We start from the raw sequence: 72,089 nt of genomic DNA on the forward strand, positions 1-72,089 counted from the left end.
CAGGCACACATAGCCGATATCCGCCAACTAATGTGAGACTTCAAGTCAGTTGCACCTATTGTTGCATCACACTGTGAAATGTTATTTTTAAATAGATACAGTAGATAGATAGATAGATAGATAGATAGATAGATAGATAGATAGATGCAGTCATTTTAGAGAATTAATTCCAACTGTCTTTGCTGATCTTCGGGCATAATAATATTAATGGCAAATTGATGTTACAAAATTATCACCTTTAATAAGCCAATTTAATATATTACATGACAATGTTGTGTCAATATTTGTCTAATTAGAGTTTCAGATTTCATAAACCAACCACAGGTTTTTCCTCTCAGATGATATTTCTCAGCAAGAACATCACTATTCCCTGGTTCTGGGGTTAATGAAGCTCTGGGCACTGATTTTCCATTACTGTAATTTTATACCAAATGGCACAAAAAAAAAAATAAGTTAACATTTACATTTACAAAGTAATTTTCTGTGCTATAGCAATTCATCACAGTACAGAAAAGCTTTTTTTATGAACTAATAAAACACATGCTTTGCACATACATTTTTGGGGCTTTACAATTCAGTAAAGTGCTAGAGCTCAGCTCTGCTGCTCCCACACCCCATACGCATTTAGATTTTAGTCGTCTTTTGACGAACATTCAGATATCGATCGTACATTTAAATGCAAACAATATGAAACTAAGATTCAGATGAAAATTGTAGGCTAGAGCACTAAAAATTATACATTATAGGATGTTCTGAACATAACATATTTGGCAGACAAGAATCGTACGAAAGTGACTTCCTGTTAATGCATTGTAGGAACCCTAAGGACATTAATTTGGAGCCCACACATGGTCTGAAAATTATACAAAATGTATTATATTGGTGCATGTATGACCAGCTTAATTGGTGCCTAGTGGAAGAGGGGCTTGAAGGTATCAAAGGTTTATGCAAGATCCTATGGTACATTCAAGGTTTTTTGTTACAATGGAAAATTATTCCAATGGGAAGCCCCATACAAGTAATGTTTTAAAGAGACAGCACCTTTATAAAAGCTTGTCACTCAATTGTGACTTATTAACTATTGCTCTTGCTTATGACTACTGAAGGACTATATGGACTTTGGGTTAGGGAACTAGCATGAACTCATTACAATTGTTTAATGCCAATCTACCATTACATTTAGATAGAAGACCCATGGAGCTATTTAGTAGCAGCTACTTGTCATGGGTACTACTAAACACCAGAAAATACCCTGCTTTAGTCAATACTGATGCATATAGAGACAATTATCAGTGAATAAGCATTATCTATATTTGTAACAAGTAGCTGCTACTAGTAACTTTGTGTGCCTTCATCCTAATGGCTACTATTTACCTGTTATAATCTTCTCTTTTCTAGAGTGTGGGGATCTATAGCAGATTAACTCTATCTCAGTGAGGATGCCCTGCATCTCAATCTACCAGCTAGCTAGTATCTCCCTACAGCATTGCAGAGATTGTGGCATTTGGTCTGACCCAGCAGGTAAGTGCCACATCACAGACACCCAGAAGGAGTGTTATCCCAGGGAAACACAGTCTTACATGGCCTATTATAAATGACAACTGAACGTACGTACATAGCCTGGCTATAGCATAACAGGATCCAGTATTAGGTTGAAGTGTAAGATGGAAACCAGACAATTGACCTGAGCCCACTATTTATACTTGTTTTACTACTCTCTTTGTTCAGTTCTCCTGTTCTTAAATTTTTCCTTCTTAACTGCCTTTTCTGTTTTTTTTTTTTACAGTCTAACTTCCCAGTTCTCTCTCTTTAATTAATGTATAGACATAGAAGGCTTTCTGGGAGCACTGTCCGACCAGCTTCCTGCTATTATCTGGGTACATTGCCTGACTCTCTATGATCTGGATGAATTGCATCACTTTCTATTTTTTTCTTTCTATGATCTGGGTATTTTAGGTGACTCTGAGCAATAAAAGTTTCCTCTGATCATCATGAAAACTTTTAAAAGCTGTTACATAATTGGTACTTAACACCATTAAAGTTATCTAAAATGTTTCAAGATTTATCACCACTATGTTGGAGAGAATGTGGAAAAGAAGGACAGTGCACATACAGTATGCTGGTCCTGTGACAAAATAAAACCTTACTGGTCTACAATAATAAAACTGTTTTCTGATGTCATCCAGAAAGTATGGCAGAACCTTCCTGAAGCCTTACTAGTGAACATTTATCCTGCTTTAAGGAACAAACCACTTGAAATTAATGCATTTCACATTATAACAGCTAGTAAACTTGCATTAGCTAGACTATGCTAACCAATGCAATTATTTAAGGAAGTATCTTCAAAATTGGATTTTAAGTCAGTACTTCCATTAGAATGGAGCAATATACAGAAACATACACAAAGCATGTGTGGTTTGGAGGACTTGTATTAATTCTTGAAACAAAATAATGTATGTAAATTATGTACATAGGGATACCATTACTCCACTTTATTTTATTTTATTCAATTTTATGTACTTTCTTTCTTTCTTTGCTTCTGTTGTATCCATATCATTGGCCATTGTCTATATGAAAATATGTATCAATGCTATTCCTGTTGAAAAATAAATGGTAATAAATGTAAAGTTTCCTCTGATGATGTGGTTGCATTGCATGACTCTGGGATAGCAGTTTCTTTTTATGATCTAGGTACATTGCCTGACTTTATTATCTAGGTACATTGCCTGGTGTGGCTGTTTTCTTGGAACATTCCTTGACTCTTGGGTTCACGTTTCCCTGCAGGACAGCAGAGAAACACAATTCCAGTGCAGATAGTGTTTCTTTTAGAAGGGTGTGACTGAGGTTTGCTGGCATTTCGTGAGTACCAGTTTGTTTTGGATATCAGGGGAACTAAAAGAAGATATCCGGAAAAACAAACCGTGCTTCAGAATCCTTTATTTTCTTAATTAGTTCTAATTTGGAGACATAGGGAAAATAATTAGTGAAAACTGACTCCCCCCTTCCTGTCTCCAGATAGCAATTAGCCAGCAGTAGGGGATGTACTCACAGGATCTGTGTCTGGGACTTTTCATTGGCAGGGAGTTTGGGGGAAGCAGAGCATATATACGGTACATACCATGCAAGGCTCCTACTCATTGTGCTCTATACAACCAGGCAGAGCCTCACAGAAACCTTGGGGCACAGTATCATGAATTTTACAGACTTATGGCATCCCTGGTTTCTGACAGTGAAAGTGTTAATATTGCCAAGGCAAAATCTGTGCTTTTTTTTCTCTTGCCATTTGCAGTCTTCCAAACGTGTTAGTTGCCTATGTAAGGAGATGAATAAGTCTTTGTATCATCTAATGCTGGATTAGACTGCAAGCAATTTATTCACATGGTCTGTCTCTATTTATGGGTTTCAGTGCATCATGTATTAGTGTCAACTGCCAGGAATAAATTCATTCAAAAGAACTCCGAAAATGACAAAAATCTGCAAGACTGCAGTTGTAAGAAATGTGATCTATTGAGCAGATATTACATTCCGTCCTCTGTGTATATGTGGCAACCACGAAGATACAATAAGGTCAAGTGATTATGTTCATGTAATACAGGGACAGGGTTTCATGATTTATTCTTTTATTGACAGCAGAGAATTTACAGAGCACCAGTCTGGCAGACAGCAGCAAACTGCATTGTGCACACACAGGTATGAGGGATTGGAACCCCAAGTGGCACAACACACCATAAGCATTATCCTCATATAACATATTTCTTGAGCCAAATAGTGAGACTGAAGCTACTCTACGTTTGGTCCTTGTGAGCTGGATAAATAGATTCCCAGAGCCCTGCTTAATAAATTCCTACAAACAAAACACAGCAGTCACAACAGAGGGTAAAGAGGTAGGGCTGTATACTGGTAATCTAATTATCTACCTTGCAAGGACCAAACATGGAGCATCTTCAGTTTCCTTGTTGTTGTGTTTAACTCAGGAAATAACACAAACCAGAGATTTGGGAGATTGGGCAAAAAGTGTGTTCGGCACAAGTTCTATTCATTGCAGTCTGCAATCAAGTACAGCACTTTATATTCAGAGAAATGACAACAAACCTGAGGGTGGGTTTCAGCAATATGTGGTGCGTTTGCAGCAGTGACAATTTGCAATAATTTGAACAGCAGTCCTTCTCTACTTAATGTTTAAGGGAGTATTTTGTATAGGTTGTGGGTTGGGCTAAAATATAACCTTTAAATAAGTGCCCCCTAACCAGTGGCTTCTAGGCAACATGTTGCTCACCTCTCCCTTTTATGTTACTCCCAATGGCCTCAAAGCAGGAAGCAAGGTTTGGAAACATAGTTCTACTGCAAGCAGAGCCTCCTGCAGGCCAGCAATACACATGGGGCTACCGAATAGCCAATCACAGCCCTTATTTGTTACCCTTGTGTGGCTCACTAACACTTTTACATCTGAATGTAAAAATTGGTGGTTGGGGATCCCTGGATATGTAAACCCCAAAAATAATGCTTGCCTAAAAAAAGAAAACATAATTCTATGCAACTTTCCAATGTGAATTTATTACAATTTTTTCAGTGGTTTAAAAGTTATTTGTAAATTAAATTGCTATTGAAAGCAACATTCGCTGAACTCCTGGTTGCTACTTTTTAAACAATGTTGCAAAGGTCTGTCTCCTCCAGCAATACAGGTCTGTCAGGCTGCTGCCTTGTGTTACATTGTTTCAAACAACAGAGCCACCAGGGCAGAGAATAAAAGGACAGGCAGACACTGCTTTTAATTGGAAATTTTATATACAAATAACTCAAAACCCATTACAGATTTGTAGTAAATGTATATTGCAAAGTTGCTTAAACTGTTGTTTTCTTTAATTAGGCAAAAAATTATATTCTGGTTTGACTTGTCCTTTAAATGAAAGAGCCAGCTGTATTGCACATACCCCGATCTTCAGCTGTGGCAAGCCTGTGAGAGCTGTTTTCTTAACTTTTTTCAGATGGGGAGGGCCACATAACTGACTAAAAATGCAGTCAATACAGAGTGCTTCTCATTAAGAGGGGTTATTACCAATTGCTCTGATTCTTATTGTTCCCTAGTAAGTAATAAATATATATAAACACAGCTCATGTTTAATAAAATGGAATAGGATGATTAGGGATTGGTCAATAAAGATATGGTGCTTTGCAAATATTAAGGGTACTATGTCTGAACCCTAAGCCATGCTCTGTATAAACCCACCTATTCCTATGTAATATATTGGTACCAATCCTGTATGAACCCACTCCATACTATATATATTCACAATGTGTTGGTTGCATTCCTGCAAGAAGCCATGTGATGCCATGCCTCCATAATAAATGGGTACCATTGTTACATAAATACATCCCATACCAACAGGCTAAGCAAGTAGCAGTTTTGCATGACATCCCAAAAATCACTCTATGAATGAAGACGCATCTCTGTGAATCCAAGTTGGCTTTATTGTTACCCAAGCACTACAGAAGCAGGAAGATGGCATACCTTGTGTAGCTGCCCCAGGAAGGGTGCAACTACAAACCTCTTTGTGCCTGGGCTGTTTGATGTATTTCAACAGAGTTGCTGTAGCAGCACAACAATCCTCACTCATCGCTGGCCCTTGAACCTTGACAGATCTGAGAGCATTATTACTCCTTATTGTAGCAGCTTGAATCAAACAGCGTCCGGGTTTAATCAGGTCTGAGCTGGGACCTGAGGGGTAACTATTGGCAGCAGGCTGAGTGGGACAGGCGGCTCTGTGTATATGGAGCCTGCTCTACACAGACATCATCTAAGGGTTTTCCACTTCCAAATGAATTAGTATTGTAATAAAAACCCGCGGATTTAGGTGTGAATTTTATTAAATATAGGCTTGTATTTCAGCACAATTCAGAAGAGAAAGGCTAAATCCCGGTTATGGTTCTTCTGTTGGCTGCAATTGATACAAATTGTAAGTTAGCAAAGCTGTCATGCTGAGTGCGCCAAATAATAACGAATGTATATTTAGAGACGGGTTTGGTTAAAATGTAAACATTTTATATCTGTAACCTGCGACTTTTAGTTTGACTCCCAACTTGTCGCATTAGCCTTCTGACAGTTATAGTTTTGCAACAGTTTAGAAGCCTCGCCTTTCTTTTCCCTGTTTATTTAGAACATGAATATCTATAAGGGAAAAATATTGAATCTTATAATAAAAAATAACCTACTTATTCAGTGTGAGCTCAGTAGTCACGGCAGAGAAATTTGCCTCACAAACTGCATTATTCCTGTCTGCTGCAAATATTTTTACATATTTGTTTTGTTTTATATACATTTTTGTTTTGTTTTATATGGTATTTCTTTGTGTATATTCCTCCACAACGGTTTACTAATTTGCTGCGCCAGACACATAAATAATTCAGTACGAGGGGATGTAACACATTCAGTCGCTTAAAATAAATATTCCTCTCGTGTTGTTACTTTCTTTTCCTCCTAAAACCACAATATAAACAATGTATATTTATATAACAAACCATTTATATTTCATGCCCGGCCATGGGGCGTTGCACAGTTGCAGATTGGCATTAAGTGTTTACAGAAGACTGGGGGTGACACTGACAATTCTCGTTTCCACTGACCACTGTGTGGGTTACCCCCACTCTCTGTACAATAACACATCGGGAAACTGGGGTACTGCTGGCTTTGGGTAGGGTAACTACAATTAGTTGGATGATGCTTTTCATATCAGTGTTTTAAATAAAAGTTTTGTTATTCACTTTATGAGATTTTTCCAAAAACACGTAATTTTAGGGAGGAAAATGAGAATGTAATAAAAAAAAAAAGTTATTTTCTAGCTAGGCAATTCATACCTACGTTAAATACGTGGGATAAATATCAATCTATCTGAGTGAATTAATTCTAAATTCGCTTTAAAAAAGAAATTCGTTGACTTGTTCATTTTTCATTCTGCAGAGGATATATATATATATATATATATATAAATCTTTGTGATATATGCATTTATATAAATCTATATGATTTATAGATTTCATCGCATTGGTCTGTGGATCAGGGATGATTAATTTTCTAGAAATCCAATCCTTTCTCTGCTTGTCCAGCTTTACAAGAACAACAGTCATTTATCCAGCCATTTATACTACTATACACAGCCAGGGTGTTTAATAGCAAGGCTCAGTGTATGTTCTAAACGATCCTTTCCCCTCACAGGCGGCGAGACCATATTGACCATATACATGTGAATAGCCCTGTATTTCTGTTCCATGGTTTATACTACAGCTCAAATAAATTGTATTTCTTGTCCAAAGCGGCTGCACTGAATGAGTTATCGCGGATTTGGGCAGGAATTTACCATTAAATATTTATGTTTGCGGAGCATTCCCTGGGGGCAGGTGAAGCTGCAAAACTTTATGTTCCATCTCTCTAGATCCCATCTATAATGGGAACACCATTTCACTCAGATCAGTATTAATCTTGCCCAGAAACTTCTAAACGAACCATATTAGATTTCTTTTTTTAAAATTTGCTTTTTAGCCAAGTAATGCTTGACTTTTACAGCGTCTATAGGTCTGTATTCATCTTTCCTAGTGGTGCACTTATCTGTAGTTATACGTGGTGCATGAATAATAATAATAATTAGATATTGATTTATAATGCTGCTGCAGATTATTCGTATTATTTTTTCTATGTATATTGGTATTGCTATTAGTAGTAGTGATATTATTTATTAATATTAATATTAATAATAATCACATTGTGTTTCACACCCTAATTAAATATTTTTTGCTGAAAAAAAGAAATAGTCATTAAAAAAGTATATGGAAAAAGTACTGTTAATTTCACTTCTTCTGACTTAAGGCTCAGCGAGATGCGAGAAGGGGTCCCTAGAAGGTTAGGAGCAAAAATCTGTGGAGGGAAAGTGTATATTGTAAAACAATAAGTTAGGATATTGGAAAATGCAAACTATGGTTTGAACTATAAATAATGGCGCAACATAAGGCACACTTACTGGTACTCATTTATACTGGGCAAATTTGCACCTGGGCAGTAACTCTTAGCAACCAAACATTTATAAGCTTTTTCCAGCCAGCTGCAGGTAGAACAACGAAAAAAAAACATCTTATTGGTTGCCAAGGGTTACTGCCCAGGTGCATATTTGCCCAGTGTTCATAAAAGATCCCCAGCAGCACATATTGACTTACCCTGCTGACAGCTTCTGAGAGATGTAGTTCAGCATCAGCTGGAGTCCCGCAGGCAGTTAGACACAGGTCAGATAGAACACTAATCTATTATCTCAAACAGGCAATCAATCACGTGTCCTTTCTGCAGAATCGCTGCAGAATCAATGGATTTAGTGCAAGAGGTGCCCCCTCATTATTGCTGGAGACAAAAGCATTTGGCTACTGAATACCCAGTCCCTTCCATTTGCCTATTGCTCTCCTCTCCAGCAATTGGAATGAGAAATACTGAACCAGCCCTGCACTCCAGTTCCATAGGTTCAGCTGGAAGGGGCCACCCAGTTTAGACTAAAATATATATGATTTTGGGGAAATGTATATATACATAAATGAGTCTAAACTCAGAGCTGACTGCCAAGTGGCTAGGAAATGCATTACCTGGGCTTGTTGAATTGTTGAATTTACCATTCCATTGCTGGGCTGATTTCACGACTGCCTTTCTGCTACAAGACCTACAGAGCCCTTAGTGCCATTTAGGGTACTTTCCATAGATTATCCTTATACAGCAATTACATTATCCGCAATAAAGTCGCCGTGGTAGTAAGTGTCGACTGGGATTCGGGGAACATTGCGCCGAACGCAACTCTACACAGCGCTGCTGGCAAATAAACCAACTGGCAAGAGTTGTGCTGTGCCCAAATCCGTCTGCTGTAATCCGACTTTGATAAAGATGTCAAAGAGTTTGATTTTACTCATTTAGAATTTTTGTACATTTTCAAAATATCAGATTAAAGGAACACTAACACCAAAAAATGTATAAAAAGTGTATAAAAGTAACTAAAATATAATGTGCTGCTGCCCCTGCACTGGTAAAAGTTGTGTGTTTACTTCAGAAAGACTACTATAATTTATATAAATAAGCTGCTGTGTAGCCATGGGGGCAGCCATTCAAAGGGGAAAAGGCACAGGCACATAGCAGATAACAGATAAAACACTATTGTATTCTACAGAACTTGTCTGTTATCTGCTATGTAACCTGTGCCTTTTCTCCTTTTTTCCAGCTTGAATGGCTGCCCCTGTGGCTACACAGCAGCTTATTATATAAATTATAGTAGTGTTACTGTAGCAAACACACCAGTATTACCAGTGCAGGGCAACAGTGCATTATATTTTTATTACTTTAAAGCTCTTTCATTTTTTTAGTGTTACTGTTCCTTTAAAGTCCCTCATACCCCCTTTCTTTCACTGCAGTACTGAGGCTGTGAGACACAATAGGCAAACACCGGAGTAGGTACTGATCCAATTCACTGGGAGAAATGTTGGTTGGTAGGGACAATTAACTGCCTTTGTGTATAAAGAAGCAAAGCCTACATCTACATCCTTGGCATATTAAAATAAAACGTAATTCTAATGAACTCTCTAATGGACATTTATTACACATTGTTGTATTGGTAAAGACTCCTGTTACATGGTTTCAGAAATCAGACAAGAGAACAGAAATAATATAACAATATTGTTTTGGGTGGAGATCACCTTTAATTCAGGCACTATTAGGACATTATAGCCAAAACAAACACACACCCACCATCACGCATACACAAAACAAACATACATAAATACATACATACATACATACATACACACTACACATTAACCGAAAAAAACAAAACTGATCGTTTATTATTTAATACATATTTTATTAATAATATCAAGGTATCTGTACAAGGAAGACTCTTCCTAGCCAACTACCCTAAACGTGGATTTTAAATCTAAAAAAACCTGTAAATAGCATGAAATACTTCATCGCAAATATTTATGAATATTACATTCTTCAACTTCTGTCCTTTCCATGTGTGGGCACTGATGGAGACCAGCCTTAATGCTGCTCATACCCCCCCCCCCCCCCCCCCCCCCCCTCATTTATTCCAAAGCTTTGTTGCTTTGCTAACTGGGAAATAGCAGTCATTTGCACCTGGGTGCAAGGGAAAGCTCATCCCCCCCTGATGGTTAATACAAGGCTTCTCGCCGAGTACAACAATTTTCTTTCTGAAAGCTGAGAAATATGCAAACAGCCCGGGCCTGGCCTTTCAAGTGCCCCTCATTATCTGCAGGAATTCGGCCCTCTGTGCTGTATGGCTTCTCCAATTAATGAGCTACTGACGGAGAAAGCATTAACTGGAAACCTGGGCCTGCCCCCCCACATTAAGGAATATGCCAACAATGGGCTGATGAGAGGACTTCCCAAAATATCCAAAGCTTCGGGCCCCAGTGTGTCCTCTAAGCACCTTCTCGGCAGCCTGGCTCTCCCACAGCACTCACACTTGTGCCTATAGGTGGCCTGAGCCTCCCAGGTTGTACCTCCAGGCTTCCATCTATACTGATGTGCTGCAGTGTGTGCCCCATGCCATCTATACTGATGTGCTGCAGTGTGTGCCCCATGCCATCTATACTGATGTGCTGCAGTGTGTGCCCCATGCCATCTATACTGATGTGCTGCAGTGTGTGCCCCATGCCATCTATACTGATGTGCTGCAGTGTGTGCCCCATGCCATCTATACTGATGTGCTGCAGTGTGTGCCCCATGCCATCTATACTGATGTGCTGCAGTGTGTGCCCCATGCCATCTATACTAATATGCTGCAGTGTGTGCCCCATGCTAACTATACTAATGTGCTGCAGTGTGTGCCCCATGCCATCTATACTAATGTACTGCAGTGTGTGCCCCATGCCATCTATACTAATATGCTGCAGTGTGTGCCCCATGCCATCTATACTAATGTGTTGCAGTGTGTGCCCCATGCTATCTATACTAATGTACTGCAGTGTGTGCCCCATGCCATCTATACTAATGTACTGCAGTGTGTGCCCCATACTATCTATACTAATGTACTGCAGTGTGTGCCCCATGCCATCTATACTAATGTACTGCAGTGTGTGCCCCATGCCATCTATACTAATGTACTGCAGTGTGTGCCCCATGCCATCTATACTTATGTGCTGCAGTGTGTGCCCCATGCTATCTATACTAATGTGCTGCAGTGTGTGCCCCATGCCATCTATACTAATGTACTGCAGTGTGTGCCCCATGCCATCTATACTAATCTGCTGCAGTGTGTGCCCCATGCCATCTATACTAATGTGCTGCAGTGTGTGCCCCATGCAATCTTTACTTATGTGCTGCAGTGTGTGCCCCATGCTATCTTTATTAATGTACTGCAGTGTGTGCCCCATGCTATCTTTATTAATGTACTGCAGTGTGTGCCCCATGCTATCTATACTAATGCACTGCAGTGTGTGCCCCATGCTATCTATACTAATGCACTGCAGTGTGTGCCCCATGCTATCTATACTAATGCACTGCAGTGTGTGCCCCATGCTATCTATACTAATGTACTGCAGTGTGTGCCCCATGCTATCTGTACTTATGTGCTGCAGTGTGTGCCCCATGCTATCTATACTTATGTGCTGCAGTGTGTGCCCCATGCTATCTATACTAATGTACTGCACTGTGTGCCCCATGCCATCTATACTAATGTGCTGCAGTGTGTGCCCCATGCCATCTATACTAATGTGCTGCAGTGTGTGCCCCATGCTATCTATACTAATGTGCTGCAGTGTGTGCCCCATGCTATCTATACTAATGTGCTGCAGTGTGTGCCCCATGCTATCTATACTAATGTACTGCAGTGTGTGCCCCATGCCATCTATACTAATCTGCTGCAGTGTGTGCCCCATGCCATCTATACTAATGTGCTGCAGTGTGTGCCCCATGCTATCTTTACTTATGTGCTGCAGTGTGTGCCCCATGCTATCTTTATTAATGTACTGCAGTGTGTGCCCCATGCTATCTTTATTAATGTACTGCAGTGTGTGCCCCATGCTATCTATACTAATGCACTGCAGTGTGTGCCCCATGCTATCTATACTAATGCACTGCAGTGTGTGCCCCATGCTATCTATACTAATGCACTGCAGTGTGTGCCCCATGCTATCTATACTAATGTACTGCAGTGTGTGCCCCATGCTATCTATACTAATGTACTGCAGTGTGTGCCCCATGCTATCTATACTTATGTGCTGCAGTGTGTGCCCCATGCTATCTATACTAATGTACTGCAGTGTGTGCCCCATGCTATCTATACTTATGTGCTGCAGTGTGTGCCCCATGCTATCTTTATTAATGTACTGCAGTGTGTGCCCCATGCTATCTATACTAATGTACTGCAGTGTGTGCCCCATGCTATCTATACTAATGTGCTGCAGTGTGTGCCCCATGCCATCTATACTAATGTACTGCAGTGTGTGCCCCATGCTATCTGTACTTATGTGCTGCAGTGTGTGCCCCATGCTATCTATACTTATGTGCTGCAGTGTGTGCCCCATGCTATCTATACTTATGTGCTGCAGTGTGTGCCCCATGCTATCTTTATTAATGTACTGCAGTGTGTGCCCCATGCTATCTGTACTTATGTGCTGCAGTGTGTGCCCCATGCTATCTTTATTAATGTACTGCAGTGTGTGCCCCATGCTATCTATACTAATGTACTGCACTGTGTGCCCCATGCTATCTATACTAATGTGCTGCAGTGTGTGCCCCATGCTATCTATACTAATGTACTGCACTGTGTGCCCCATGCTATCTATACTTATGTGCTGCAGTGTGTGCCCCATGCTATCTTTATTAATGTACTGCAGTGTGTGCCCCATGCTATCTGTACTTATGTGCTGCAGTGTGTGCCCCATGCTATCTTTATTAATGTACTGCAGTGTGTGCCCCATGCTATCTATACTAATGTACTGCACTGTGTGCCCCATGCTATCTATACTAATGTGCTGCAGTGTGTGCACCATGCTATCTATACTAATGTACTGCAGTGTGTGCCCCATGCTATCTATACTAATGTACTGCAGTGTGTGCCCCATGCTATCTATACTTATGTGCTGCAGTGTGTGCCCCATGCTATCTATACTAATGTACTGCAGTGTGTGCCCCATGCTATCTGTACTTATGTGCTGCAGTGTGTGCCCCATGCTATCTTTATTAATGTACTGCAGTGTGTGCCCCATGCTATCTATACTAATGTACTGCACTGTGTGCCCCATGCTATCTATACTAATGTGCTGCAGTGTGTGCCCCATGCTATCTATACTAATGTACTGCACTGTGTGCCCCATGCTATCTGTACTTATGTGCTGCAGTGTGTGCCCCATGCTATCTATACTTATGTGCTGCAGTGTGTGCCCCATGCTATCTTTATTAATGTACTGCAGTGTGTGCCCCATGCTATCTGTACTTATGTGCTGCAGTGTGTGCCCCATGCTATCTTTATTAATGTACTGCAGTGTGTGCCCCATGCTATCTATACTAATGCACTGCAGTGTGTGCCCCATGCTATCTATACTAATGCACTGCAGTGTGTGCCCCATGCTATCTATACTAATGCACTGCAGTGTGTGCCCCATGCTATCTATACTAATGCACTGCAGTGTGTGCCCCATGCTATCTATACTAATGTACTGCAGTGTGTGCCCCATGCTATCTGTACTTATGTGCTGCAGTGTGTGCCCCATGCTATCTATACTAATGTACTGCAGTGTGTGCCCCATGCTATCTATACTTATGTGCTGCAGTGTGTGCCCCATGCTATCTTTATTAATGTACTGCAGTGTGTGCCCCATGCTATCTATACTAATGTACTGCAGTGTGTGCCCCATGCTATCTATACTAATGTGCTGCAGTGTGTGCCCCATGCCATCTATACTAATGTACTGCAGTGTGTGCCCCATGCTATCTGTACTTATGTGCTGCAGTGTGTGCCCCATGCTATCTATACTTATGTGCTGCAGTGTGTGCCCCATGCTATCTATACTTATGTGCTGCAGTGTGTGCCCCATGCTATCTTTATTAATGTACTGCAGTGTGTGCCCCATGCTATCTGTACTTATGTGCTGCAGTGTGTGCCCCATGCTATCTTTATTAATGTACTGCAGTGTGTGCCCCATGCTATCTATACTAATGTACTGCACTGTGTGCCCCATGCTATCTATACTAATGTGCTGCAGTGTGTGCCCCATGCTATCTATACTAATGTACTGCACTGTGTGCCCCATGCTATCTATACTTATGTGCTGCAGTGTGTGCCCCATGCTATCTTTATTAATGTACTGCAGTGTGTGCCCCATGCTATCTATACTTATGTGCTGCAGTGTGTGCCCCATGCTATCTTTATTAATGTACTGCAGTGTGTGCCCCATGCTATCTATACTAATGTACTGCACTGTGTGCCCCATGCTATCTATACTAATGTGCTGCAGTGTGTGCACCATGCTATCTATACTAATGTACTGCAGTGTGTGCCCCATGCTATCTATACTAATGTACTGCAGTGTGTGCCCCATGCTATCTATACTTATGTGCTGCAGTGTGTGCCCCATGCTATCTATACTAATGTACTGCAGTGTGTGCCCCATGCTATCTGTACTTATGTGCTGCAGTGTGTGCCCCATGCTATCTTTATTAATGTACTGCAGTGTGTGCCCCATGCTATCTATACTAATGTACTGCACTGTGTGCCCCATGCTATCTATACTAATGTGCTGCAGTGTGTGCCCCATGCTATCTATACTAATGTACTGCACTGTGTGCCCCATGCTATCTGTACTTATGTGCTGCAGTGTGTGCCCCATGCTATCTATACTTATGTGCTGCAGTGTGTGCCCCATGCTATCTTTATTAATGTACTGCAGTGTGTGCCCCATGCTATCTGTACTTATGTGCTGCAGTGTGTGCCCCATGCTATCTTTATTAATGTACTGCAGTGTGTGCCCCATGCTATCTATACTAATGTACTGCACTGTGTGCCCCATGCTATCTATACTAATGTGCTGCAGTGTGTGCCCCATGCTATCTATACTAATGTACTGCAGTGTGTGCCCCATGCTATCTATACTAATGTACTGCACTGTGTGCCCCATGCTATCTATACTTATGTGCTGCAGTGTGTGCCCCATGCTATCTATACTAATGTACTGCAGTGTGTGCCCCATGCTATCTATACTAATGTACTGCAGTGTGTGCCCCATGCTATCTTTATTAATGTACTGCGGTGTGTGCCCCATGCTATCTATACTTATGTGCTGCAGTGTGTGCCCCATGCTATCTATACTAATGTACTGCAGTGTGTGCCCCATGCCATCTATACTTATGTGCTGCAGTGTGTGCCCCATGCTATCTATACTAATGTACTGCAGTGTGTGCCCCATGCTATCTATACTTATGTGCTGCAGTGTGTGCCCCATGCTATCTATACTAATGTACTGCAGTGTGTGCCCCATGCCATCTATACTAATGTACTGCAGTGTGTGCCCCATGCCATCTATACTTATGTGCTGCAGTGTGTGCCCCATGCTATCTATACTAATGTGCTGCCATGTGTGCCCCATGCCATCTATACTAATGTACTGCAGTGTGTGCTCCATGCTATCTATACTTATGTGCTGCAGTGTGTGCCCCATGCTATCTATACTAATGTATTGCAGTGTGTGCCCCATGCCATCTATACTAATGTACTGCAGTGTGTGCCCCATGCCATCTATACTAATGTACTGCAGTGTGTGCCCCATGCCATCTATACTAATGTACTGCAGTGTGTGCCCCATGCCATCTATACTTATGTGCTGCAGTGTGTGCCCCATGCTATCTATACTAATGTGCTGCCATGTGTGCCCCATGCCATCTATACTAATGTACTGCAGTGTGTGCCCCATGCCATCTATACTAATGTACTGCAGTGTGTGCCCCATGCTATCTATACTTATGTGCTGCAGTGTGTGCCCCATGCTATCTATACTAATGTACTGCAGTGTGTGCCCCATGCCATCTATACTAATGTACTGCAGTGTGTGCCCCATGCCATCTATACTAATGTACTGCAGTGTGTGCCCCATGCCATCTATACTAATGTACTGCAGTGTGTGCCCCATGCCATCTATACTTATGTGCTGCAGTGTGTGCCCCATGCTATCTATACTAATGTGCTGCCATGTGTGCCCCATGCCATCTATACTAATGTACTGCAGTGTGTGCCCCATGCCATCTATACTAATGTACTGCAGTGTGTGCCCCATGCTATCTATACTAATGTCCTGCAGTGTGTGCCCCATGCTATCTATACTAATGTGCTGCCATGTGTGCCCCATGCCATCTATACTAATGTACTGCAGTGTGTGCCCCATGCCATCTATATTAATGTGCTGCAGTGTGTGCCCCATGCTATCTATACTAATGTGCTGCAGTGTGTGCCCCATGCCATCTATACTAATGTGCTGCAGTGTGTGCCCCATGCTATCTATACTAATGTACTGCAGTGTGTGCCCCATGCTATCTATACTTATGTGCTGCAGTGTGTGCCCCATGCTATCTATACTTATGTGCTGCAGTGTGTGCCCCATGCTATCTATATTTATGTGCTGCAGTGTGTGCCCCATGCTATCTTTATTAATGTACTGCAGTGTGTGCCCCATGCTATCTGTACTTATGTACTGCAGTGTGTGCCCCATGCTATCTGTACTTATGTGCTGCAGTGTGTGCCCCATGCCATCTATACTAATGTGCTGCCATGTGTGCCCCATGCCATCTATACTTATGTGCTGCAGTGTGTGCCCCATGCTATCTATACTAATGTGCTGCCATGTGTGCCCCATGCCATCTATACTTATGTGCTGCAGTGTGTGCCCCATGCTATCTATACTAATGTGCTGCCATGTGTGCCCCATGCCATCTATACTTATGTGCTGCAGTGTGTGCCCCATGCTATCTATACTAATGTGCTGCCATGTGTGCCCCATGCCATCTATACTAATGTACTGCAGTGTGTGCCCCATGCCATCTATACTAATGTACTGCAGTGTGTGCCCCATGCCATCTATACTAATGTACTGCAGTGTGTGCCCCATGCCATCTATACTAATGTGCTGCAGTGTGTGCCCCATGCCATCTATACTAATGTACTGCAGTGTGTGCCCCATGCCATCTATACTAATATACTGCAGTGTGTGCCCCATGCCATCTATACTAATGTCCTGCAGTGTGTGCCCCATGCTATCTATACTAATGTGCTGCCATGTGTGCCCCATGCCATCTATACTAATGTACTGCAGTGTGTGCCCCATGCCATCTATACTAATGTGCTGCCATGTGTGCCCCATGCCATCTATACTAATGTGCTGCAGTGTGTGCCCCATGCCATCTATACTAATGTGCTGCAGTGTGTGCCCCATGCCATCTATACTAATGTACTGCAGTGTGTGCCCCATGCCATCTATACTAATGTGCTGCAGTGTGTGCCCCATGCCATCTATACTAATGTGCTGCAGTGTGTGCCCCATGCCATCTATACTAATGTCCTGCAGTGTGTGCCCCATGCTATCTATACTAATGTGCTGCAGTGTGTGCCCCATGCTATCTATACTAATGTGCTGCAGTGTGTGCCCCATGCTATCTATACTAATGTGCTGCAGTGTGTGCCCCATGCTATCTATACTAATGTGCTGCAGTGTGTGCCCCATGCTATCTATACTAATGTACTGCAGTGTGTGCCCCATGCTATCTATACTAATGTACTGCAGTGTGTGCCCCATGCCATCTATATTAATGTACTGCAGTGTGTGCCCCATGCCATCTATACTAATGTACTGCAGTGTGTGCCCCATGCCATCTATACTAATGTACTGCAGTGTGTGCCCCATGCCATCTATACTAATGTGCTGCAGTGTGTGCCCCATGCCATCTATACTAATGTACTGCAGTGTGTGCCCCATGCCATCTATACAAATGAACTGCAGTGTGTGCCCCATGCCATCTATACTAATGTGCTGCAGTGTGTGCCCCATGCCATCTATACTAATGTACTGCAGTGTGTGCCCCATGCCATCTATACTAATGTGCTGCAGTGTGTGCCCCATGCCATCTATACTAATGTGCTGCAGTGTGTGCCCCATGCCATCTATACTAATGTGCTGCAGTGTGTGCCCCATGCCATCTATACTAATGTGCTGCAGTGTGTGCCCCATGCCATCTATACTAATGTACTGCAGGGTGTGCCCCATGCTATCTATACTAATGTGCTGCAGTGTGTGCCCCATGCCATCTATACTAATGTACTGCAGTGTGTGCCCCATGCCATCTATACTAATGTACTGCAGTGTGTGCCCCATGCCATCTATACTAATATGCTGCAGTGTGTGCCCCATGCTATCTATACTAATGTACTGCAGTGTGTGCCCCATGCTATCTATACTAATGTACTGCACTGTGTGCCCCATGCCATCTATATTAATGTGCTGCAGTGTGTGCCCCATGCTATCTATACTAATGTGCTGCAGTGTGTGCCCCATGCTATCTATACTAATGTACTGCAGTGTGTGCCCCATGCTATCTATACTAATGTGCTGCAGTGTGTGCCCCATGCTATCTATACTAATGTGCTGCATTGTGTGCCCCATGCTATCTATACTAATGTGCTGCAGTGTGTGCCCCATGCTATCTATACTCATGTGCTGCAGTGTGTGCCCCATGCCATCTATACTAATGTACTGCCGTGTGTGCCCCATGCCATCTATACTAATGTACTGCACTGTGTGCCCCATGCTATCTATACTAATGTGCTGCAGTGTGTGCCCCATGCTATCTATACTAATGTGCTGCAGTGTGTGCCCCATGCCATCTATATTAATGTGCTGCAGTGTGTGCCCCATGCTATCTATACTAATGTACTGCACTGTGTGCCCCATGCTATCTATACTAATGTGCTGCAGTGTGTGCCCCATGCTATCTATACTAATGTACTGCACTGTGTGCCCCATGCCATCTATACTAATGTGCTGCAGTGTGTGCCCCATGCTATCTATACTTATGTACTGCACTGTGTGCCCCATGCTATCTATACTAATGTGCTGCAGTGTGTGCCCCATGCCATCTATATTAATGTGCTGCAGTGTGTGCCCCATGCTATCTATACTAATGTACTGCACTCTGTGCCCCATGCCATCTATATTAATGTGCTGCAGTGTGTGCCCCATGCTATCTATACTAATGTGCTGCAGTGTGTGCCCCATGCTATCTATATTAATGTGCTGCAATGTGTGCCCCATGCTATCTATACTAATGTGCTGCAGTGTGTGCCCCATGCTATCTATACTAATGTGCTGCAGTGTGTGCCCCATGCTATCTATATTAATGTGCTGCAGTGTGTGCCCCATGCTATCTATATTAATGTGCTGCAGTGTGTGCCCCATGCCATCTATACTAATGTGCTGCAGTGTGTGCCCCATGCTATCTATACTAATGTGCTGCACTGTGTGCCCCATGATATCTATACTAATGTGCTGCAGTGTGTGCCCCATGCTATCTATACTAATGTGCTGCACTGTGTGCCCCATGATATCTATACTAATGTACTGCAGTGTGTGCCCCATGCCATCTATACGAATCTGCTGCAGTGTGTGCCCCATGCTATCTATACTAATGTACTGCAGTGTGTGCCCCATGCCATCTATATTAATGTGCTGCAGTGTGTGCCCCATGCTATCTATACTAATGTACTGCAGTGTGTGCCCCATGCCATCTATATTAATGTGCTGCAGTGTGTGCCCCATGCTATCTATATTAATGTGCTGCAGTGTGTGCCCCATGCTATCTATACTAATGTGCTGCAGTGTGTGCCCCATGATATCTATACTAATGTACTGCAGTGTGTGCCCCATGCCATCTATATTAATGTGCTGCAGTGTGTGCCCCATGCTATCTATACTAATGTACTGCACTGTGTGCCCCATGCTATCTATACTAATGTACTGCACTGTGTGCCCCATGCTATCTATACTAATGTGCTGCAGTGTGTGCCCCATGCTATCTATACTAATGTGCTGCAGTGTGTGCCCCATGCCATCTATATTAATGTGCTGCAGTGTGTGCCCCATGCTATCTATACTAATGTACTGCACTGTGTGCCCCATGCTATCTATACTAATGTGCTGCAGTGTGTGCCCCATGCTATCTATACTAATGTACTGCACTGTGTGCCCCATGCCATCTATACTAATGTGCTGCAGTGTGTGCCCCATGCTATCTATACTTATGTACTGCACTGTGTGCCCCATGCTATCTATACTAATGTGCTGCAGTGTGTGCCCCATGCCATCTATATTAATGTGCTGCAGTGTGTGCCCCATGCTATCTATACTAATGTACTGCACTGTGTGCCCCATGCTATCTATACTAATGTACTGCACTCTGTGCCCCATGCCATCTATATTAATGTGCTGCAGTGTGTGCCCCATGCTATCTATACTAATGTGCTGCAGTGTGTGCCCCATGCTATCTATATTAATGTGCTGCAATGTGTGCCCCATGCTATCTATACTAATGTGCTGCAGTGTGTGCCCCATGCTATCTATACTAATGTGCTGCAGTGTGTGCCCCATGCTATCTATATTAATGTGCTGCAGTGTGTGCCCCATGCTATCTATATTAATGTGCTGCAGTGTGTGCCCCATGCCATCTATACTAATGTGCTGCAGTGTGTGCCCCATGCTATCTATATTAATGTGCTGCAGTGTGTGCCCCATGCCATCTATACTAATGTGCTGCAGTGTGTGCCCCATGCTATCTATACTAATGTGCTGCACTGTGTGCCCCATGATATCTATACTAATGTGCTGCACTGTGTGCCCCATGATATCTATACTAATGTGCTGCAGTGTGTGCCCCATGCTATCTATACTAATGTGCTGCACTGTGTGCCCCATGATATCTATACTAATGTGCTGCAGTGTGTGCCCCATGCTATCTATACTAATGTGCTGCACTGTGTGCCCCATGATATCTATACTAATGTACTGCAGTGTGTGCCCCATGCCATCTATACGAATCTGCTGCAGTGTGTGCCCCATGCTATCTATACTCATGTGCTGCACTGTGTGCCCCATGCTATCTATACTAATGTGCTCCAGTGTGTGCCCCATGCTATCTATACTAATGTGCTGCAGTGTGTGCCTCATGCTATCTATACTAATGTGCTGCAGTGTGTGCCCCCATGCCATCTATACTAATGTGCTGCAGTTTTTGCAGTGTGGCACTGAGTGGAGGGCAAAGTTGCATTCTATCTGCATTCTGTCACACCTGCTAAATTGGTCGTTTGTGTTAGTTCAAATGCCTCTGTTTACACAAAATGCCAGGGCCTATTTTGAATCCCAGTCTGTAGCAGTGTGGCTCAGCAGGGCACAAATCCAGAGGGGCTGCAGTAAGATGCCATAGACAGTCACTATTTATTGGGCTGTGGGGGCTGTTTTGGCCTCTGTGTACTTGAAATGACAGGGGTCTATTTTGAATCCCAGTCCAGACCTGACAGCCATAGTGACTCAGTACATACTCTCCTTTATAATTACCCAATTACAAAAGGTGTTTGTGATTTTTATGCCAAACATACCTTTAGTGGCTCCGGCCGTGCCAAGACCTTATCTACATGGAATAGTGAAGCCTCCAAGGATCATGATATACAAAGTACCATGGGCCGGATTAGCTGTCAGTGCTCAGCCATGAAATTGTTAATATCATCATCTCGTGTGGAACAATGGACAAATAATCTATATTTTTTCCAAAACAGTATTTATTGAATAATATTGCGAGTAACACCAAAAATACCTCGAGATAACACCGGGAATTCTAAGGGTAAAATGAGTCTGAAGGGTACGGGCCCACACTTATTCAGTATCTTCATCAGAAATCAACCACAATTGGTTTGAGTACCGAAATGTATTGTTTAATCCGCGACGCCTGGTAGGTACAGGTGGTTTCTATTCTACCGCTAAGCCCATAATAATCATGATTATAAAAAATCTTTAATAGCAGGAGAAATTGCACAAGGCAGGGGGTTCTGTGGTACCACACTTTAACGAACTGAGGCCCAATAGGACTCCTCTGGTCAAAGGAGAAGGGTTTTTTTTTTAATTTGTAATTGATTCTTGTTCTAGAATTGGCTCTTTGCTGTAGGTAATCCTTTCCGTATCTTGTTCAGAGAAATGATGCGATAATGCTGCAGCTGGTTCTGTATTTCTTCTTATAGTTTAAATTTAACAATGTAACACAATATCACAAACTACATAATAACATGTTACTTTCAATGGAAATCTTCGGTGTTATATTACGAAGCAGATACAATTTGTCACTTACCATATTAATTTATTTGTATATATTCTGGGCATGGGATACAAGCAAAAATCTACATACAGAGACCATGACATTCCCTCATCACGTTACTATGCCTTAAAAGACACGAAAGTACAATGTTACATTTCTCAAATGTTTTTAAATGTATTTATGTATGAATATACCTTCAGCGTAATACAATATTTGTATGTTTCTGGTTTTGACTCTTAAAACAATGTAGCAGAAGACTCACTTCTAACCAAGAGTCAATTTTTAGCGATGCCCTGCTTCCCACACACTGTTTCATAGTGAGACGTACAAGTGCAGAGCAATGAAAGGAACAGATACTGCTTTTATTTGCAATTACATTTACAAATATCTTTAAAAACAACTAAATGTGTAACTTATATCCATAGGAAAGTGGCTTAGAATTACAACTTCCATTAAACAAAATGTTAGCTTTATCCCCTTTTTTAACTTTATTTTTATTGTATTTTTTTAACAACAATAATGTTTATCCCATTTAATGACATTATTAGAGAAGGTAGAAAAAAATCAGAAATATATACAGGTTGAAAACTAAATGATCACCAACAAAGCTCTTGTTTAAAAATGTTAATTCTATTAACTCGCTTCTTTTCATTCATTTTTTCCCCACCAGTGCCCTCCCCACAAGGCCCCATAACCCTTAATGTGCCCCTAACCCACTGCTCTGCTCACTTAGTGGCCTCAAAAAATAGATAGAGCTGAAGATACAATGGCAAGTACGGGATACTGGGTGCAGCAGATAGTGAGAAGCTGAGAAGAAAAATATGTGGCAGAAGCCTGATATATAATGGGGCCTGGGCTGTGCGCATATATCAAATATATATATATATACATATCTTATACACACACACAAAGTGCTGGGTGTTTCGATGACTTCTGTAGTTGAACGAATATAACAGGGGAGCACTCACCAGACGCCAGTTTCTTTCCAAGAGTCCCGTGCTTGCACATCCAAAGACGCCCCCGGTCCAGGCATAGGTAAAGTACAGGAGAAATTGGTATTGGTGGATGGAGCACGCCAAGACTACTTCTTCGTAAAAATAATGAATACTTTATTTCATACCTCTATTAAAAACATATTGCCAAACACCACACCATCAGCTTGACGCGTTTCGTGGCCTACTGCCACTTCCTCAGAAGCTTCGATGACTTGCAGCTGAAAATGTTAAGGAGATCCTAGGATTAAAAAGGTTGTACTGAAAGAAAGACAATGTAATTCTAAGCAACTTTCCAATAAACGTTCTTTAAAATTGTCAGTATTTTTACAGTAATTGCTATTAAAGGAATGTATGTGTCTGCCCCTTGCTATATGCACTGGTGGTGCTGACTTTTGAAACAAAGTAGCAGATCTCCTGCAGCCAAGATCTGTCAATGTCACTACATGGTTTTGCAGAAGCACAGAAAGGGTCTGATAGTTATTGCTTTCAGTTGCAGTTGTAGTTGCAGATAATTCTAACACCATTTCCGATTTTTAATGAATATGCGTACGGAAAAGTTGCACTGAGCAATTAATTTTTATTAGGACATTTATGGGGGGAGGGTTAACACTAAAGAAATGGGGGAGAACAGTAGACTTAATTTCAATGGGTTAGGAATTACATACAAAAATATGGGATAGGAAAGAGGGAGAGAGCCGTTGTGTGTACCTATCCTCCCTGTACAAGATGTGACTTGTATAATAAGATGTGACTTGTGTGAAAAATTCTAGGACTGGTAACTATACCCATATAAATATGAAATCCTGACTGTATTGGCAATGAATGGCAGAAGGCACTGATGGGTGGGAGGTGCCGCAGTCTGATGCGACAGACTCCCCAACACTCACATATGCGAGCTCCCTGTGGCACCGTATTACACTGTATTATAGCCCTACAGAAATGACTAGGAGGCTCTCATCGCTTAACCCCTGATTTGCCTGTCAGCGCTAGAGTGTTCCAAGCAATCCCCAGCTGCCTAATCATGTGTAGCAGAATTTCTTGTGTAATTTGTAGCCTTGCAGTGTACTTTAGAATATGAATGCTTTGCTTAGATGAGGCTGGGGATTCCCCATGAGAAATTCCTGCGCTCCCCTAGCTTCTATCTGCGCCCCGCTCACAAGTTGGAGCTGGTAGAGATGGTCTGTGCCCCTCTGTCTCTTTCCGCTCCTATGGCGATGAGATTCTCTCAGTTCAAGGCAGAAGCGAATATATACGGATTGGCAAGGAAAGGGCAGTGATCTCCTGGTAGTTACTGGCGCAGTTTTTCTCTAGTTGCCTCTAGTCCATCTGACTCAGCGCCATTAGCCCCAGTCCCTTCTGAGGCCCTATGGGGAGAGTCCTGCCAGGGGGTATTTTGGGGGAAGCAATGTAGTGTAACCAGGCAAAGTCGCATGATGGAGAAGGTACAGTGACAAGCAGTGAGGGAGCCAGATACTCACCTGCCTACAAACAGAAGAGGCGCTAGAGTTATAGGCAACAAGAGCCCCATTCAGTGCCCAGGAAGAACACTGGCTCCGGCCCCAGGCTTGTCTCTCTAGAAAGGACTCTCTTCCCATACAGGCTGCCATTAATTCAGCTGCCAGCCCAGCATCCTGGGATACTAGATCCAACCAGAGTCCTTTCCTAAAGATGAATTGGGAGCTGAAAACGTGAAAGCAGCTGGGTAATTCTTTGATTACCCGTATGTGTGAATGTGCTTTAATGCCTGACCCTGTTATAGGCTGGCAAAGCCTGTCCCAATAGCAGCCATGGTGGTTGGTGCGTATGGTTCCTGTGTGGGGTTTATAGGGCAGGAGAAAGCGAGTCGGGACTGCATGCTGTGATGGGCAGAGTATAAATAAATCGCACGCTGATGCCACTGTTTAATCCAAGCTGTGCCTGCTCTCAAGGGAAGCGAAGGTTTCCATCCTGTTCTCACCAACCGCTCAAGTAAGTGGGCACAAAGGGTTAATCGCCTGTACTATCTGTGGGGATCTGTAGGTGCCCGTATATCCTGCTATTTGCTGCTCTACTAGCCATTCCAGGGCACGATTAGATGTATATTAAGCGTCTGTTAGCAGGTCCCTGGCAGCGCCGACACGACTGGCATCTTGAATAGGAATTTTGCAGATATTTCCTCAAAAAATCATTTCTCAAAAACTCCAAATAATAACAAGCCGACTGTCAATAAAAAACGAAAATTGCCTCCCTTAACGGGGAAAAAAACTAGTTACCCCCAATTAATTACTGTTTTCAAAATCAAAATATAATCCCCCGTAGACCTATTATTATTATCATCTTCGGCTGGGGCATAAAACCAACCCTATTCCCTCTAATCTTTTAGTATGGAGCCTCACACTAGAACTGAATTCCAGCTTTCCTTCCTTGCAGTGGTTGTTTTTCCTTTTCTCTTGGGAATGGATAACGTGAATGTTTGTATTACTGTGTAAATACATATGAGATATAACTATATTAATAGTAATTCTAGTAAAACACAGGCTTATTATTTGTTTATATCCCTTAATACAATCCATTAACTTCTAGTACAATGTTTTATATAAATAGATCAGACAGCAGAACCCAGTAGTAAATTTATATTGTGTAAAAATGTCAATACAAAAAACAAAGTGTTCACATTTCTATGGTATAAATACATTAGTATTATAATAAATGTGCAGATTTTAAAGCTGGATAAAACAATCCCCAGACTGTATATAGTGAAGTATTCGTGCTAAAAATTATAATCGCTTGGTAGTTTTTGTTTTCTTGTATATGTAAATGTATAAGGTATATATATATATATATATAGAGAGAGAGAGAGAGAGAGAGAGAGAGAGAGAGAGAGAGAGAGATGTTTGTTTTTGTTAAATTGCAAATAGAGTATAGCGTATAGAGGGTTAGTAAATAAATTGCTGGGAAAAAATGTGCTCACATGTTGGCCGGGGTAAGTGGTTAGACCCATGGGGCAATGCCCTGGGTATAGAAAGTGCATGCCAATAGGGCAATTACAAGGCAGTTTATAAAGCAGTCCCTTTCTATGTGCAGCTCTCTCAGCTCTGTGACCTTGTACCCTACACTGGGCGATTTTAGGAGCTGCGTCGCTCCCGCGACATAGAAATCGCCGTTGTTCAGTAGAATTCTATTTGCCCTGCTAATATTTTGGTGAAGAGATAGCACGATTTCTATTTCGTGTAATATATATTCTTTGGCCTGGTTCTCATCTTTGGTGGTAGGGGGAAATATACAGAGGGTACTTGGGGGAAAGTGGTGGGGTTTGTAGCAAATCAGTAACGTGATCTGTTGCTATGAGGATTAAGTGATGGTTAAACACAATACAGTAACAGGGCCTGGGCAGGAAATTTGCTTAGCGCTTAGGATCTCATTACTGGAGAATAATAAACAAACGCCTGAGGCTGGGGGCTATAGATCTGTATGGTAGAAGCAGGCCTGACGCGGCGTGGGGCTGCCAGGGACCTGTCATGTCACTGCTATAGAAGCTCGGTTGTACTGCAGCGCGCATAGGGTTAATACGGCTTGCTTGCAGCTTTTAATGAAGCTGTATCGGTAGATCTGATGCATCCTGTTTCAGCTGGGCAATATCGGTGAAAAGCCATAAGGAAAACCAACAAAGGGCACAAACTTGGGAGCTGCAGCGACTTTTAACTCCTCCTAACCAACAAGAGGGAATCATAGCAGCATACATACAGTGGGTGAGGGTGTAAGGGCTCAAGAAATCTGGTGGGCTCCTGGCCTGTAGTCCCACATAGATCTGCATTTAGCGGGCACCCCTGGGCTGGGAGAGGGCAGTTATAGTTGCAGGTATAGGTTGATATATATGCGTTTATATAGGAAAGGGTGGGTATCATGGCACAAGCCAGTTACGGCACAACAATGTTTTAAAGAGTCCATTCCACTGGGAATGCAGTAAATGCATGTAACCGTATAGACATAAATAGATAGGATAGATAGGTAGACATACAGGTGATTGATGGACAGACTCTACCAGAGCCCATTCAAATGCAGAAAAGGCGGATTGGATTAGCGTTGAACTTGAGAGTCAGCCCAGATTCACTAAGAGCCAAATATTTTTTAGTTGTAATCAATAATGTTACTAGCCCCTTAAATCAGTTATTGATATTAGTTTCTATGATTAATTGTAGCATTAACAACAACACTGCAGTATTTAAGTTACTAGAATGAATTGCGAGTGCGAGCACTACAGATAAAAACGATTTTTACTTTAAAAAATGGTACACGGATATATATATATATTTGTGTGTGTGATATAATGCAATGATAGCTTTAATGGCCTCATCATGGTCTTAATAAAATTCGTTTGCTACAAAGCGGGTACTATTGTACAGAATTGTAGTAAAGGCATAGCAATAATTCATAATTAATTAAACATTTGTGGGGTTTAGATTTTCCAAGAAATTGTTGTAAAAAATGTAAAATTATGACCTACGATAAAAATGTCTAAAATGTTTCTGCGACAACGTACACAACATTAGTTCAGACCAGTCATATTCACTCCAAATTGAGTTTTATTCACCACTAACCTAGTTCTGTATGTGCATGCACAATACAAATTGATTATTAGCAGCTGCCACTGAATTACAATTATTATATTTTTAAGTTTTAGTTGCTGGTTTGGCTTAAACAAAATGCACTGTAGGCACAAGTAATTCTACATGCCAACTAGTAATGCTTATAATTTGTATAATCACGGAATAGGCTGACTAAAAGTCAACATTTCCACATTCCACATAATTTTACTGATCTTTAAAATGTTGAATATTCTGACTGATTTACTAAGTCATTAGTAGTTTTATTGGCAGATACCACGCCATATCCGTTATTAATAACCCTTATCATATGTATAATTACCGAAATTAGAAATGACAGGTACCTACAGAATTGAGGCTACCCAAGGGTAATACTTTAAATGAACAATATTTTATTCGAAAAGGAGTAATAATAGCTCTGTTTTCACATACACACACACAGATATATGTAGCGGTGGCCATATAAACTATTTAGTGACATCCAATTTACCTGTATGATGTCTAACGTTACAAGTTATACAGACAATAAAAATGAGATTATGCTATCACTGCGCACACTCAAATATACTCATAGCTCTGTATTGTGTGTATTGTATGGCTGTCTGTGCAGTTGCAGGGGATCTTATCAGCCCTTTTCCATTAAATCTTATATTCAGGTTATAATTTCCATACCCACAATGTATTGTTTACACCCACAATGCACTGCAACTATCCACCACTTTACATTTTAGGGCTACAATAATATTAGCACTGAAAATAAAAGGCAGAAAAATAGCCACATTTTTCCTAGTGGATTGGCTCACATTTACACATTTTAAAAGAAAGATTAAATGTGGAAATACTGACATTTTTTGTATCGGCTAACACCAAAAAGTGATACAGTGATACAAACTAACATTTTTGTATGACAGGCAGGCGGTAGTTTTCTCCACTGTTTAGTAAAATTGACCCCATTGCTCCTTAAAAAAATGGTTGTGTTTCTTGTTGAACAGGGACACTCCATTTTCTTAATTTAAGTACAAAGTTGCCTGGCAAACTGGATTATTATCTCACCAATAATATGTTGTGAATCTGGGTCCTACCTTCTGTAGAGTTTCCTCTGGCTACAAATATGTTAATTTCCCCCCACCCCTTTACAGGCCTGAAGGCTGTCTGTTATCACCCTGATATTTACAGAGGGTCAAAAAGCTCAGCTATGGGGTCTGCGAGCCCTTGTGGTCCTGTTACCACACAGTCCATATGGCCTAGGTTTACTGGGGAGAGGTAAAAAAGCCCAACAAACATAAACAATGAAAAAGCCTGATTATACCCCATATAAGGCTGGTTTTATTCATGTTTATTTGCTATAACTGAAAAGTTATAGTAAAAAAAAAAGGAATTTCCAAATTGAAATTATTTGAAAAATGTATCTGTTTGTATACATTGCAATGTTCTAATAAATTCGACAGCAGGAGAAAAGAGGGGTGCAGAGGAAACAAACTACACTGATTTGGTGAAATAAATACTTCCTGTGCTTGCTTCTCTATCTGAGCACTGTGTGCGCCTACAAATAACTTGGCGCATTCAAAAGTTAGAGTAATTGCTATGTATCATTTGCCTGCGGGTAATGAATAATGGTGCGCCTCTAAAGAATTTACAATATAAATAAAATATATAAAGAATGCGTATGCGGACTGAGAAAAATGTCCACGGGTAGATAGAAAGAACATATATATATATATATATAGCGCTGCTCAGGGGGCGCAGAAATCAGTTATGCACCCATGGGAGAAAGAGTCCAGTCTGCGGAGGTTGGCCCTGTAGTTACACATATGGTCTGAACCCACAAACCGGCCCCGATATGGCCAATCAATTAGTTGGCATTTCTAATCACTACCTACAGAGCTGTCCAATCTAATGTCTGACTCTAGCGCCCACATGTGTATATTGCGCAAACACACAAACATATCGCCTTATCCCTGTGTCAAGCCCATAAGAATCAGGCTTTAGCTACTGTCTGCGTTGGCAGGGATGCTTTAAAGCACTAGTTTAGAGGGTAAGATTTTAATGGTGGGCCCCAGCAGCCAACTTTTGCCCCAAAATATTCGTTGCACTGCCCTAAACTGACATACTAAGTTCATATTTGTTTATATAAGGGTAGTTAGCTGGACATCCATAGCCTGATTAAATGGGATTTTTTAAGTCCATTTTTCAACCAGTACTCATGGATGTCATGGAGTAAAGCCACATCCTTTCCAATATTTCATTGGACCAGTCCATCCTGTGCCTTCTGTGGGCAATGTCTAGCACTAAGGTATTAGCTCTGCCTGGCTTTGTGCTACAGGAGAATGAGGGAAATAAGGCAGAAAACTTTTTTGTTATTAAATGAACAAATTGAAAAAATAAATTCCATAAGATAATATGGTAGATTCTGTACAACGTCCTGCTTAGTCTGGGACTGGGTGAGTTGGGGAGTTGAGGGACCCCTTTTGCGGTAAAATAATTGTTAATGACCCACTTTGTCCAATAACAAATATATTATAAATATTGTATATAAAATATTGCAGGCAAGTAACCCTGCAATTCTAACAGCATAGAAAGTATTGGCCCAGGCATCACCCTAACTGACCCCTCAGTCTGGGCCCCCAGTGGAGTGCTTTGTGCCAGTTATGTGCCAGTGCTCCCTATGCATACAAGCAGAAGTGTGTGTGTGAGTGTGTATGTGTGTGTGTGAGTGTATATGTGTGTGTGTATGTATGAGTGGGGGGCACACACTGGGTGAGGATACAGCAGTATGCAGCGCGCCGGACATCCTCAGTGTGACGCTCGCACTAATTTCTAGTCGCACTTGGGCTTGTGATTGACAGAGATCTATTTAAATCTGCAGAATCGCGCAGAAGGTGCAGTCACACCAGGCTGCTGCAGGAGGCGGGGGACACTGGCAGGACACACGGTGACATCACTGAGGGAGTCTGGGGACAGACAGGGCTGCTGGGGCGACGCGCAGTCACATCACACTGACCTGTCAGGGAAAGCGCTGATTCTGTGCGGCCTGAGCTGGGCAGCGCTACCGCAATGCCTGGGCGCAGAGTGCAAGAGCAATGAAGGGAAGGTGCTGAAGTTCAGCTAGAACTTGTTCTGATACAGTCCTGACTCCTGCATTGCTTAAGGAGGAGTTGGTTCTCCTTGGTTCTTTAGGTTCTTTCACCTGAATGTTGTGACAGTGGAGGGAGGCAAGTCCTGCTCTTTGCTTTCCCCTATGGACGAGTGCAGTCCTCTATCCCCCAAAGCCAATGCTTTTAGTATCGCCTCTCTGATTTCAGCCTCAGAACAAGTGGATACCCCTGAGCCAAGCGCTGCCCTGGAGAAGCTCTGCAGGTTCGAGTCCCACCCCATGAGAATGCACTTCAGTTCTGTTACCAGGGATATGGAGGGTAAGTGTGCCAATCAGTACCAGGCTGTGACCGTCTCAAATCTAACCATCCCAAGTTGACTTTAGCACAGAGATGCCCCCTGTGAATGCCAACCCTGCATGCAGCCACAATGCCAGCTCCCACTGAGCAGAACCCGCGCCTTCTCATTGCCTGACAGTTGTGCTCCATCTACATGCACAGTAAAGCTTTCCCCTGGCATCACCGTGCCAACCCGAACAGTCCAACCCAGTAAATGCTCCTACATGGGCCCCCCAGACACCAGCAAATTTCAACCGAATGCTCCCCCCCCCCTCTAGAGATGGACACTATACCCAGTCACCCAGTCAACACTTATAGCCAGGCAAACTGCCGAGAACAATAAGATTATTAAATATACATAAAAGATCAGACACACACGCACTCACACATATTATATACTATATGTAATTTATATATATATATATATATATATAAAAAGCTTTATAGAATTTAGGCATCTCTGGCATAATATAGAAACAAATGATTACTATTATAACCTACATTTATCTTACTTATACAGTCTGAGAATGGCTTGTTCGAAGCTTAACGAAACCAATATGTTGACAACTTACACAAACATACACATACATATATATTTATACGTATATATAATATATATTAGTTTCTCTGTTTCTGACCGACTTGTTGCAGTCTCAATAAAATTTCGTGCTATATTTGATGTGGAGCATTGTATTTACACACGTGTTTGCATGTTGTTCATTATATATATATATATATATATATATATATATATATATATATATATATATATATATATATATGGTATAACAAACTACATGCACACACAGTGTGTGGTGTGATACAAATACATAAGCCTACACACATAAAACATAATAGTCGCACTAAGCTGAAGAGTAGCAGATTGTGGCTACTAATATAAAATGATGCTGGGAGTTGCCACCAATAAGGCAGGTCCCTGTGCACTTGCGCACCCTTTAGAGAAACAGGTACAAATGAATTCATATCAGATGCAATGATGTTTGTTACATCTAAAAATGCCGCACTGATTTGCTGAAATGGCGCAGATGTAGAAGAACTGATTCTTTGGACACATAATAAGCACAAGAGCCAATAGACTATGCATATATATATCCGCTGTGTGATGAGCCCCGGCCCAGGGTGAGTGCTGTGCCCACAGACAGTGGGTGTTACAGTAACATGCGTTGGGCACCATTCCTGGGCACCTGGCTCTTAACCTATTAACGGCCAGTTTAATAGTGGTCATATTTACAACCAGGGCAGGCTCTAATACCTACTAGGCATGTGGGTTGGGGAGAGAGGTAACCTACCTACGAACAGGCCATGCCAGATGATTCTCAGCCTCTTTAAGCAGCCACAGGCCACTCAGAGAGCAAAGGCAAAATCGTCCCCTTGGGTAGAGTCCGAGCTGCAGGTACAGAGTGGGTTAGCCATGCCCTAAGCAATATGCCCTGCCCTGCCACACTCCGGGTCACTCGGACTGGGAAGGTATCCGGCCACTTTGGTGCCATCTCATTGGTGCCTGCTGTTTGCTCTTGCTCTGGGAGATCTGCCCTGTTTGTTTTGCTGTGGCTGCAGGTCCCATACTGGTGTGCATGTGTATTGTTTAACAATAGGAAGGGGAGGGCAGAAGGGAGAGAGAGGAGGGGGTACTTACAGGGTGACGCCTTATATAACTGCACTGAAAAGTGGGTGCCCTGAGGAGGAAGCGCTGATGAGAAGAGGCACTTGGGTGTCAATCATCTGCTTAGAGCTGCTTAGAGTCTCCCAGGCGAGGAAGAGGCGAGTTACCTGCAGCTCTCGCTTATCCAAATCGCAGTAGGAACTGGTTGGTGGCAGGAGGGCGGGGGGGCTGCCTGCCTGAGCACGAAAGCAGCTAAGTCTCCTGCACAGACACAGCCGCAGCCTACAGAGGGGAAGGGAGCACAGACTGGGGCAGTACTCAGCGAGAGCGCAAAAGGCACACGGCAAGGACACAAAGGATCTATTTTATTCAATGGGAATGTTACCCACTTGCAGGCTACACCGGGCACTGCCAGCAGTACCAGCCAGTCCCTGCCTTGTCTAACCTACTCGCTGGGCTCAGCTTACTCCAGGGAGAGGGAGCAACAGGCAACTGAGCGCACAGCACTTTCCCCATTCTGCTGCCCCACAGCCAAAGCTCGGGATCCCCGCACCTTCCCAAACCCCCTGCCCCACGGACGGAGTGGAACAGCCACACATTAACCCTTTGTTTTCTCCCCCTCTTCCCTGTCTATTCCTGGGATGATCTCGGCCATCTCCAGCCCCTGGCTCACCCAGCTCTCCCATTTTTGCGATGTTGCAGCTTTCACGGCCAACAGCCTGAGCAGCCTGAACGCATCGGGGGGCTACCACCTCTCCCCTTCCCCAGGGGACCCCTACAGCCAACATGAGCCCCACTACGAGCCCTGCTCCGCCAGCCAGCACTCGTACAGCTTCGGCCATGCCTGCCCAGAGCCTGAGAGTGGAGCCTCCTCCTCAAGCTGCGCCTCCTCCACCCCGGGGAGCGGCAGCACTGGCAGCAGCGGCAGCAGCAAGGCCCCAGTGAAGAAGAACCCCAAGGTGGCCAACATCACCGTGCAGCTGGAGATGAAAGCTCTGTGGGACGAGTTCAACCAGCTGGGCACTGAAATGATAGTCACCAAGGCTGGCAGGTAAGCACCATATTTTGCAGGGGGTACTACTGTTGCCCCCGCTGTGCCAAAGAGAGGGTGGGAGTAAGCGATGCCATTTATAGAGAAATGATTTCATTATAGGGATATGTGGGGCTTTCAGTAGTTTCACACGCACACGGGCTGGAATCGGAATAATCCCCATTTTTTGTTGCACACTCCTTCTAAAGCAGCCCCCAGTTACTCCGCATCGCCTTTATATTTCCCAGATTTGCACTGAGTGACAGGCTGTGGGCACGGGCACCTAGTGTGGCTAGATTTGTACCCACTAAGTGTTGTGCATGACATTTCTCCCCCATTGCTAAAACACAGTCTGGGTGGGTTCTGCTGCATTTAAACAACTAAGGCTAATGAGGGTTTTGAAACCCCAAGAGGCTGGCTGCTCCCAGCACTTTTTTTTTAGAAAATAAAAGTAAAGAAACAGGGACTGGGGCTCTACCATAAATTTACGCTCAAAAAATTCAATGTGGCCAAAGCAACCATCTCAGCCACCGAAACCAACATAAAGGAAAAAAAAAAACTATATAGTCCCTTAAATTAGATAAAATATGCTCATTCTCCTTCTATAAAAGGAGAACAGAAAAACAGAAATAATATAGATTACATATGAACATATTATAACTCGCCCTCCTAGTAAATATTAGGGACTGTAGCATAATAACAACAATAACTCTACGAGGCAGATCAGAAGTTCTGATTTAAAGTCTAAAGACACATGCTGGCTGCACTTAATAAAACTAAAATAGATAAAAGATTATTAAATAGAAAACATTTTGTTCAGTCCACAATATAGGAAAGTAGTTGGGATTCTACCTGTATACTTAAATCACATACTTCTTTGTAAGACCTGAGTGCTGCATATGTGTATGTGTGTGTAATACATATATATATTTTTTTTTCCATCCTTAATAAAATGTATCACTTATGGCAATTGTAGATTGGTAAATACACTCACTCTAAATAGAAAGTACTCTGCCAAAGCAGACTTTAGAAAATGTTTCCTTTCCAAATACTGCCCGCATCTGATTATTACAGACATTATATTTTATATATATATATATATATATATATATAGTTCATTATTTCATCCGGCCAGTCTTGTAGACTTAATCCTTGTTAAATAGAAAATAAAATGTGTGTGCATATATATATATATCATTCGCAATGTTTGAACGGTCAAAATTATATATGATTAGGATGCATATAAGATGAATATATTAATATAATTATACACTAATATTTACATAGGAGCTATATAATATATATATATATATATATATATATAAAAGTATATTGTTATCGTATATTAAATTGTCCAATGTTTTTCCTCTTGATAATAAAAAGGATGCGTTTGTATAAGTACGTATATTAAGACATACTTATAAAACGCCAACATTTTAATGTAGAATAAATTGGTGTTTATACTGAACATACAGATTACATACAAACACCAATAATCTATACAAAAGGTAGCAAGCGCCCATATTATGTGTGTGTGTGTATATATATATATAAATATATATACACCACTCACTGATTCTATATTATTTGTTTCTATAATAATTGTTTACCTAAATTAAACAGACAGACAGATCCTTTAAATCAGATGTTCATTTTGTTCTCCTTGGTCAAAATACTGCAAAGGGGAAACATAGAGACCAGCTAATAAGTGCTGAGTAATTATGTGGTTCTTTAACATAAAAGGTCAGAGGAATGAAGGCCTGTATCCTGGGGTAGCCTTATGGCTCAGTGTAGAGGTCCTGGTACATACACAGGCCCTGGCAGTGAGGGTGGCTGATCTCTGTTGGGAGGCTCTGGCCCACACCGAATGCTTGGAGTAGTTACTGCCCCCCACGTACTATGGAGCTGATCCGTGGGCTTTTAGGAACTTCCCTCTCTGTTTGCTCATTTCCCCCTTAAAGCTCAGGGTAAATATTATTCCAAGTTACTAAATCCAATTACCTCCCAACAGGTGACTGAGCAGAATAGGCCATTTTATGCCTAAAGCTGAGAGAAGGGAATACAATAAGGTTGGATGGGGGGGATCTGATTAATATTAGGCATGTGACGTGGACCCCCGGATTAACCCTTTTTGTATTTACTAGTAAATTGCTATTGTATTCATGGGATTGACCAAATAGATATTGCAAATCCCTGCCCTCCCCCGGGCCCTCAAGCACAGGATTCTGTCCCATTCCAATACAGCCAGGGCCTGGATACAGAACCAATAACCGCAGTGCAGAATCTCTAGAAATCATGCCATCTAATAAGCATACACTGTGCCACTTTAGTCATGCCATCTGACCTATATTGTACCATGTAATTTCACTATTAGTATTAACAAGGGGGGTTAATGTGGCGTTAACTCTTTCACTTCCTTTGATGATAAAAGGTTTATATGTAAATGAAAGGAAGCTGATAAGGAATCTGCACATCTGTAACACTTTAAGTGTCTCCCAGGTGGGTTTTAGGAACCCACTGTGTCTTCAGGAAAATGTTTTCCTAGCTGCCAATTATCCTTGGGCCTTGTTTGTTAAACTAAATTGGAATATCTACTGGGGAGTTAGTGGAAGATTTTTCCCGGCTGCTGCTAACTGTAAAATATTTAGTCGTTCCTGCCGGCAAATGTCTGTATTTTTTTTTTTTTTGCATAATCAATATATATATATTTGTATTTTTTGTTTGGTATCTTTCATTTCATACAACATTAATACTGTGAACATTTCAGGACAAGAACTTATAGCGATAACTAACTATATAGCTAGAGGTAAATCAAATGAGGACGTACTAGCACAGTTAAATCGAAACATTAAGAAGTAACTGTCTTTAAACTGGCTGCGCAGTTCCTTAGTGCAGAATTGCTCCAAACATTTGGTAACGGCCCCCTAATTATACAGTATATGTTTAAAATATATTTATTTTATTACCATATCAACCGAATTCAAACCAAGTGCATTGAAACAGGAATTGTTTGCATCCATTCCCTCGCTCTGTTAGTGCTATACACCCAATACGCTGCCAGATTTCATCTTTCAGAAATAATTTTCCATTGCAATCAGACGGTGCCTAACCTGAGAAAGCCATTGAATTATTCAAGCGGGAGCAGTGACATCTCTAGTTACAAACTGGTGTCTGGCCTTTTAGCTGCAGAGCCGGGGAGAGGGAAGGGACCCCCACCCGAGAGATCTGTGCCCTTTGTTTGGGGCTAGCGTGAAAGGAATGTAATAAATGACATGCTCTTGCACTCAGAGCCCAGTGCAACTTGTTTAAGGAGTAAATTAGTTAAAAGCACTTCTCAGGGAATGTGTCCCCGCTCATCAGGTGTGTGTTTAACCTGTGTGTCCGCCACTCATGCACTAACTGCCCACGACTGCGCCCAGAGAAAGCTATGCCTGGCAGGCTAAAGCACAGTTGCTTGTGGCAGCATTCCTGCTGGGCTGCACTGTCTTTGCCTTCATTCTTATTTCTGCTAACAAATTAGGGGCACATTCAGATAAGCTGACATCATGGTTCTTTGTACAGCGAAATAAGATGGACAGGAAAAGAATATTAATAACTAATTAGTTGAAGGTCTTCCCGAAAAGGTACGGTAGCTGAATTATGTGCATAAACATGACACATATATATATATACATATATATATCAGTATATAGTTTTCAAAATGATCTGCCACAATGGAAGTTGTATTTTGTTGTGTTTTTCGTTGTGTTTTCGATAGGGTATACACAAGTCCTTGGGTGCAGAATAGAGACTGCTTTATTGCTTATCTGCTGGAGAGATAAAACAAGTTATATTTATCAGTGCGATCAATGAAATGTAGCCTGGAGCTGCTATCCTGAATCTTTTCCCCTTTTCAATCCTTTGAAACTGATACCACAATCCACATGCAAGTCCCAATTAAATGCTATTCAGGAAGGGCCATCAATCTAAAGAAATGTCATGCAAACCTGAGTGTGAAAAATAGAAAGAGAAAAGGGAATGGAGTTAATAAAATATATGCTGATAGTCGGGGTGATTGTACAGCTGCTAGGGCATCCCTATTACCTTCCACTGTACCCTCTGTCTTCTCACCCAGCTGACATTCTTCTTCTCTCCTGCCAGGCGTATGTTCCCCACCTTCCAGGTTAAGATTTTTGGGATGGATCCCATGGCTGATTACATGTTATTAATGGACTTTGTACCAGTGGACGATAAACGGTATCGGTAAGTAAAATAAACCATGGCACAGAAGTGGGGATGGGGAGGGGGGTTCACAATGTTTGCACCAATACACAGCAACCTAATCCTTCATCCAGCCTTTGGCCTATAAGCACAAAAGGATGTTAACCCAAATAATATCCGCATCAACAATGTTTGTGACTTTATAATTACTGATTAACATTTTGATTTCATAAACATAGTTGTGAGGTTTCAGAACACACACATACACATCTGTACAACAGTAAGAAAATTATGCACAAACACATAAATACACAAATACTAAAATGATGTATACACGCCTCTGTGAAAAATCATCAAAACACACAGGAAAAATGATGCGAGAACATGTAAGAGCGTATGTATAATTTCACACACATATTATATATATATATATATATATATATATATTTAATTTTAAGCACATCAAAAACAAAAACATATGTTTAAAAATGTATTACATTGAGAAGGAAATGAATCTGGTGCAAATGTGTGCCCGAATGTGAGCACTTGTGTAAGGGCGCTCTCTGTGCTTATGCTGTGTGGTTAGGTGTGTGTGTCTCTGTGACACTGAACTATTGTGTGTCTATAAATGTGAATGTTGTGTCAGTGTAAGACCTAGGCACATTTAATTTAACACACCCAAGTTCCCCCATCTATCTATCTTTAGCCATAAAAACAAGCAGAGTTCCTGTCTGAAATGTTTTTTCAAGGGGATCTTTTTCCCCAGCCCCAGCTAAAGACTCAAGATTCAGCTCCGCACCATAAAAATGATTAAAATGTATTTTTCTACAGCTGGAAAGAATGCGGATCCTTTGGTGTATAATATATCTTGCAAATCTGGCTCCCCGCCGGTATAAGATCCCCTTGTTTCACCCCACAATACTGTAAGATTGGCGCTAACAGGCGCTCGCACAATTCCCAAACCAAAATAAATAGATGAGGACAACGTATATCTCCCCAGCTCAGGAAATGTGGTTTTATGGAAGGCCTGTGTGTATTGTAATTATATTCTGGTACCAATGCTTGTGTGTGTACATGTAATTATAAGGTATAAAAACGCCTTGTGTGTTTTTATTGCAGGGATTTAAAAAGGGTCTATGTTCAAGCTCGTTTTAAAAATATTGTTGCAGTTAGTATTCTATTTTATGTACACACTTTAAGGTGAATGTTTTAGGTGAATGTCAAATGAAAGGCGCGTCATGCTACATGATTCCAGTCAGCCGTGTGCACAATTTGTTATTTACAAACACACCGGCAGATCAAGTTTTTGTGATGTTAGCGCAATTTCATAATGAGGCAGTAATGCCGCACGCCTGCCTGCAGAACTGTTACAGAATTTGGATTTCTTTTTTTACATTCAATTAAAAGTGCATTGGTTTATTGCAGTATTCGTAGAATAAGAAAATGGTGATGGATGTTTAGTTTTTAGGGCAACGTGATCAGCTAGAACTGTAATCTAAATGCTGTCACTTAAGGGCTAGTGGCTGCAGATCTGGCTAGGAAATGACATTACTGATTGTAGCAGATCTCTTAACGTCAACAAGTCTGTACTTTCAGCTTCAAATCACTCCAAATTCCCGAGATCCTGTGTAATATTAATGCCATAGGCACAGAAGTATTTCCTGATGGGTTTGAACTGTTTATAGGGGGGTTGTTGAGATCACTTTGTAATATTTCCAGTCGATTTCATACAGACAATATATTTGTTTTATTGTTTGTTTGTTGTGGGGCTTTTTGTTTGTTTTCTTTCCTTTGTTTAAATGGGAAAATAAGGCAGAGAATACATGATCTCTTCCTGTACCGGTTGTAGTTTCTATCTAAATTCCATTAGAAAAGAGAAAGGCTGATGACCTGGGGAAAGTTCTTTCTCATAGCGAAAGAGGGGATGAGGGCAGTTGAAGGAACTGCCAGTTTCAGATCTGAAAAAAGATTCTTATTTGATGCACAAAACCAATTTATCATATGCAAATCAAAGATAAGTGTAAATAAATCTTCCTTCCATTGCTATTTGTTCCATTGTGAGTGCTGCCTTGGAGAGGCGCAGTGACCTTGCCACTAAATAGCACCTATGTCCCCCCCCAGGTACGCCTTTCACAGCTCCTCCTGGTTAGTGGCAGGCAAAGCAGACCCGGCCACCCCCGGCAGGGTTCACTATCACCCGGATTCTCCAGCCAAAGGGGCCCAGTGGATGAAGCAAATCGTGTCCTTTGACAAACTGAAACTGACTAATAACTTATTGGACGACAACGGCCATGTGAGTATGAGAAGGGCTTGTACCCCAGTAGTAGGGGTCAGGAATGGCTGCCTCCATTGCATCATGGGCTAATGGAAAGACTTTGTGTGTGTGGGAGGGGGGCTCATTTTGTGTTTCCAAACCATTGTTACAGTTGCATGCAAAGATCTATTTACATCTGCCATCTATCAATCACAATTCCCTGTATTCCTGTATTGCACACAGAACAGGAGGCAGCACGCTTCAAAGCAAGGATCTAGTCTGTGGCTCCCCACCTGTCACCAAACACTACCACATGCTTGCAGAGGATGCTGGGAAATGTAGTTTAGCGAGACATGGGGAGTCCCTATCATTCTCTCTTAGAATCAGACATGGTTTATTCTCCATACAACTAATCCTTCACCAGACATAACCATTAGCGCAGACAGTAATAGCACCTAAAACTGAGTGGGGGGCAGTTGCCTTTTTTAGGTTCCCCTAAAAGAGCTACAGATGTGAGGCGAATTGAGCTCGGCTGATCTGTCCCCGTTTTATTATTGCAGATCATCCTAAACTCCATGCACAGGTACCAGCCCCGCTTCCATGTGGTCTACGTGGATCCGAGGAAGGACAGCGAGAAGTACGCAGAGGAAAACTTTAAAACGTTTGTGTTCGAGGAGACGCGCTTTACTGCAGTGACGGCCTATCAGAACCACAGGGTGAGTAGGGCTGGAGCTTATTAGGCAGCCGCGGCGCTCCCAGTACAGTCTCCCCAGTACAGTCTCCCAGTACAGGCTCCCAGTACAGGCTCCCCAGTACAGTCTCCCAGTACAGGCTCCCCAGTACAGTCTCCCAGTACAGTCTCCCAGTACAGGCTCCCCAGTACAGTCTCCCCAGTACAGTCTCCCAGTACAGCCTCCCCAGTACAGGCTCCCCAGTACAGCACGGAGCAGTCTCCCAGTACAGCACGGAGCAGTCTCCCAGTACAGTCTCCCAGTACAGCCTCCCATACAGTCTCCCAGTACAGCACGGAGCAGTCTCCCAGTACAGCCTCCCATACAGTCTCCCAGTACAGCACGGAGCAGTCTCCCAGTACAGCACGGAGCAGTCTCCCAGTACAGCACGGAGCAGTCTCCCAGTGATGGATGATGGGCCGGAAAGAGCCAGAGCAGCCGAGGCTCGCACACTAGGGGTTTGCTCGCACGGAAACCCAAGCTCCTTGGCTTACAAATAAATACATTTCCCGCTTATCCTTTGCCCAATTCCTGGCCCTGTGAGCGCGTCACTTCCAATTAGGAAAAGGCCGTTATTAAGAAGGCAGAGTAGCATTTACATTATGCGCATATAGGCCCGGATACTAGTGTTACAGAATAAACACTTCCCAGGGAAGCGCGCTGCCTCTATAGACTAAATAACCCTCCGGCCACAAGCTCAATAGGGCCTTGAACCTGGCTAATGGCTCGCAGGGAGCTAGGGAACCTGCTCGCCCTCTCACGCACTGCATTCTGGGGAAATGTGCCTATTCCAGTTCTATAACCTGACTTCCAGCAGCGGCCCGAATTGGAATTAGAGAAAACTAATGTCCGAATTGTTCTACTATAATTCGCTCTTAGTGATCATTTGTATGACGTAAAACTAAAGCTATAATGCAATTTGTACTGCAGTATTTCTCGGGAGTCCATTGACCTGTATAAAACCAATTGCAACTGAGGAGATATTTCCTATATATCGTGTCACACCCCCGTACCTAATTACCTCAGGGAAACAATATTTTTATCATATAGCAACAATGCTATGGACAATGTACTGGCTACTTTAAGCGACGTCTCTGTACATGGGTTTAGGTTATAATGTAGGAAAACGAATGTATCCCGGTAGTTCTGTTTATCTTGTAACGGTATGAGGAGAATAAGCAGTTATTGCTGCCGCTATACAATGGCGCAGAATAAGCAAAGCGCAGCAGGAGGAGGGCGCAATATGCGATATTATTATTGTATAGCCACGATTCCGTATAGAGAAGCGGGCGATGTTTCGCCCTTGAACTGCTCCAAATTTGTTTTATAAATATCTAACATGGAGTGTAAATGTACAATATTCCCTGGACACGGGCTCCACCCTATGTGAACAAGTTATATGAATTATTAGCCAGGTCAGAGGTCTGGGGCACTGGCATAGACAATGCCCATAGATTGGCAAAGTTTTTAGCCCGGGACTTGGTGCACTCGCTGCTCTGAGCAGTCAGGAGGCGGCTCTCCGGCTGTAGGACACACTGAGGCTGCTGCCATATCCCTGATGATGTGGGACAGCTGCTCCGTGTCTGCCCTGCTTCCCCCATCTCCCCGGCCTGTCTCTCTCCTGCTTTCTATCAGCCAGGCCCCTCAATCTGAACCCTGTCACCACAGAAGTTGCCCCTTCCGGGAGCCTTAGCCCAGCACTTCTCTGCTTAGCGCCAAAAGGAGAAGGCGGCATTAATGGGCCACTGTGGGGTAGGCAGAGCCCATTGAGCCAGTACCCCAGCTGAGCCTATAGTGCCACAAAACGTTTCTTAAAAATGATGAAATGTTAATAATTTACTAAGAAAAAATGGCCCATATTCCCAGTAATAAAAAAGGTATGATTTAGGGGGGGAAAAACTGTTAACCATTACCAGCACAACATGTAGCCTACTAACACATTAAAAGGAAACTCCGCTCATTTGTTTGCATAATAAAAAGAAAATATAGTTCTAAGCAACCTTACAATATTTATTCATTTTATATTTTTAAAGTTCTATAGAAAGCAGTATATGTCCAGCTGGGTATATTTTCTGCCCTGGTGGTTCTGACTCTTAAAACAATGTAGCAGAAGCCAGTTAACTCACAGACCTGTAAAGAAGCATGTCAAGCATTATTAAATACTGATTTTAACAACATTTAAATTTACAAATAAAATGTAAAACATTTGAATAAAAAATACTAGATAATTGCTTATAATTATTTTATTATGCAAACACAAATAAAAAATGTAATATAAGCTTCAGATTTTCATTGACAGTTAGGTCTAATATGTCTTTTGGGGGGGGTCAAGCAGATGTATTAGAGCTAACTCACATAAATGATTCCAGCACAAACAAAACCTAACAAAATAATTGTCCTGCATGTAGAGAGATAAGATTTCTTCTGATTTTAAGAGTGAGTTCTAAAAGGAGCCATCCATATTAGACCCAACTGCCAATCTAAATCAGACTTTTGCATGAAGAGAGATATATGCTGAGGGAGGGATTGTGAAGAGTAAAGGTGGCCATACACGCACCGATATTATCGTACAAAACCTCGTTTCGTACGATAATCGGTGCGTGTATGGCATGTCGGCGAGTCGACCGATATCGCAGGAAGCTGCCGATATCGGACGACTCGCCGATCGGACAAGTTTGAAAATTTTGATCGGGCGCCATAGAAGGCGCCTGACCAAAATTCTCCCTTCAGAGCTGAATCGGCAGAAGGAGGTAGAAATCCTATTGTTTCTACCTCCTTACCTGCCGATTCAGCCCTGAATGGTGTGTGGCGGATCTTACGATGTTTCGTGCGACCGATGGTCGTACGAAACATCGTCGGATCGCCACGTGTATGGCCACCTTAAAGGTGGCCATAGACGGCAGATTTCAGCTGCCAATTGGGGTCTTTTAGGCCAATTCAGCAGCTTATCTGCCTGTGTATGGGCACCCTCAATGGGCCTACCCAACTAAAATTGGCCATATCTCGATTGGGTAGGTTTCCCTTCAGATCGGGGGCTGCATCAGCTCGTTGATGAGTTCTGCCGGCCCATATATCCGCTAAAAAGATTATTCTGATATCGCCCACCTATGTTGGGCATATCAAGAGACATCCACTTGATCGCTCCCTGTATTGACACCTTTAATTAATTATTTCTGAAAAAGTACATAAATTGTAGATTTAGAAAATTTATTATTCAGTACGATGAGGCTTATTCAATGTTCACTCATTAAATAGTTACCCTTTAACTATAATATAAATTCACCTGGCATCTCCAGTACTGATGGATTTTGGCCTATAACACACATGAGTAAAGCTCTAGTGCATAAAACACCATATGTGCCATGAACCTTATAATTGAGAAAATAACCGCTTTTAGTAAATCAGGGCTCCTGGGTGAAGGCAACAATGCAAGTACAGTACCCTTGGAACTGATTCACTAACAACTAACTGTAACAAAATGAATGAAATTATTTCTGCTGCTTCCTGCTGTTGAACACTGTGCCAAGGCTGCCTGCAGATGGCAGCATATGTGCCAACCTCTGTTTGGGTGTTCTAATTTAGTAGAACACCTGGTGTCATGGGAACTGTGGCACATAGGAGAAATTCTAAACTGCAACATTTCAGAATTAGTATATAATATGTTTATGTGTTAGGAAATGCAGCCAATGTACAGACGACGGAGCCCATATATTTCTGGAGAAGCCAGAAACCACACACATGGTGCCATTTGGGTTTGATTTCTTTCTTTGGAGAGATAGCATCAAAGATTGATTGGACAAACTGATCATTTGGGTATGGTGGAGGGGGGCATGCACAGATGATTTGTACAGTTTGGTGGAATATCTGTGCATACTTTCAAAGAAAAAAACTTACCACTGACATTGGAGGAAACACAGCTGTGCATGTGTGCATGTGGCAGAAAAGCAGTTGCTCTTACGGCACAATAGCCGGCTGAAGACAACAGTTTAGAACAAAGTCCACTAATACCCTTTCCTTTTTGTCCTCTTCAGATTACACAACTGAAAATTGCTAGTAATCCATTTGCCAAGGGATTCAGAGACTGTGACCCGGAAGACTGGTGAGTATATTTTTCCACAGAATGGAAAAGTTTAACAATAGGATGCAGAGCGCTGCTGTTGGTTAAAGGAGTTAATATAGAAGTTACTGATGCTATTAACCCATTTACTGCCCAAAGGCTACAGCAAACAAGTGGCAGAAAAGGGTTAACTTCCTTTTGTTTTGTTACTAATGAGTTAAGTACAGAAAGCAATTTCTTAAAAAAATAGCCTTTTGCAGTACATTATCTGGGAGCCTGTGTAGGTGCATGTGCTTGCATGTCTGCCTGGGGCTGCTGTATGGTGTGTTTGCACAATACACACAACTCCTAATGCATAAAGGAAAAGGAAATAAAACAATTTGCTTTCTACCATGCTTGTATTTTTATATACAGCTTATTTCAGGGGTTCTTAAATTATGGGCCAGGCCCCCATGCTGTTTAGCGTAGGTCTCTCTTAAATGGGAAGTATACTCCCTTTGTTACATAAGTTCATAAAAAAATATATGTTTTTGCTGTTTCCTAAGCTAATCAAGTCAAACAGCAAAACTGAAACAACTTCATGTTTGGTCCTTGGGAGGTAGATAATGCGATTAACAGTACAGAAAATCATAACTCCATTATGCAGGGGGATCTGTGCAGTGGTAATTCAGTCATCTGGTAAGGACCAAAATGTAGTAGATTTAATCTCTTTTGTAATTTAAACAAAAGGCAAAAACTCATTTTCATTGAATTTATGTTTAAAGATGGTGTATTACCACTTTACTATGTGAAATGTCTCACAATAAAAAATGCTATTAAAACTGGGTCAGTTGACAATTTTTGGCCCATAAAACTGATTTTATACCATAAAAATATTGCATAAATATTGTATCTAGATACCCAAACCAGAAAGGTTTGGTTATCTAGAGCATTCTGTGATTATATAGAGCCATGTATTAATACTATATGTCTTTAGCATGACACAACCTGGGTTTTTAGCCCACAGGTGTCGGTTTTTAATAATTTAAACACCAGAAACCAGATACAAATTGGTCAAAGTCTAAGATTTACCAAAGACAGTATTGGAAGCAGAGATAGAGCTACATTAGAGATTTTAGTCTTTGTTCTGGAAAACTCTGCCTAACCTTCATGCTTCTAAATTTGCAGGCCCAGAAATCACAGGCCTGGATCCCTCCCTCTTATGAATGCCTTTGCAAGGTCTAGGAATCCTGTGTCATCACCCCCACAGAATGGAAGTGACAAAGGTCAGTAGAAATTCTCAGACTTTATCATCAGTGTCATTTACACATGACAGCATTACCAACTACAGTTCTTGTTTTTTTTTAAGCGTAAGGTTCTATCATTTAAAGCTCCTAAAACAGTCCAGTCAAGTTGTAGAATATACAATCCGTTGGTCAGATACTCAAATAAATGTCTCTGTGTGCACAATACACAGGTATTGCACACTGATGCACTTACTAAGATCCAAAGTAAGTATTTTCATGCCATTAAAACCAGGAATGACATGGTAGATAAACCCTACTGACATCTAGTCTGTATTTTCTCTGCATCATTTTTAAAAACTAGCAGTATATTTTGGCCTTGTTGTCCATGGCCTTTACACTAGTAAGCTACAGTCATTGGTAAATATGACACATAGTGGTGTAATTACCACATATTTTTCCCATTTTTGTCTTACAAACAAAAAATGCAGCTCATTCTGTGAGTGTCCCAAATGTTTAGCAGTCTAGTATTGTGCGGTGAAAATAGATTTACAGCTCCTTGAAAATATGACCTTCATATCATGAACTGGCCCAGGAATCATGGCTGTAATCCAGTTAGGAAACAGAAGTGTGGCACCACACACACCAATAATTACACTGGCACAACAACACTACCATGAATATACAGGTAATTTGTATCCTGGATGACAAGGCAAAGTATTTATATCCACATTAAATAACTGCAGTATGCATGCAAGCCTTTAAAAGGCAAATAATGAGTTCATTTAACCCTTTGGGGGGGTCACAAAGCTAGCAAGTTTAAGTTCAGAAGCTTGCCCATGACCTCTGCTTCTTACCATTCCCCAGCAACAGTAGCAAGTAATTGCCTGGCAGCATAGCTTGCCATACAGCAGTGCTGCAGACTAGCCAGACAGATAAGGCTGCAAGCCATACTGGTATTCTGGGGGCCTGTTGGATGGAATATTCTCACTTTTTCAGCAGAGACAATGCAAAGTTTTGCATGCATGCCCACTACGCTCCTGCAGCTGAATGCAGTCTGCTTCTCATCAGAGTAGTCTGAATCAATCACTAAGGGAGACTAAAGTTGTCCATACCACAGAGCTGTAATTAAGTCTCTTAAATTGGACGTACACAGGATTCATGTTGCCCTATGAATTTATTATATCTCTTCTCCAGAACATGCTATAAATGGATAGTCAGTCTGCAACATGGAGAAAGCTGGACAGCAGTGCTTTAAATAATGCATGGTGGAGTACAGGTCAGACATACATGTAATCTTTTAGAGAGTGTAGAGAATCCAGACAGTTGTCTTTATGGTATCTAGCTGCAAGCAAATGAAAATAAAAGAGTCAATATCAGCAGGCTGACCCAAGTTTGGAATCCTGCCTTTTCACTATGATTAACCCTTTGAGCGCTGCTGGCTATGATCTTGACATATTTAAAGGAAGCCAGAAATATAAATCTTATATATATATATATGTGTGTGTGTGTGTGCATATATATGCACTAAAATATAACACATAATAAGGCACTTTGCAGTTTTGTGCAGCCCTCCATAGCCTGTCCTTAGCCTTATTCTAGGAATTTCCACATGGAAATACAATGGTTTTTTTTTATATTACCACACACACACCGTGGGAGCTTTCCATGCTACTGACGCTGGAGATTAGGAAACTGTCCCACACGGGTACTTTCTACATGTATTTATTTTCCATTATGAAGAGTAAACAGCTTTAGAGACAACCAGGGGCCCATCCTCTATAGCACACTTTGGCTCTGGCCAAATAAATACAGTCTGTATTTGTTTAGTGTTGCACAACTTCAAGAAATTTCAAGCGTGTACATACTTGTCAGTCATTTCATTCAGATTTCATCCCTGTAAGAATGGCTTGTCAGGAGGACACAGGATTCAGAGATCTACACAATGTTATTGAATGGTGTCTTTTCAGAAAGCAGTTTTGTTGCCCTTTTCTCCTCCCTCCACTCTGGCTGGATTAATGTGAAATACACAGTTTACTTTTCAGATAGACTTTCTTGTATTGTTGGCAGCTTCTGTGTTAGAGCCAATGGAGATCCCGGTGTTTATTTTACTAACATGGTTAAAGAATATTTGACCAGTTAATACAACAGCAAAAATAATAAATAGCTTTCCCCCCCTCTCTTTCTGTGCATTGCTTTTTCTGTAGTTTCTTTCTATCTGTCATGTTATGTTGAACCACAACTTGCCAGACACTGGGTAGTTTGGAGAATTAATCTTTGCAGTAGAAATTTACTGCAGAATGTGAGTGAACCAACATAAACTGATTTGGAATATCTTAATCCAAATTGCATTTGTGATATTTACACAGAGGTGAACTTTGTTATGAAAAATTTAGCAAAATCTAAATGCATATGAATGGCCATCTTTAGACCAATCCTGGCTTGCTATTTATGTTTATGTGGCACAGCAATGAAGAAGATAAGAATGGTAGTTATGGCACTGATCTTAGTACCTTCTATGACAAACATAATATATGTCTGTGTTTAATCTGGTAGAACTACTAACTTTACTAACTGTGAGTAACTTTAAGCCAAAAGTCTGAATCAAAGTAGGATCCAGGCCACCCTTGTGTTGCCATTGTGAGCCATAACTACCTGCTACTATAGCATGTGTAAACAAGCCCACATAATAATACAACTGCATGCATTTTCTTTATGCAGTCACTGAGGTACTGGACTATTTCCATTCAAAATGAGACCAAACTGTTTCTGATTTCTTAACAGTATGTTTTGAAAATGACCAATTTTTTCACTTTAGAAATTTAATGCAAATGGAAACATTTTAATCAGTCTGAAATATTAGATATATATATATAGAACAAATACTTTGCAGAACATTATGTTGGATGTGCGAGAGGTTAACAAAGGTTTTTTTTGCAGATGGAGATGGAAGAAGAGAATATGAAAGAGATACTAGTGGTACACCTCTTCATGGGGATGCAGCACATCAACAGCTTATGTCCCGTGTCCTCAGCCCTTCCCTGCCTGTTCCTGGTGGACTTGTACCTCTCAGTACTGGGAGACCCAGCCCCCCACATGAACTGCGCCTAGACCCCCATTCTCAAGGCTCAGAACCACTGCACCATCACCCCTACAAGTACCCAACCAGCTACGATCATTACCTAGGAGCAAAAACCAGACCGGCCCCCTATCCTTTGCCAAGTATCAGAGGACATGGCTACCATCATCATCCTATGAACCCAGCAGCAGCAAATATGTACTCAGGAGCTGGTGCACCAGGCAGTTATGAATATGGGCCAAGATAACATCTTGGCAGGAGGCTATTCTTACTGAATGACTATTTAATTAATATGTAAGACAATGGATGTTTCATGCATGATTTTAATTATTCAGTAGTGTATGCTTTGGATGTTACATTACTGTTAAAATGAAAGCTGACCTCTCCCTTAAGTCACATGGACAGCCCTGCAGCTTTATCAGTAATTTGTGAAAGTCTTCATGCAAACAAGCTGGATCATCTAACAAATCCTGCTCGAGCTGTTCCGATATTACATCAGCAGAAAACAAGCAAAGGCACTTGAGTTCTTCGTCTTTTTTTTTTTTTTCTTTTATTTGTTCAAATGCTAACTGGAAACAGAGGGCAGACACGTAGAAAAGGAGGTGTCCATGGACCTCTGTACATGCCCATGTCTCCTTCTGCGTGTGAGGGGGTTACCTCATCCCACCCGACCTCCAAAAATGCACTGTTCAATTACTAACTGATTCCAGTCCACCCACCAATGGGCATTGACTTTTATGGGGCCTGGTGCACTATTCATGCTTGTAAGAAGCCATATACTTTGTTTTGCTGTTGGTTTTATTTTCAATTACTGGAAAAAAATGTTGAGTTGCCTCAGGTGCAGAGGAACTCTGAGGCGATATAAGCAGTTTCAGTGTATGATCTCTGTGTGTATATATTATATATATATATTTGGTCATAAAGGGTTTGTTATCAACCTATAGCAACCCACTGGCACAGTATGGTATATGGACAATGAAAGTGCCACTCCTGTCCATTTACAGAAGTACATTGCTGCTTCTACCTTCCTCAGAGTGCCACCGTTGTTCCCATAATCCACCTGCTGAGCTCATACAAAATTTGTTCTTCCAAAACCATTTAACCATAACCCCTACTGACTGCATTAGTATGTAATGACTCACCAAGAAATGTGTGTTTTGTGACTCAAACAATTATAAATTTGCAGTGTATTTTCAAAATGTAAGTCTGTTTACCTCCCCTAGATTTTTTTCCAGTGACAAACCATAGGAAGTTGGGTGGAAGGAAGTTTCCCATGACATTGCAGAATAATCATTTATCAAAGGAATCCATCGAGGTTGGAATATGGTTCTCTAAGGGCAGAAATATATAAAGTGTTACCTGTTTCAGACACTAGCTAATGATTCTGTTTCTCTTTCTTTTTATTTAACATTGAATAGCCACCTTTTGCACATCATTTCCACACAGGACACAGCGTAATAGAGCAAAATTACAGTGAAAGCATCGTTTTTGGGGGGAAAAAAGGCAAAACAGGAAAATAAAACAGCAAATCAATTAAAGAGACTCTATTTATGACAATTATTAATTATATTCCCCTTTCCCCCCTTACCTTGGCTTCATATTATTCAAACAAAGTTAAGTAAGAACAGCAATAACATACAAATTTAAACTAAAAAGAAATAGTTTCTCTACTTTTAAGCAACGTGCTGTCTAACCTCCCTATTTAGGCACACTTTTTGGTGTTGTGTGTCTTAGTAGTCGCGTAACTGGTTGCCCTAATCTGCAGTTCAAATCATACAGGCTGAGGCACAGGTGATAAGTGGGTAGAATAGGCATAACCAGAATCCTATAATAATCCCAGTAGTTTGAAGTAGTAAATACATTTGGCATTCACTGTGTGTGCTTTGCCGGCAATTTATGAAGTTGTGCCTACTGGGTCCAGCTCTAATAAACCACCCTCAGAATTAATTTTTTTTTTTTTTTTAAATTAACTTTAAATTAAACTTTAAATTAAACTTTTAAATTAACGGCGCAGACCATTGTGTTTTTCCATCATTTTACATGGTTACCTTCAACTTGTTATCCAGTTAAGCTGGCCGTACACTATAAGATCCGCTCATTTAGCTCGTTCTCCCGATATGCCCACCATTCTCCCAACGGTCGAATAATGATCTAAAGAAAAGCAGGAGACAGCCTGAATACAAAGATAAGTAATGAAATAATAATAATAGAAATTCTGCCTTGTAATGAATCTGCTTTCAGATGGCAGGGCTTAGTTGATCTCAGCAACCATATAGATAGAGAGAGAGGCACAAGAGAAACCCACATGCAAATAAAGACCAACTGCACATTGTCTATTTTATATACAGAGAAACTGTTCAATTAAATCCCCCACAGTTCCAACACTCACTTGCTTTATGTTTTTTTAAACCAATTCCCAAATACTGACCACAATGTAGTTCTGCTTGTTGAGTTGCCCCAAAGGTTCTAGCAATCTCTAAAATCCACAGTAGAAACTCTGAGCTACACACAAGCTATTGCTCTCCCAGTATGATTTGTAGTTCAGAATGACACCTACAGTACAGGTTTATGATACATGTTTTATTGTATATTCCAAAGCCAATGGGTTCAAACTGTTCCTTCTGTGCTGAAATACAGTTTTCATATTTATTTTCTTATTCTCTTAATATCTGCCCAACATGCGCTAAAAAGGTGTCAGTGCACTCAAAGAATCATTTCTGCATACCCTGTAGATAAACATGTAGATACTTTTGTAGATATGTATGACTGTACCTGTTCAACTGAAACGTCACTGAGCTTTTATAAATGTTATTTTGCCTTTTTATAAAAAATTAGCCTTGTGTTTTATTTCCTAACGATTGAAAGAAACCATATTTATAACGAAGAAGACTTAAATTGCGAGGTTTGTAATAGTAATGGCTATCCACATAAATTAAAAACACAGGCCAGTATGAGTGTGGCTAAAATGAGAGGCGGAGTCTGTGCAGAAAGTACAGGCTAAACCAAAAAACCTATTGACAGACCACACCCTAAGCCATTCTCTTGTGCAAGGATTTTAACACAAGGCTAAGACTGACAGAAGAGGAGTACAAATTAATATCTATGCTGGCTTAGACTTAATGTATCTTACAGTACATGACAAGCCTTATTAAAGATGCCTGTCTTATAATACCTCCTCAATCATCAGGCCATTGTGGGCAAGGGACTTGGATTTATTGGAGGCACAGAAATTACCTTTTGTTCACTGTGTGCATATAGTTGTGGGTCCAAGCCAATTTAATTAAGTGTCAGTCCAAAATCTTTTTCGTACTCCATCAATTATTGTGCGCACAAAACAGCACATGCCTTAGAGGGACACAGCTGTGATATGGAGATTGTTCTATGCCTGCCAGTAAGGTATAGGTTCACTTTAATATTTCAATAGGACCATACTTGATGTGTTGACACATACTTGCTTCTTCTTGACATCACAATCCCATTTGGCCACAGATATTGAAGGGAAAATATAAATTTTTACACAATTATATCTTTCTTTTAACTGACAATGAAAGGAAAACCACTGACCTGTTACCCTGTATCAGCCCTGCACTGTCCGTGGGTCCCATTCTGCAGAGTGTAACTCCACCATATTTTCCCCATTCAAATAACCAACTGGCATTTTGCCGATGTTTTTACTTTTGTTCTTTTTTATAGAGGTAGTTCACCTTTAAATTACCTATTAGTATGATGTAGACATTGCTGTTCTGAGACAATCTGAAGCTTTTTGTTCAGGATCTCTTTAGTTTGGTATTTCAGCAGCTATCTGGTTGCTAGGGTCTTATTTACCTTAAGCAACCAGGAGTATAAAGGAGAGGGTCTGAATAGGAAAGTAATTAAAAGTAACAATAACAATACAGATGTAGCTTTACAGAGCAATATATTTCGCTGCCAGATCAGTGACCCTCAGTTGGATGCTGGAAAGAGTCAAAAGAGGATGACAAATAATTGAAAAACTATAAAAAATAAAAAAAAATATAAAATATATAAAAATATATATTGACATACCTTTTATATGTAAAGAATTCCAACATTTGATCAGGCATAAATATTAAAGGTTTTAGAGACAGTTTATCATAAAACTGCGCCAGCAGAATAAACTTAGATAAGTATGTCTCAGTTGCTGCATTTAGACACGTGTTATAAACACACGCAAATCACTAAACTGTATGCAAAAATGTGCACTTTGGAATGGTATTCACCAAGATTGCTGCACTGGAAATGATGCATATTAGCATTGGTAAACAATGCACAAGTTTGGAAAATAACTGCATTGTGGGTAACAAAATGGCAGGTTGAATAAGAATTTCGTAAATTGCACTTGCTTCCTAATGAGCCCTGAAAGGTTACTATTTAATATTCAACAAACCTTATTCTTGCCTCTCTGCGTTGCTCTATAGCAGCAAAAGCATTTTTTTTTTACCCTGACTTCTTACATTTATTAGAGTCACCGCCAAGGTCTAACCCATTTGAAAAATCACTTTTAAAATTACAATTAGGTCTACAACTGTCTGCAATGATACATTTTTAAATTTGCCTCTATAGTTCAAAAGAAGAAGCAAGACCTATTGATAGGCTCTATGAAGATGGAGCAGTTGCTACTGGTATGTAGAGGCACTGAAGAGTCTGACTGGCCTTACCAGATTTGCCAGTCTTACAGCTCTGTTACTAATGCATTCTATAAAGAGTAGCAAATTACACAACTTCATCAAAATAAAAAGTATCTTACACATATAGCCCTTTGGTACTCACATCTTCTTGCATTGGGGGATCCTGTTAGTTAACCTCATCAAAGCCAGGCTCAGTGGAGGGTATGGGCTATAAATTTGGCCCATTACTATGGAATTCTGAGGTGTTAATTCAACACTGAGACAAAAAATTCATGGCAATCTCCATTTATGATTTTTGCACTTTGCGCAGGTTTAATCAATGAGCCTTACGGTATGGTGTGAAGTCTTCATTTATAGCCATAGGCTGGGAACCAGAGGTTCCTAAAAATAAATGTAACTATGTTTATTTGAACAAGGCACTCTGGGTTAACATTTATAGAATAGCTCAGGGCAGCTAGGCAAACAGTATATGACACAGTACATTTCACATATGTAATTTAGAACAATAAATCAGCAAAACAAATAATGTTCTCTATTGCACCAGTGGATATGCTTCAGGGAAGGATGCTTCTCAGCCCACTCTTATAGATATGCTGTTCTACCTCTGAAACTGGACTATAACAGCAATTCTCTCTCACTAGGTGGCAAATGAAGCCTGATACCACCTGGCATCCTAAAGGTGGCCATACACGCACCGATATTATCGTACGAAACCTCGTTTTGTACGATAATCGGTGCGTGTATGGCATGTCGGCGAGTCGACCGATATCGCAGGAAGCTGCTGATATCGGACGACTCGCCGATCGGACCAGTTTGAAAATTTTGATCGGGCGCCATAGAAGGCGCCTGACCAAAATTCTCCCTTCAGAGCTGAATCGGCAGAAGGAGGTAGAAATCCTATTGTTTCTACCTCCTTACCTGCCGATTCAGCCCTGAATGGTGTGTGGCGGATCTTACAATGTTTCGTGCGACCGATGGTCATACGAAACATCGTCAGATCGCCACGTGTATGGCCACCTTAACTCTATTCTTCTCCTTACTGCCTTTCTGCCCTATTTCTTTAAGCATCCTACAAGTTCTACCTAACTATAATGCCCTAACATATACAGTATAATGACCTACCATATATCAATTAACTTATGGTAGAAAAGAATAGCAGGCGCGCCCACCATTACTGTGATAAGTAAGTCACTCCTTAAACAGAAACTATAATCACAAAAAGATGAATTAACCAATAATTTATATCATATTAAGAGCTATTAAAGAATCTCACCAAATCGGAATATATATATATCAGTAATTATTGCCCTTTTACCCTTTTACATCTTTTCCCTTGAGCCACCATTTTGTGATGTTCTGTGTGCTCTCCCAGAGATCACCTGACAGAAAATAATGCAGCTCTAACTGTAACAGGAATAAGTGTGGGGGAAACAAAAGACAGAACTTTGCCAATTTATTGACTGATATGACCTAACACAGCAGTCCCCAACATTTCTTACTCATAAGCCACAGTCAAATGTAAAAAGACTTGGAGAGCAATACAAACATCATAAAATTTCATGAAGGTGCCAAATAAGGGCTAGAATTGGCTATTAGGGGCCTCTATGCACACTATCAGCTTGCAGGAGGCTTTATTTTGTAGTAAATCTTGTTTTTATTCAACCAAAACTTGCCCCCAAGTCAGGAATTCAAAAATAACTCCCTGGTTTGGGGGCACTAAGAGCAACATCCAAGGGGTAGGAGAGCAACATGTTGCCCCCGAGCCACTGGTTGGCAATCACTGACCTAACATATATGTGTGCCCTTGGTTTGTTCATGTGCACCGTGAATGCTATGATCCTGGGAGGCTTAATACTTAGATGGGAATGTTTAATTTATGATTACCCAGTGGTTTGTTAAGATGAAGCAGGGTTTTACTTTTTTGCATCTAGTCACCTGCATCAGCTTTCTAAATGGGTCAAACCATTTGCACTAGCAATTTTTCTTTTCTACAACTTTATTGGTAAATTATGCACTGGGATTCTAGAAGAAAATGCTGCATTGTAGGTAAAAAAAAGTCCATTCATATAAGAGCCCTTTGATTCAGCTTATTTGTGCTATTACCCCAGTAGGCAGGAATTACATCCCATAATTCCAGATCTAGCAATTGACTTTTCCCTTTATACTCATATACTGTAGTTGTGCTGTTGTCACTTGCTTTTGCTCCACTAATGTAGGCTGACTTCATAGTTAAGTGTTAACAATAATGGGAAGCAATGTTACCTGAGGGAAAATGTGCTCTATCCTTTAAAAACATTCCATTCACAAAATGTCAAGTGAACAATTAGCATTTTTCTGCACACATTCAGTGGTGTAATAGTCATTTTATTTATATTGGATTGTAGTTAAAGAGAAAATATTCCCATTTCAGAAAAAATGCTCCATTATTACAGGATCCTGCTAGCCTATCACAGTGCAAGATCAACACGATACATACAAGCTGGGAAATAACTGCTACATACAAAAAACATGTAAAAGGCTGGAGGGGGAGAACCATTGGGGGTTCCAAGATGTATGCTGACAGAGGGAGGAGTGAGTAGAGGGTACACAAGCATGGGGAAATTAAAAGTTAATGACATATCTGAGGGAGGAGCGGGTAGAATATGGAACATGGGAAAACAGATTAAAATATAAAATGGAAAAACAGCAGAGGTTGTCACATGTAGATGAGGAAAGTCTGAGGGTCTGGGGGTTAATGGCACATAGGCAAGTGTGTTTGTTTGCCACATTATCTTATATAAAATCTTTGCAATGCTGCTTTGCGAATTAGCAGTTCAATTATATGTGCTGCAGACTGCACAGATTTCTAAGTAGCTATGCAGTATATCCTGTTAGCAATGAAGTCTAGCAGAAAGTATATGTTAGCACTTTTGACTTGGTACTGCAAGAGAGTTATTTTCGCTTTGGGGTAAGGGCAGGCTACAACAATTTCTTTCTTTCTTTTTTATGCAGCAATATCTGGGCTCTTGCCCCATTAATATGTTCCTGAATTTATACTCTAGCCAGTAAATCAGGATTCTAGCCCACTCCCAGTGGGAAAATAGTTTCTTTATTATGAACCAGAAACATTCGGCTGCTACGGGACTCTCCATGTTCTATGAGTGGAGCTCTATATATCTATATATAATAGAGTAGTTTTGCTTGACCCAGCAAACTGAATATACAGAAAGAATGCCCTTTTTGGAATTCTAATACTGCCTAGGTAGTCAGTATCGTAAAGTTTTAAATGTATATTTTGAACAAAATGGAGTCACCTTTTAAAAGACCCTAGCTGTAAATAAACATTAATTTCTTAATTTCAGCACATGATCTTGCTGAAAAAACCTTTAAATGTTTCCTTAAATATCCTGATGAATTCATTATTTATACTTAAGGGTAGAGGATGAAATCTTTGTTTGAGTAGGCTACCAACAGATGGCTCTCCATGGGAAAGTATAATTGTGTGCATTGCAGAGGTTATCGTTGTATTCTTTATAAACTTTAATTGTATGCTTCATAAACTATAAAGACTGTTTCTTTTTTGGGGAAGGAAACCTCCCTAAACCTTCATTATGCTGCGCATATGCTCACAATATCAACGTTTATTTTACATTCTATGCACAGGGAACTGAATGAGTTTCGCCCTATAGACGTTATAGACATTATAAAAAAGAGCTGTGTGTGTTTTCTGCCCGCAGGACTTCCACAGAAATCAGCGTGCTGAAAAGTTAGGCCATGTGCACATTCGTGAGTGCAAAAGATTTGCATTGCTCAGATTCCATCGGCATTGAAAGCACAGTTTCAATTCAGCTTTCATTCAGTTCTAAGTTTAGTTGCAACTGTAACAACACAGTGCAGCGAGCATAGGCTTATACAGGTATGGGGTCTGTTGTCTGGAATGCTTGAGACCAGGGGTTTTCTCTAGAGTAGGTATTTCAGTAATGTGAAGCACCATGCCTTCAAACTGGCACCCAGTATGCAATCAACAAGGATTTATGCTAGCTTAAGAATATCAAGTACAAAGTGCTGCCTCTGCCTTATTATTACAGAGAATAGATCATCAGTCAGTCAAAAATGAAGAATTTTTAAGGGTGATCAAAGGCAGATTGTGATTTATCAGCAGATACTGAGCTGGTAAGATCACAGCAGCCCAGATTAGGCCACAGACAAATCCGTGAGATAATAATTATAGGCACTTTCCCTTATTCAGAATTTAGATAGTATGGCGTTAGGAAATGAATGTGTGTTTTCTTTCTGTGGTAAATGCAAGAAAGGAACAGTTTTCATTGTAGAGCAAGGGGGAGACCTGGGCATAATAACTTTGCTAAAATGTAGACCTCTCATCATAAAGGCCTAGGAGCCCCTTATTGTTTATAAGGTTTATTACTAATGAACAATTACTCTCCATGTGATTGTTATGTCAGCCACAACACTGTTTAAACATACTGTCAAATGTACTTTATTTTATCACTGACATATATTTTGTTTTGTTGGGGTTACATAAAAAATGTGCCAAATATAAATTATTGTATGTTTCTTTTTACACTGATATACCTGATTCCACAGATTGAAAGAAAACCATGATACTCTGTCCATGATTCTCTGTTTGTGCTGCAGGGACCAGTTCCTCACCCCTTCCCTTAGGCTTATAGTGTAATACAACCCCTCCCTTACCTTCAGTTACTTGAAGTGCCTCTGTGAACCACCCACTATGAAAAATAGTGGGACTTCAAGTCCCAGAATCCACTTCACAAAGAAACAATGTGAGGGAGGGGTTTCATTACCTTGTGAGCCTAAGGGATGTTAGAAAATGGTTTAAAAGAGTATCATGGTTTTCTTCTAGGGTTGCCACCTGGCCGGTATTTGACTGGCCCAGTCAGCTAGGGTTAGGGTTAGGGCTAGTTATAAATTTGTAATAAAACTCTCCATACCCTCTCCATGACCTGTGAGCCAGTATTATTCAATGAATAGGTGACAACCCCAATTAAAATAAAAACATTTATATTAAATATTGGATATTTAGTCATCCAGATGATACAAAAGCTAGAAATTAATTCAAAGATTAGGAGTAAGGCGACACAGAAGAATTTTCTACTGCTAAGGAAATGTCTTTGTTTCTCATTTTTTCTGTTGGTGAAAAAATGCTGCTGGAGAGAACACCAATCCATGCCGATTGAAACCCTGTGCAATGATCACTGACAGGTACAGCATTTGTCATGTGCCAATACGGGGCAGATTTCAGGCTGAAAATCTTTGCACTTTTGGGCCAAAATTCACCCTGTGTGAGCATTGACAGATGGGTGCCATGTTAACTGAAGTGTTTACTGAACAGGGCGCAGATCGGCTTTTTCTTCAGCAGCGGAAAAAACGCCACGTGTGACATGGGTCTAAGGATATAATTAGCTGTGGGGTTATTTACCATCTCTGGATCAGTGATGCTGGATGATATAAGGAAGTGTTTAACTTGAAGGACAAGTTTGTAATAAAACTCTCCATACCCTTTAGCCAGATTACCCCTTATACGAACAGTCATGCCTATGCCTTGCCCATTTTCCCACCCATTCCCCATAATTTGATAACCCTAACCCAAGTGACATCACCACCCACCCTCTGACCTGTGAGCCAGTATTATTCAATGAATAGGTGACAACCCCAATTAAAATAAATACATTTATATTAAATATTGGATGTTTAGTCACCCAGATGATACAAAAGCTAGAAATTCATTCAAAGATTAGGAGTAAGGCAACACAAAAGAATTTTCTACTGCTAAGGAAATGTCTCTCATTTTTTCTGTTCTGTTGGTGAAAAAATGCTGCTGGAGAGAACACCAATCCATGCCGATTAAAACCCTGTGCAATGATCACTGACAGGTACAGCATTTGTCATGTGCCAATACGGGGCAGATTTCAGGCTGAAAATCTTTGCACTTTTGGGCCAAAATTCACCCTGTGTGAGCACTGACAGATGGGTGCCATGTTTACTGAAGTGTTTACTGAACAGGGCGCAGATCAGCTTTTTCTTCAGCAGCGGAAAAAACGCCACGTGTGACATGGGTCTAAGGATAAAATTAGCTGTGGGGTTATTTACCATCTCTGGATCAGTGATGCTGGATGATATAAGGAAGTGTTTAACTTGAAGGACAAGTTTGTAATAAAACTCTCCATACCCTTTAGCCAGATTACCCCTTATACGAACAGTCATGCCTATGCCTTGCACATTTTCCCACCCATTCTCCATAATTTGATAACCCTAACCCAAGTGACATCACCACCCACCCTCTGACCTGTGAGCCAGTATTATTCAAAGAATAGGTGACAACCCCAATTAAAATAAATACATTTATATTAAATATTGGATATTTAGTCATCCAGATGATACAAAAGCTAGAAATTCATTCAAAGATTAGGAGTAAGGCAACACAAAAGAATTTTCTACTGCTAAGGAAATGTCTTTGTTTCTCATTTTTTCTGTTGGTGAAAAAATGCTGCTGGAGAGAACACCAATCCATGCCGATTAAAACCCTGTGCAATGATCACTGACACGCATTTGTCATGTGCCAATACGGGGCAGATTTCAGGCTGAAAATCTTTGCACTTTTGGGGCAAAATTCACCCTGTGAGCACTGACAGATGGGTGCCATGTTTACTGAAGTGTTTACTGAACAGGGCGCAGATCGGCTTTTTCTTCAGCAGCGGAAAAAACGCCACGTGTGACATGGGTCTAAGGATAAAATTAGCTGTGGGGTTATTTACCATCTCTGGATCAGTGATGCTGGATGATATATGGAAGTGTATAAGGAAATGTCTTTGTTTCTCATTTTTTCTGTTGGTGAAAAAATGCTGCTGGAGAGAACACCGATCCATGCTGATTAAAACCCTGTGCAATGATCACTGACTAGAATTTGCCATGTGCCAATACGGGGCAGATTTCAGGCTGAAAATCTTTGCACTTTTGGGCCAAAATTCACCCTGTGTGAGCACTGACAGATGGGTGCCATGTTTACTGAAGTGTTTACTGAACAGGGCGCAGATCGGCTTTTTCTTCAGCAGCGGAAAAAACGCCACGTGTGACATGGGTCTAAGGATAAAATTAGCTGTGGGGTTATTTACCATCTCTGGATCAGTGATGCTGGATGATATATGGAAGTGTTTAACTTGAAGGACAAGTTTACTCTGAGGCTGGGACTGCAAGCAGTACCTTAAAATTTGCTTATGGCTTTCAGTGACCTTGCAAGTGTTGATACTGTTTCACAGCAGTAAACAATAGAGGCAGCAGACACTGTGGCTGCAGAGGGGCCCATGGGGAAAGGGGACCCTGTAAGGCTCCAGAAAGAAAGCTTATTATAATGTGAAGGTTTCCACAGGTGTCATCACCACTAGTTGTCACTATAAGTGTGAGGTAGGCGCAGCAGGGTTGCCATACAGAGTGGGTACGAAACTGTGCCCCTAGTAATATTTAAGCAGGTTATCCCTAGTCCAAGGACCTTCTCATCGATCCCTTCCCAAAATGGCCTTCAGATTGGTCTAGATGAAAAGAAATGTTTCAGTGTGACTTTTGTTTCATTATACCTCCAGCTGCATTGGCCAAACATTACATACATGGTATGGAGTTTCCAAAGTTTATTGTACATTTTTGTCACAAGCCTATAAATTATTTGGCTCTTTATAAAAGCCAGCATAGCTCTAAGCTGCAGTCACAAAAAACTGCTTTGTTACTGGAGAAACAACACAGCAGACTGACCAGATGAGGAGTGGCTTTCAGCTGAGATTTGAGATAGTTCATGCCAGTGGTGTGACTATGATTGGCTGGGCCCTTCCTCTGTAAAAAAAAATTTTAGTGCCTAAAGTGAAACCCTCCCATCCCACGCCCCACGACCTCTCCCTGTCTGGTGCTTATCTGCCCACTGCTCGCTTACTTTCGGCAGATGACAACGCAAAGTGAACTTCTTTTGCAATGAGGACTACCATACAGCAAATCCCATAGCCCAGGCCCCCTTGTCCTGTGGGCCTTCCTTGGGGGTCTGCTTTATGGTAGTTATGCCACTGGTTCATGCACAGAAAAAGTTTTTGCTATTTTTGCACTCCAAATTTAAAAATACGTTTTTGCAGTGTTTAAACCATTCCCTAGAGTAAACACCTGGTGGGGTGTCAATGTTGTCAAAAGTCAGAATGATAGGAAAGGACATACACTTAAATTGCAAAATGGTTTATAACTGATATATTAGCCACGGATGTGACAAGTATTCAACCTTTTGAAGATAAAACTGCCCCTAGGTAGGGAGGGGGGTCCCTAAAAACACTGAATACCTGTCACATCCATAAAGTGGCTATGAGCCATTTTGCAATTGTAAGTGTCTGTGCTTTCCTATCATTCTGACTAGCAGGGGCCCTTGCTACATACCATTAATGTCCAGAAACATTAATGGTCTCATCAGACAACCTACACTAAATCCCGACACTGTAGGTAAGTTAGATGTCTTTACCTCTTGTATCGGTTATTGATTGCTTTATATGTTACTCTGTATGTCCAATGTATGTAACCCACTTATTGTACAGCGCTGCGGAATATGTTGGCGCTTCATAAATAAATGTTAATAATAATAATAACGGCAGGGGGTCACAGCATGCTTTCATCCTAAAATACACTGTCAGCAATGCTTTACAGTAACTTTCAAATGCAGTTACTGGTTCATCCAAAATTGTAACCATATAGTTAACTCCTTCATACACCTTTCAGCTAAATGTCTATCCCAAAATACACTAACCTAAAATAGTTTAGTTAATAGGAAGTACTCGTTACACTAATTATATTATATTTATTTAAAAGCTAATTGTTCATTTTATCATTTAAAAATGTTATTTTATAAAATACTGAAACGCAAAATAAAGCCGATTTTATCTAAGTGCTATAACTTATATACTGATAAAATTAGGAGGGGGGAGAAAGTGAGTTTTGCCGAGACTTTAGAAATATTTTAATAAATACATAAGGGTAAAATACATCACACTTTTATCTTTTATTTATCATGAAAAAGGTTTATTTTATGAAGCTACACATAATATATTCCTGATGAATATAAAGCATAAAGCACATTTTTTTTATTTGGAGAACGTAAGCTACTGCAGCAAATTCTTATAATTTCTTCTGTGCTTCATCTTTACCTAAGAATAGAAATTGCTATTGTATTATTTTAATGACATTTTGAGAATTAAAAAAAAAATCCAGTTTGTCATAGTTTATGTGATAGTGTAGCTTGTAGAGAATTAATGCATTTATTTGATGAAATGAATGAATCTCCTAAGGATTTAATAAACTGAACATGAAATCTAACAAACTATAGCTTGGCTGATATACAAACACAATAAGCTAAACTGCTGTATCCCCTAACAGCGGGGTCATTGTGTGTTGCCTATGGAAGTTCCGTCGGCTGACAGACATGCTGATGGGTATGTGTTCCTTGTGATGCTATGTTATATAAATCAGGAGGGGAAAATACGGTGTTAGGGGTCACAGAGAAACAATGTGATGGAACATCAGCTCTGCAATGTGGATGGAGTCTGCAAACTTCTCTTCTGGGTTTGTGCAAGTATTTTAGGGAAAAAGTAATGTTTAAATTAATGAATAAATCTAAGTAAAGCTGTAAAATCAGATGACATTGGATGCATTTGCAAAGCAATTCGATGTGCAGGGAAAACCTAAATATGTATTTTTGTTTGGGCAGGAACCTTGAAAATGTGGCAGTGCTCTCTAACTCTTTTCATGTAGTGGGTCAGTTAGTCAGCATACTGCATGTTTGTGGGTCAAATTGACAGTGTCATACACAGCAGCCTATGGAGCCAATAGGCCGGCAGAGGGCCATACTAATACCTTGGAATGCCATATGGACATCCCTGATTTTTGCCAATGTACAAATATCTAGGAAGAAGAAAATTGTTATAGGTATAATATCCATTATCCACGTTTGGGACCTGGGGTTTCCAGATAAGGGATCTTTTAGTAATTTAGATAACTATGCCGTAAGAATTCTTAAAGGGATTCTGTCATAAATTAATGTTGTACTTTTCATTTCCAAATTACATTGTTTACATAGCAACTAATTCACTTTACCATTTAACATTTTATTCTTGAACCAACAAATGTAGTTTTTTAGCTGTAATATTGGTGTGTTGGAGCCATGTCAGTGCATTGTGTATGAGTCTGAGCTTTCAGCAGGAGCCAGCGCTACACATCAGAGCTGCTTTCTGGTAACCTATTGTTTCTCCTACTCCCATGTAACTGGAGGAGTCCCAAGCCAGACTGAAGTTTATCAGACCACAGGTCACGTGGCTGTAACACCCTGGGAAATGAAGAATATGACTAGCCCGATTTCAAAATTAAATTTGAAAAAAATCTGTTTGCGTTTTGGAAAAACAGATTTCAATGCAGGATTCTGCTGGAGAAGCTCTATTAACTGATGCGTTTTGAAAAAAAAACATGTCCCATGACAGTATTCCTTTAAACATTTTGCCATTTAAAAAATAAACAGTAAGACTGTTTTGCCACCAGAATAGAGATTAGTTGCTGCCAAGTACGAGCTACTGTTTTATTATTACAGATTAAAAGTCAGAAATAAAGAACTGGTTACACAGATACTTTTGCAAGTTTCAGCTTTCTGAATAATGAGTTTTTAGGATAATAGGTGCCCCGCCCTTTACTATAGTTGTGGACATATTTTACATCTTTACAGCAATTTGTGATAGTACTAGATCATTTTATAATTACACCTTTGAAACTGAAATTAATATTCCCATATAGTAAAATATTTGAAAGACATCCAACTGCATGGCATATGGCACAAAATCCACATTTATACAGTTCTTTGCTAAATGAATGAAATAAAGTGCAAGAAATAAAGTGACCCAACAGCATTTATATATAAAGGCTCATTACTACACAAGAGCAAACTGCTAAATTTTGCCAGATACCACATAGGTGCCGAAATAGCTGCAAGTTAAAAACTAGAGCAGGGCACTAGTATGAATGAGTGCGGGTAAGCATGTATGGCTAGCACTAAGTAGCAGCCCCATCCCTATGGCCACAATCAGCATGTACCAATCGCAGGGGACAAGGATATCCTGGAAGTTAGTATTCTATAGAATGGTCAGTTCTAAGCACCTTTTCAATTGGTCTTCATTTTTTATTGCTTTTGAATTATTTCCTTTGGTCTTCTGACTCTTTCCACATTTCAAATGGGTGTCACTGACTCCAAAAAATCTAATGCTCGATGAGCCTACAATTGTATTGTTATTGTTACTATTTATTATGTTTCTTTCTATGCAGGCCCTCTCCTAATCATATACCTGTTTATTTTTTATGCCACTGCCTGGTTGTTGGGGTAAATAAAACCCTAGCAACCAGATAGCTGCTGAAATTCCAAACGGGAGATGTGCTAAATAAAAAGCTTAATAACTCAAACGTTCAACTAAAAAACAAAGACCAACTGCAAATTCTCTCAGAATATCACTCTCTACATAATACTAAAAGTAAATTTAAAGGTGAACAACCCCTTTTTCCTTATTTTACACTAGTTTTCAGTGGACCAACTGCAAATTCTCTCAGAATATCACTCTCTACATAATACTAAAAGTAAATTTAAAGGTGAACAACCCCTTTTTCCTTATTTTACACTAGTTTTCAGTGGACCAACCAATATATTATGCATACCTTTCCCTGATTTTCCACTACTTTTTTTTTTTGGTCCCCTGATAACTGTAATATAGGGGTTCTACTGTATATGTTACCTATAGTACCGTAGCAGCAGTCATTTTATGTATTGCATTTTAATGGCCACAATACTTCACCCTTAACACTTATAGCTCCTCTAAATCTTGTACATGAGTCCTATAATGTTCACTTAGTTTGTTTTGTTGAAAGTTTGGCACCCTAACCTGTCAACCTGTGATATTATTAGAAAATTCTAGATTCGCTGCTAGGAGTTTTGGTAGAGTTTGTATGTGTTATTAAAAAGCTTCACTGAACCCAGCAGACTTGTGCCTTTGTTTAGACACCAATAAACTATTGCTGAAAACCAGGGTAGATTATAATAAACATGCCCCAATAAAAAAAAAGTACATTCAAATATATTTCCATGTGTATTATAGAAAAAATACTATCAGATCATATTAACGATTTAAATTTTTGGTGTTATGGGATATTTAAACCTCCTAAAAAGTATTCCCTTCTAACAAATTTATTGTAAAGAAATGTAAAGAAACACAGAACATAAGCATTCAGAGTGTTGCCTGTACTGCAGCTGTCTCTGAGTTTTGGCCATGAGTTGCCATTAGGATTTTAATTTGGTCCAAGCAAAATATTGCCACAAATTTAGATTTTTGTCAGGAATTCTGGAAGCCAGTCCTAAACTCTGCGCATTCCTAATGAATCCATCACTGCCATCGATCTAAGAAGCAGGAAAGACAGAGCAGCACAAACCACCTGTGTAAACGATTTGTTACACACTCACAAATCCCTATAAGACTTATACATCAATTCATCCTTCGGAGGTTTAACGTCTGAAACAAGTAAATAGATCTAAACATCTGCCATTGATGCTTGCTGTATCTTATTTTGATAATATTTCAATTTCATTTTTAGAAATCATGCTATCATTGCAATAAGATATGCTGGCTGTCCATTACATGCCGTTCAGCCCTCCAGCAGGATACAAAGAAAATAAGTATAATCTCTTCTCTAGCAAAGGATACAGCCCCAGCTCCCAAGTCATTCAAATGGCTTTATAAAATATAGAAGAAGAGGATATTGAAGCATATACTATTGTTAGAGATCTTTGACCGTGACAGTTGTGTTGAAATGGATTTATCCGGGTGCGCTTGTAATGTATACAAATTAAGACATCATTGCTCAGAAACAGTAACAGGGAGGAGCTGAAGATGCCAGATGTGACAGAGACATAATTTAGAGGCAGGACTACAATCTACTGACAATAACAGGGTGTGAACTGGACATAATTTGGTAGAGGCAAGGGAGATACCACTTGTATACAAACTGATTTTAACATTAGGATATATATACATATATTAATAAATACAAACACAAGGGTACTGCAAAAAAAATGTGTACACTTTTTTTCTTTGCATTAAGTCCCTGTGTGTGCAGTACCCTTTCTTTATGTTTTACCTGCACCCAGGGCATTTGGTTTTGTGAAGGGTGTGCTTATCTCTGTTCATTATCTATATATATATATATATATATATATATATATATATATATTTTAATTTTTTTTTTTTAATGGAAAACAGTCCCTTGTACTTAATAATACCTAAACTACATAAATCTATATTTGTGGAAAAAGTATCCTATTGGGGTTATTTAATGTTTAAATAATTTTTAGTAGACATAAGGTGGACACAATTTGGTAGTGAGAAGGAAGATACCATTTGTATCTTTATGTGCAAACTAGTTTTAACATTAGGGGGAATTAAAACACAGAATGTATATATATATATATATATATATATATATATATATATATATATATATATATATATATATTATAAGAATATTTCTCTGTAACAATAAAAAGGAAAACAGACCCATGTACTTGATAATAACTAAGCTGTGTGAATCCATATTGGTGGCAAAAAAATCCTATTGGGTTTATTTATGTTCAAATGATTTTTAGTAGTGAACACAATTTGGTAATGGCAAGGAAGCTACCATTTGTATCTTTATGTACAAACTGATTTTATCATAAATAAATACACACACACACACACACACATATACTGTATATATTTATCTGTAATAATAATACAGTCCCTTGTAAGTGATGGTAACTAAGCTGCATGAACCAATACTGGTAGTGGCAGAACAATCCTATTGGATTTAATTCATTTTTTATAGTATCCACAAGGTAGGGTGATCCATATTATGGAAAAACCCTTATCTGGAAAACCTCAGGTCCCAAGAATTCTACAAAATTCCAGTATATGCACAATCATGACCTGTCTAGGCAGTTACTGCATTATCATTTTTATTATCATAGTTTTTATCCTTGATTTTTATTTCTAAGTTCCTATGGTAATTAAAATAAAATTAAAATAAAAAAGTTTCTGATAAATTTCTAAATAGCAAAACATTTTAACCCCAGCGCTGCTGGAGGTATGCAATTTATTATTCCGCTAACTATAAACACATTCAAATGACAGCATGGATTAAACATGATTAGGGAAAATGAAGGCATTTAAACATTATCATGTGTATATTAATTTGTTAATGCCTTTAAACACATGGAAATAATAAACGAAAGGAATTGTTTCGGTTACATATGTTCCCTTTGCCATTAAAGAGACGTCATATTGTCCTGTGTTAGTAAACATTTTGAGTAGAAAGTAGGATATTTTAACTCACTGTAACTCCTTTCTCATTTGCTGACTTGGAAATGGGGCTCAGTAATTAAAAACAGAGACTTGGGGACCACCCAAACTGGATATTGCAACCCCCTCTGGGGAGGTCACAACCCCAGCTTTAAGAACCAGCGGGCGATGACATATGATCCTGGAATATTTTTTCATAATCTCCCTGAACGTTCATCTAGGAATGGGGAAGCTGCGTGAGCAAAGTACTTTTCAGGGCAGTAGGAGGCCTGTTTTACATGAGCTTCACATTCTACACTGTTACTTGCACAGTTTAGGCATCGTTACTTCCTTTTGCACAGTTTATAGAAGATCATGTGAAGTATGGCATGAAAATAATGACACTTTATAAACTGTAACTACACACATGCAAACTGTAGCTTGTATAAACTAGCCCCAAAGTAGGCAGTGTGCAAATATAAAGCCGTTAATTTAAATATATGGTATACAGCAGTGGTTTGCTAATATGGTCAGTGTATGCAGCCTAGGCCAACTGATAAAATCTGTACTGATTCTGGGTAATAACTGGACAATATAGCCACTTTAGGATCTCAGACTGCAAATGCAGAATTAAGGTTGACTTTGAGATATAGATTATGTGGCCTGAGTTCCATTGCATGCCTTCCACATGTGTTTTCCACATTAGAGAGTCATGTGCTTATCTGTTGGTTGCACAATCTTCTTGCATATCATATATTGTCTTAAGGTTTGGTCTCCACAACCACATGCAATTCACAGCTTAGTTAGAATGAGCTCAGTGGCAAAGTTTCATGGGCTTGTGTAGATTGCACTATACAGGTATAGGCTTTATTAACCAGATTTCCAGATAAGGCATTTTTCCAAAATTTTGATCACCATACCTTAAAGGAACAGTTCAGTGTAAAAATGAAACTGGGCAAAATAGATAGACTGCGCAAAATCAAAAATGTTTGTAATATAGTTAGGCAAAAATGTAATCTATAAAGCTGGAGTGGGCAAATTTCTAACATAATAGCCAGAACTCTACTTCCTGCTTTACAGCTCCTTAAGCTGTTAGTCACACAGTTTACACAATTTCATTTTTGCACTGAACTGATCCTTCATAGCTTTCAAAAAAGCATTAAAAAAATTGTAAAAAACATCAAATAAACCCAATAGGATTGTTTTAACAAAAATATGGATTAATGCAGCTTAGTTCCCATCAGGTACTGTTTTATTATTACAGAGAAAAAAATTTTATTTGCATTAAATTGACTCTATAGGAGCCGGCCTTCCCATAACTTGGAGGTTTTTTTTTTTATCGGGTTTTTATATAAAGGATCCTATACCTGTACAAACCCTTAATCACAGGCATCTAATGGCATGCAACCAAGGACAGAGCAATTGGGGATCAGCCTTACTGTATTACACCAACACCCAAATTTAAGAACCAAAAAAAATAACAATGTTGTGAACCAGATCTCTTAAAGGAAAACTATACGTCAAGAATGATTACTTACATTATGTTATGTGACATATCAAAGAATCACGCCAAACTGGAATATATATCAGTAAATATTGCCCTTTTACATTGTTCCCCCTGAGCCACCATTTAGTGATGGGCTGTGTGCTCCCTCAGAGATCCCATGACCAGATATAATGCAGCTCTAACTGTAACAGAAAGTAGTGTGGGAGGAAAAGGCACAACTCTGTCCATTCATTGGCTGATGGGGCCTAGCATGTATGTGTGCCTTGGCTTGTTTGTGTGCACTGTGAATCCTGTGATCCCAGGAGGCGGCACTTAATTCTTAAAATGACAATTTTCTATTGAGGAGTACCCAATAGCACATACTACTAAAAAAGTATATTTTTTTGAAAAATTCAGATGTGAGAAAATGAAATTAAAAAAAGAAAACTGTGAAACAAACTGTGAAATAAAACCTTGTCACACTAAGCCACATGACCTTAAAAGTTTGGCTTCGGATAAATCCTAAATGTTAAGCAGAGTCTTGAATTTATCGCATCCCTATTAATAACATGTATTTGTTCTTTTACAAATAATGTTTCCTACCAGGGGTCGCTTCTGAGGGTAAGGGCAAATGCAATCTGCCCTAAATCTGACCCTGTAAATTATATAAATCGAGATTGATGCAAAAAGCTTTTTGCCCCCTGTGGAATACAGAATCTTGATCAGGATACCTATTTCTAGAATATATATGATTTAGGGTTTGGGCAGTATTTCAGAAAAAAGCATATACTCCTGCTCATACCCACAGCAACTAAGCGCTGGCTTCACACTCACACTGCAAATAAAAACATCCTCTGGCCATTGTGGGGGAAGCAACAAGCAAACCAGAGCATGCTGTTGGCCAGACCTATGGAAATGAACTAAATCAAATGTCACTGTTTCTTACATGGCATAAAACACATGCAAAGGATCTTTCCCTCTCTGTACAGTATCTCTGTGAAGCACTTGTAGTCATGTTACAAGAAATCATTAACTTATACAAGATAAACACATATGTATGGACATTGAGGGAAAAGGAAAGGTATTCGTTAGCACACCAACCATGTCCATTTAGAAGGAAGGAATTTTAAGAACTCTCACTGTATATTTTGACTAGAAACTAATGCCCAGTTGACAAGCTCTACCAGTTTTGGATCCCCTTTGTGTCTTCCTCCCTCCCCCATCCACATCTTTGGCAGGAAACCATGCAGCCCTACAAGCCAAACCAAGCCTGCTCTCAGCGCCCAAATGATTAATGAACCTACAGGACAAGGCTTTTTAAAGAAATGTTTTTCTACCCATCAAGCACTACCACTGCAAAAAAACATTATTATAGGGAGTGGAGACAGACCCAAGGTAGTTCTGCTTTCTAAACAAGTGTCTAATGTAATGTTTCTGATATACATATGAATGAGTGTATATATGTATTTATAAATGTATATGTATATACAGAAATACACTTATATCGCATTTACAAAAATAAATAAAATGTCACAGGTCCCGCTGAAACACGTGTGCAAAATCGGTTAGCCGAATGCCTTCCATTCATGCACTTAGCATTAACTCCTTTGCTGACACAGGGGCCAACTCGGATGATCAGTGGCTTTTGGGCTCTTTAACAAAAGTGGGACTACATGCGAAATGCAGAAGATTGGAGCAAATCTTAATGTGTTAACCCACAACACTTATGGCAGTGGCACACGGGGCGATAAATCTTCGCTGCCGCAGGCAACTAAACTCCCCAAAATGCCATACGTGTCGCTTCGGTTTTACAAAGTCGCCCGAAGTTTCCTTGAGACGCAACTTCAGGAAACTGAAGCGACACATACACCATCCCACTGATGTGATGGCATTTCGGGGAGACCCTTAAGGTAAAGACAAAAAACTACTAGTAGCAGCTACTTGTCTGGGCTACAGAAATAGACAATGCTGATCATTTACTGATAATTGTCTCTACGTGT

The 72,089-nt window shown here is 40.5% G+C and overlaps 1 protein-coding gene and 1 long non-coding RNA gene across 2 annotated transcripts; one reads left to right on the top strand and one right to left on the bottom strand.

Annotated features, from left to right (window-relative positions):
- Nucleotides 1-23,463: 23,463 nt before the first annotated feature.
- On the bottom strand, nt 23,464-33,000 carry LOC101732721. The gene is made up of 2 exons (XR_208182.3): nt 32,695-33,000; nt 23,464-23,588 (listed from the first exon to the last, which is right to left on the bottom strand). It is a non-coding gene; the product is annotated as an uncharacterized LOC101732721 (long non-coding RNA).
- Nucleotides 33,001-33,106: 106 nt separating this feature from the next.
- On the top strand, nt 33,107-50,956 carry tbx1 (T-box 1). Its single transcript, NM_001035118.1, is given in 7 exon segments — nt 33,107-34,059; nt 38,179-38,280; nt 40,360-40,531; nt 41,053-41,208; nt 45,255-45,322; nt 46,448-46,545; nt 49,444-50,956. Coding segments are annotated over 7 exon segments (1,392 nt in total). The 5' UTR covers nt 33,107-33,649; the 3' UTR covers nt 49,830-50,956.
- Nucleotides 50,957-72,089: the final 21,133 nt, after the last annotated feature.

The sequence above is a fragment of the Xenopus tropicalis genome, chromosome 1 (genome assembly GCF_000004195.4).
Source record: "Xenopus tropicalis strain Nigerian chromosome 1, UCB_Xtro_10.0, whole genome shotgun sequence".
Lineage (NCBI taxonomy): Eukaryota > Metazoa > Chordata > Amphibia > Anura > Pipidae > Xenopus > Xenopus tropicalis.